The sequence below is a fragment of the Miscanthus floridulus genome, chromosome 16 (assembly GCF_019320115.1).
Source record: "Miscanthus floridulus cultivar M001 chromosome 16, ASM1932011v1, whole genome shotgun sequence".
Taxonomy (NCBI): domain Eukaryota; kingdom Viridiplantae; phylum Streptophyta; class Magnoliopsida; order Poales; family Poaceae; genus Miscanthus; species Miscanthus floridulus.
The window spans coordinates 10,294,268-10,366,356 of NC_089595.1; the positions used below are offsets into that span (position 1 = coordinate 10,294,268).

The 72,089-nt window shown below is 48.1% G+C and overlaps 3 pseudogenes; 2 read left to right on the top strand and 1 right to left on the bottom strand.

Annotated features, from left to right (window-relative positions):
- Positions 1-30,310: 30,310 nt before the first annotated feature.
- On the top strand, positions 30,311-33,996 carry LOC136514012 (formin-like protein 14; annotated as a pseudogene).
- A 479-nt stretch (positions 33,997-34,475) lies between these two features.
- LOC136512244 (vacuolar sorting protein 3-like) lies at positions 34,476-41,009 on the top strand (annotated as a pseudogene).
- Positions 41,010-50,717: 9,708 nt separating this feature from the next.
- Positions 50,718-53,644, bottom strand: LOC136510249 (protein FAR1-RELATED SEQUENCE 5-like; annotated as a pseudogene).
- Positions 53,645-72,089: the final 18,445 nt, after the last annotated feature.

Sequence of the window (72,089 nt, forward strand, 5' to 3'; positions counted from 1 at the left end):
ATATATATATATAAACAATTACATAGTATATATAGAATCGGATTTATTAGTAGGAGTAGTTGTTAATAGAACGCCCAGCCCAGCCCGTTAATAAGTTCTGTTGGGCTGGATGATTTTCCTATATTTTACAGTTTTATTCTTATGAAAATGAATTATAAAGTTCCTATATAAATCCTATAAATTTTTTGCATTCAACACGGCTCCACTTCACCTATGAAGCCATTTTTTTGGGGCTTCAGCTCCATGAACAGCTCTATGGGTGGAGCTATAGCCGTTTTGATAAATCGTTTGGCAAAACAGCTTTACATATAATTTTTCTTAAAATATGCTCTCAGAGAACGCCATGTAGAATGAGGTGAAGCCGAGAGAAGCCACTATTTTTTGCTCCTTCCCACCCCAAAACTCCGTGAGAGCACATTTTTAGAGGCTTCATCGATGGAGCCATTTTATTTTACCCCGTTTGGCAGAAAACGGCTCCAAGCGGCTTCTAAAGCCGCTAGAGAAGCCCTGCCAAACAGGGCCTAAAAGAGCCCTGAAAAAAAAAATCTCGTATTTCCGTCTAGGTTTTTTTTTGCAGCATATGACATGGATTTACCCCATAAGGAAGCAACCGATAATCTAGCTTGGTCCAAGGCAGTTTAACCAAACAAGCCTGCTTGCGTGCGTGCGTGCGTACGGGTGGCCAATCGGCGGCAAGCAGATCCTAGAAGAGCTAGGTACTCCTCTCAAAATAAAAGTCGTCGTGGCAGATCAAACTATCTCAATTTTAATTAAGTTTATAAAAAATACATATATCTCTAATTAAATTTATTATAAAAATATATTTAACGATCTATCAAATGATACTAATTATGTATTATAAATATTAATACTTTTTATATATATTTAATTAAAGTTAAGAGTGTTTAACTTCTCGAGAAGTGAAAATGACGTATATTCTGGGACGGGGGAGCAGAAGTAGACATCATCTGCTCGCCTCCCCTCCCTCAGGGTTAATGGCATCGTCTGATGTGATCTGATCTGACAGGGACGATAACATTGGGCTAGGATGGAAAAATTGCAAAAATAGCACTCGGAAGATTGACTCTTCGGTTTGGGTATCATTCCTTCCTTTATCAGAAGATGCGTGCGTGAAATGGGCTGCTAACTCGTCCCGTCCATACATGGACGTGGGCTGTTTGTCGATACATTCACGCTTCCCTCTCCTCTCTTTTCTTTTTCCGTTTGTTTCCTTTTTTCGTTTTCATTAAATAGATAAGATATATGGGCTGGGACCATACGGTACATATATATTATTATTATTATTATTATTACATCAGTAGATGTGAATAGATGTTGTTTTCTACGAGAGACGACCAGAGGTGAGCTATAGCCTATAGGTAGTCCCCCCAGATTGTCCATGGACAAGAGTACATACAACAATGTGATGTGAGAGAGGCAAGAGCTTGGTACTAGCACTCGCACTCTGAATTGAGTCACTGGCCATCGTCTTGTTTGTTGGTAAAAGTAAATAAATTGAGAAACTATTCTGTTTCCATTTTGACAATTCCAAAAATGGTATATAAATGAAGACATTAGTTCCCCCTTTATTTATTTTATAATCAATTAAAAACATAATTTGTTATACAGAAATGAAGCGGGGTGGGGAGGCGAAAGCATCATCCTATAACTAATAATATTGTGAGTGCAGGGTTATTTTGTTGCAATGCAATGCAATGCTCGCTAGAACATCGAATGCTTCCCCATATAACAACGATACAAAACAAGAGTGCACGCACAAACCTTTGTATTTCATTCACTAGTAAAAAGCGCGCGCCCCTGCGCGCGTTTGTAAATACAGATAGAGGATATATGTTTTATTTATGGAGTGGAAACCAGTAATACACAAATTTAAAGAGGACTACGTAGACATATGTTACATGTAGTGATATATTTTAGAGTTTGATGAATTCATCTTTGATTGCCTCTTGAATAGCCTCTGGGAAGAGCGTGGTCTGGGAACTTTGCAATTGTTAGAGTAATTAGGAATAGTACTATATTGTCTAACCACGTGAGATATTAGTCCTATGTACTCTATATAATCAGCCCACGAGGCCCAATGCAATACAACACAATCTCCACCAATTATATTCTTCTTCATGGTATCATTCGTCTAGGTTTAGATCCTAACCCTAGCCGCCGCCGCTTCGGCACCGCGCGCCCCCGGGGAGAAATCGATCTCCGCCGGGGGCAGCGCCACCTCTTTAGGCGCCAGATCCTATTGATCCCGCGCCCTCTTCGTCGTCGTCAAGCGGCAGATCGGGTCTTCTCGCGGCGCCGCGCTACCTCGCCGCCCTATCCGCGCTCGCCGTGGAGGATGCTGGGCGTCGCCCCATCTCGCGCCGCCGTGGTGGTGGCCCGGGCAGATCGACCCCAACACCGCGCCGTCATGGTGGCGGTCGGTCAATCTGTGTCATCCTCGTGCGACCTCGCGTGACCGCGACCCGTCGTGCGCCCCGTCCCGTCCGACTCCAGCAGCTCGTGCCGCGAGCCGGGACGAGTCGCGCTGAGGTGCACTGTTGCCGGGGTACACCTGATCCGTTGCTGATGTATCTTTTTGGTTTGCCCGATCACTGATCGGGATTGAGTCGCCCATCGCCAGTCGACCTCACACATACCTACTCCGACATCGGCATCGACTACAATGACATCTACATCTTCGACTGTGCGGCCTGGCCGGGGCAGGCGATGCCGAGGGGACGCCTTCCCGCGTCGCTTCTCGGTCATTCAGTCCGCATGTCTACATCGTCGGTTCATCATCACCACCACAGATCGGGACGCCTCCGCCGGCTTCTTCCATCGTCGCTCCACCTCGCGCGTACTCGGTCCGTACAACCGATTATGCGCGATCCACCTGGCTCCCATGATGTCCATCGCCGAGTACTCTGCGCATCTTCTCCGAGCAACAGGGCTGCTGGCTTGCTGTCATGTTGCATCGTCGGGCTGCAGCACCGCCGCCCGTGTGTCCGCTTCGCCGTTGCATCTACATCACCGTCCCCTGTGCATCGACGACTATACTACACACTACGCCATCCGTCTGCACAAGGTCTTCATCCTGCTGATTGGGTCTTCATCATCGAGCTGCCGCTACCCGTGTCGTCGCTGAGCCATGCTCGCCGGTCGCACCCCTCGCATCGTCGTTGAGCCCTGCTCGCCGATGCGTCTGCTCTTGCACTCTCGCACTGTTTCTTCTTCGTCCAGCACAACCACGTTGATAGCATCACCGTGGTTGGGGCCCTCTACCTTGTACGCCCGGTATTGGCAACACCGACGCGTGCTTTTGTCCCTGATGCGTTGCTGGGACTGGCAAACCCAGCCCACGTCTCGGCGCACAGGTGGCTTGACTGCATCGACCCTCCCGTTCCTACCCTGTCTGCCTCGACTGTGTCGTCGCCTTTCTTCTATGTCTACGACGGCCTTGACTGCGTTGACTTTGGCATCGACCCCTTCCACGATGACTGCCTCGACGCGTCTCCGTCATCATCATGGCGCCCCTCGCGCGCTTGTAGCTCCATCGACATGGCAATCCGACCACAACTACGTCGACCTTGGCCATCTTCAGCACGGCTTCTTCGACCACGGCTATTGCGCCCTCACGCTCGGCTACCTCGACATCAGCACAAAGGGCTACCACTTTGCATGAGGACTCATCGGCTTCTTCTCCAGCCACATCATATGCGCCGCATCGACTGTTATGACTGCAGGGGATGTTAGCTTTAGCTTCTTCTCCAGTCTCACCGTCTGCAGCGCTCCCGCTGTGACTGCGGGGGGATGTTAGAGTAACTAGAAATAGTACCACATTGTCTAACCACGTGAGATATTAGTCCTATGTACTCTATATAATCAGCCCACGAGACCCAATGCAATACAACACAATCTCCACCAATTATATTCTCCTTCAGCAATGACAAGCTTGTTCTAACTGCATGAGTCCAATGAGGGTGTCGTCATCTTCTTCAATAATTGTGAGATTGGGGGTAGCGATAGCTATTCATCGTTGTTGATGGGGATTTCGTTTGTTCCTGTGAAAAGAGTTGTACTTAGGTTTAGTAAGAACAGGGTATCAAAAGTGCATAACAGAGTTTCAAAATCTTAGGGTACAACGAAAATATATGATGAGTGGAGGTAGGCAACAGGCTAAAACCAAAGCAACATGATATATCATATATATAGGAGTGTAAGTTATAAATTTTTTGGTCGAGTAGAGTAGATATGGTTTGAGACGGGCCAAAACATACAAATTTTGACTTGAGGCATAGGTGGCAAGAAACGGGGCAAACGTTTGTACATATAGCATTGGGCATATTCATTTTGAATTATTAGTATTGAGCCATAGCAAACATCGTACATGTCGGCAACATCGATACAGAAAAGGAAAGCAAAGTACTATAACCGTATCTATAATGTAAAGTTAGGCACTCAGCAGGCAATTGCTGACTGAAGAGTTGGCATGACGGGAAAAAAACACCACCACTTTGAACAAATTGCGCCAATATAAATCAGAATAAGAGGGGAGAACAATAGGACAACTGACCTGCTGCCATGCGACGCCGCTTGCCAGGTGATGGCCTTTTTTGTTGTGGTCCTCCAATCAAACGTACATGCTGTTGCTGAGACAGTAGAATGGCCTTTTTGTTACTATCACATCGCACACAAACTACTCAAAGCAGGTTATTTGATGCAGATTATAAAGAAATAAAAATGGAAGACACACACATGCCGGTTCTGAAGCCAAAATCAAAGGCTGACATTGAGGAAAAGGAAATTCGACGCCATCCCAAAAAATAACTCGTCGATCTACACATGGTAAAAGAACTGAGACCATATGTTCTCAATAGTATGGGGTACCTAACAAAATAGATGATTACCGAAGCTGAGAGCATAGCAATGCGTAGATCGGGCCAGGGCAGAACCCTCTTTTATGTATTTCTCTGTATATTTCGAATTGGAGTCATGCTTTTATTGTAGAACTTACTATGGCCATGAAGCCCAAGCAAAGACAAAGCACGAAATCAAATCGAAAAAAAACCATCTGCAACAGCAGAACCTGATATTGCACATTTACCTACGTGAGCCTTTAGAGCAAGAGGGCGGACGATAAATGGCATGAACAATAGCATTAGCAGCATAGGTAGGAAAAGAATAGCACAATTTATGAACTGGCACAAAGCATAATTGTAAGTAAAATTGAATCTAATATGTGGTTTGTGTTATGGTCAGATTTCCTCAGACAGTTCAGGGTATGAAGGCAAATGAGATATCGCAATACCTTGGGTTCCTCTAGCTACAACAGCGCAGCGATGAACCACGACACCACTCTCACAAGCATCCCAGGGTGGCATGTAGCCTCGCCACCAGTAGCTATGCGCTTGTGCTGCTACGCTGTCCCCTTGGAGAAGGACATGATAGAGCGTGAGAGGGCCAGGATGAGGAGGGGAGGCGACTGAAATAGGAACAGGGGATCAGGTTGTGCCCTCGTGCATTTTAACTATCCTCTCCAGCTACTACAGATCACTCTCCGAGTAGGTCATTATGTTTGGCTCTCCCCGTCCACCTCACCGAGCAGGTCAACGTCACCGGCCAGCTTCTCTACCGCGTCCTCCACCTCATCTTCCAGCTCCTGCTGCTTCGTCGCACTAGTGCCTCTAGCAAATTCAGCCCCTATTGCTCGAAGATCAATGGTAGGGTAATGAGACCGGACTACCGCTAGGGCATGGGTCACGATGGAGACAGTGGCATTGTGGTTGAAGCTTTTGAAGTTCTCCCACACCACCTTACACCTATCAATGATGGTGTCCGGATGAGGCGACCTATCGTTGGGCTGAGGAGCTGCCTCAATGTCGATGCAGTCAAGCACCGGCCTAACTCTGGCCACCACGGCATTAAGCTTTCTCCTCTAAGTTTGCGCCTCCTGCTCTAGCACATCGAACTAGGCTTTGGTCTTTTGATGGTATTCTACAGGCACCAAAAGGATCTGTCAAACGAAGAAGTCACTTTAGCAATAACTCTGACCATGAAGTACTCACCTTTCTGCTCCTCGGCCAGCTTCTCTGCTCGCCCAGATGCTTTCTTCTCCTCCTCTTGGAGTTGACTGATGACCTGGTGCAACTAACCGAGCTCCGTGTCTTGCTCTACAAGCATAACGGTCATCAGCAACAATAAGACTGTTCAGCAATGCAAAGCAAATTCGCCAATCCGCCATACCTTTTTCTGCTCAGAGACATTTCTCAGCTGCTCGGATTTGTGCTCTAGCTGCTTGAAAAGACTCATCAGCTGCTCAAAGCTATGTTCTAGCTGCTCAAAGCTGCCCCACAACTGCTCGGACATGGTCGCCAGCTGCTCGGATAGGATGCCCTTCTGATATTCTAGATCCCGCGTGTTAGATTCGGTACGATCCCGCTCGTAGTGGGCCCTCTAGACGTTCTTCTCCATAAGCTTCATCGCCACCTTCCGTTTTTCGTTCTCCTCGGCGAGGGGCTCCATCCTCTTGATCAGTTGTCGCCGATGTTCGACAGTTCATGCTATGCCCTGCAAAAGCAACAAGATTATGAAGAACACCAATCTCTGATGACACAGACAGACATTGCCAACGCAATACTAACCTTGATCTACTTCATCACCGTGGAAAGGGTGTACTCTAGCCTTCTAACTTCCCTAGTGGTGTCATCCTCTTCAACCACCACAACTTCATCGCCCCGCTTGCGGAGGATCTGGACGACTTGAGGTAGAGCTTCCTCATGCTCAATCTCTTCCACTTCATCTTCCTCTGCAGCTGGTGGCACCACCAAGGGCTCGATGGCCGCATAGCGTGTCCAACCACACCCTCCGACGCCTCAGGGAGTGCCGTATACTCCTCTGACTCCATCGACTTCTCCGCTCTAGACTCTAGTGCGGTGTCGACAACTCTAGCATCCGCCTCCGAAGACTCGGTGGCTCCCACCATTGCCCCAGGCACCGCCGCTGGCTCGTTTGCTATCGACACCAACCGTTCTCCGTCGCCAAGTCCATCAACAGTGGCGATTGACTCCTCCATAGGACACCGAGCGCCCGGGTACTCTAGGATGGGGTCTGCTGGCATTACCTTCACATCGAGACCAGCCCCTAGCTGTTCGCCAGTTTGGACGAATAGATTTAGATCCTCCATATGCCTCGCTCTGCATCAGATTAGCTCGTCAATCACCGCAACTATAAGGATCCGACAACAAGCTGAATCCAAAGAAAAGAAACTTACACGTTGGCCTCTCAGTAAACTGTTCTGAACTGGCACTGCCTACCCAAGCCCTTAGGCACGGCCCTAGGGTCAACCCATGTGCCCTAGGGTGGAGGTCTCATGGCCTCTGCCGTCGGCCTCTCTTCCGCTTGTTGCTCGGGGACTCCCTTCGCCTATTGCTCGGGGACTCCTTTCCCCTACTGCTCAGGGACTTCCTCCCCTCCCTTCGGTTGTACCTCCACACGCGTGTTGTGTGGAGGCGCTTCAGTGCTCGGAGGAGGAGCTACTGGAGCCTCGTCGTCATCCGACCTCTCAGACATCGCCGTACTCTACATCCGAGTGGTCTAGTCACCACCAAGTGAGATGTTGCCCGGCTTGCGGGAGCTACACCCGCTGTCTTTCTCTTCTTTCGGGCCAGCTCATCTGTCACTGCCCTTTTCCCTAGGACTTTCTCCAAAACTAGGGGGGAATGTCCGTCCGACCAGTGTCTGCACCTCTAGACTCCGACGAGGCGCTGACGGCACCTTCCTCAGGTTGAGTTGTCGGTTGGGCATCCACTGCCTTCGTCCAATTGCTCCTCAGCATGCTCGAGAAGTATGCCACTCGTTAATGCAAATGGATCTTTCCACAAGTGAATCAGTTCACTACTCGGCAACGATACATGATAAAAAGGATCAAGAACAAATAATTGAGACTTTTACCTGAGGAGGCGGGTTCGTATAGTTGAAGGGTCTGGTCTGCCCTGACACGCTGAACGAGGCATTTGGAGTGAATAGCTCTGTGGCTCGCTCTAGCATGTCATCCCACGACAGCCTCTTCGTCCTCTCTCGGGTGCCATCGATGTCCCCCTTGAAGTCAAAGCCCATGTGGGCCCTCTCCTTGCAGGGCTAGACGCGGCGCACTATAAAGCTCGCCGCCACCTGTCCACCGTTGGTCTCCACGCCCTTTATTAGGCCAAGGAGCTCCCTCACCTGCTCCATATTGGCACTGCTCGGCTTCTCTGTCTAGCTCTTCTGGTTCTTTGGAACGTGGTCGATGTCGCAACGGATGGTAGGATGGCTCTGCTTCATGTAGAACCACCTAGCGTTCCACCCCTTCAGCGACGTGTTCAGTAGTACAATGAGGTACTCGCCTACCATCCCATCATGGAGTTGCAAATATACGCCGCCGACCACTCTGGAACCACCGCTGCCTTTCTTCTTCAGCCAGAACAGGTGTCGGAAGAGGTTGAAGTGGGGAAGAACTCCAAGATACGCCTCACAGAAATGTATAAAGATAGAGATGTGCAAGATGGTGTTTGAGTGGAGGTTGCACAAACTAACTCTCTAGAACTCCAATAGATCTCTCAAGAAAGGATGAATGGGAAATCCTAACCCGCACTAGAAATAATCTTCAAAAACTACAGCTTCATCGGTATGAGGCATTGGGTAGGGCTCACCGTTGGCCATCCACCATGCGACAGTGACACAGTCCAGGAGAACGCCCACCTCCACCATCCTGTTGATCTTCGCCTCTCCTATGAGTGATGGCACCCACTCATTGTCATGGCTGGCTTCGGCGGTCGCCTTCTTCGGGTTTCCAACTCCCACTTTGGCGCCATCTCTCAGATCTAGTTTGGGATTGGCAGCGAAAGCACGTATGAATCTAGAAGTGCGAGGGCTATGGAGGAAGACAAAGTAGCAAAGGGGCAAAGGTAGGAGCGCAGAGTGTGGCGGTGCAGTTATAAAGCGCTCCCCCCACCTTTTGCATTCGAGGGTTTTTGGGAAACCGCTCCATGATTTGCGCCTCTCTGAATTCTCTGAAACAACGTGGTGGGCCGTTACCTAGGCTTTCACGCAACTGTAGCCTGTATCACCTATTTTCACCGCAATTTGTTACTATTCATCGAATATTCGCTGACTTCTCCGCAATCCATTAAGGCTCAGTGTTAGGTTCATAAACCCAGGGTCCCTCATGGACCGGCTTCCCAGCAAATGATTGGCCTAGCAGATGATGTTGCAAACGACACACAACTCCTAGGTTGGCCCAAATACCTAATAATAGGCTAGGAGGAAGGCCTCGCATCTGACTCTAGCCCGCCTCTCTGACTAGAGGGCCTGGATGAGGAGGAACAACGCTCGCTTCCAACCCTGGCCCAACTCTCTGACTGGAAGGCCTGGCCAAGGAGGAACGTCACTCGTTTCCAACTCCGACATGCTTCTCCAGCAGGAAGGCCTGGCCAACGCCGCTTATGACTCTGACCCGCGTCTCCAACCAGGGATACACTGAACCTCTGCTTACAGCTCTTCTTCGACTAGCACAGTCAGGGCTAACTGGACTAACCGACCAGGGACGCCCGCTTAGTGAGAACCTAGGAAATGGGTAGAGCAAGTAAGGCAAGACACTCAAGTCAAACCATAATACCAAGGACCATACCCTGTGCACCTATAGGATAGTACCGATAGGACATGTTAGAAGGGAGCCCTGCAACCTTTCGGGCATGTCAGACCCCAAGCAGTGTTGTGTGCACCGATGTTTTGCCCTACAATGTTACGGGCACCATCAATCCACGTACCAGGCAAACATGGTAAGACCCCCCACATGCCTCTGGGCATCAACAGTGTTATGGGCGCCATCATTTGCCATACATGGTGAATGCGGTAAAAACCTCCCACATGCATCTGACATAAATAATATTGTGGCCGCCTACCATCATCTTGTACCCGATGGCATGGGCAACAAGACTTAGTAGCATACGTACTCTCTCTCGCTTGTAAGGCCATCCCCTTCATCTATAAAAGGGGATGCGCTCTCTCCCAATATAGGAGGATTGGATGGATCTACTCTCAGACGATTCAGCCACCAACGGATCAAACAACCTATGAGACGATCAATCACACAGATACATAGAGCACACGCTCGAATACTTAGCACATGTAGGAGCTTCCGTCACTCTTGGCCCTTCAGTCCAGAGTCTGACTAGGCCTCTTGCTTGTAACCCCACAACAAACTTCGAGCACCTGGGCTCAGGAATAAAGTCACCAACCAACTTAAACTAGACATAGGGCACGTTGCTTGAACCAGTATAAACCTGGTGTCATTGAGTGCTAGGCCACATCCGATCACAACGTACGGCAAAACTACAAATATTTACGTGTTGGTCACTTTCTGCACTGACAGTTGGCGCCGTCTGTGGGGAAGACACCGTACGTTCACGCTTTTGGTCATCGGATGGCCCATCTTTCCGCCATCTTCACCATGGTGGGCTCAAACGATATGACTCGCTTTGGCTCCCTAGAGTTTCCCGTGCTCCCACTTGTTGGGATGTGGGTTCCACCTGTCTTCGAGCCATCCTAGACCTTCCTCTTCGGAAGCCTGGACTTCAACGCCGACCGGCTCGACGTGCTGCACCTCCATGAGGAAGCACTTGTTCCTGTGCCTGTCGGAGGAGGCACGTCCTCCACCGGCTCTGGGACACCTGACGACTTCAACGGTGAGGCACCTGTGCTTCATTCTGAGCATACGCTCTACTCAAACCCCACTATGAGTAATGTATGTACTGTTCTTTACTCGCTCTTTACTGTCTTTTGCCGATTCTCCGGAGGGACCTCGTTCTCCCTGCCGCGACCGCCATGCGACTGGTTCCCCTATGGCCTCACGTCCTCCATGGACGCGTACGCTCAGGGGCTCCGAAGGACGCTGGCGCCGCCCCCTCTCATATTCGAATTCGTGGAGATGGCGAGCTACGCTCCTACCTCTTTTGATGACCTCCTAGATGACGATGTCGAGAGTGATGGCTCTAGCAGCAGCGATGTCATGGCACTTAGCCACCCTGTGTCCTGGGAGTGCGCTATGGCGGACGCTCTAGGACAGCCGCTGGTGGTGGCAGAGTCTCTACAGACCCACACCCCTCCGGACCCTCGTGTGGATGCCCTCACGTGTGCCTAGGCGCATGGCAAGGAGCTAGGACAAAGGCAGTAGAACTAGCTGCCACCTACGCCGGCACGCTCGGCGCACCACGATGCGCCCTATGCGCGTAACCTGGCAAGCGGCGCCTGGAGTCGCGCCTGCCATGTCCAGCGCACGATCATAGACGGGGGGAACGATCCCCCACAGTTTGCTCAGGCTAGCCAGAACATCGCCATCGCAGCGATGCTTCTGCACGGCCTTCATGAGCCGGACGACCCCTAGGAATAGGCAATCCACCAGAACCTCTAGGCACTGGTAGAGACCGCCACCATTCAACAGGCGGAAAGCTCCACGTCGCGCCTTCGACTCACGCCCTCTCTCCCCACTAGGGGAGTTGTAGGATCTTCAGGAAGATAAAGGAGGCCTAGAGGGGGGTGAATAGGCCTATTAAAATTTAACTCAAAACTCTATCAGAACAGAGGGCGACACTGCTGGCCTGATAGGGCGGCACTACCGCTCTACAAAAATAAATCTAACATAGCTGAGATTTTACAGAGATGAACTTGACCCCTTTATCTGCTTAATCCTGTAATAGAAAGATAAGATCTAGTTTGAAGAGTGAATATCACAGAACCTCCACACAAGAGTGGATTGAGCAACCAAACCCTAACACAAGCTAGTAATGAGCTAAACCAGCAAGTAAACAAGATGAAGCATGTGAGACATAAGATTTATCTCGTGGTTCAGCTCACCATAAAGGTTTGTCTAAGTCCACATTGTTGAGGAAGCCACAAAAGGCTTGGGCTTGCCATAAAGGCTTGCCTTACCCTCATTCTCAAATCAAGAGGATGAACTCTTGAAGTGAGAGGTGATTTCTTAGCTTTGAGAATGAGGTTATAAATCTCCCAAGGCTGCCACATGAGTTGGCAAGCTCAAGGGCGACGCCTAGCCGGCTAGGAGCAAGCTCCAAGAGTAATAAACCCTAGAATTGCCGATCAAATGTGAACCAAATGCTCTTAGACTTTGGGAATCAATGGATCTACTCTCCAATCAAGTTTTGCTGCCTTTTCTCTCAAGTTTTGATGGTTGGAATCAAGGATTTGCTTGAGGGATGAAGGACCAACAATGGAGAAGAGAGGTGAGCTTTGGTTCTATTCTGTTTTGAGCAGAATGACTGAGTGAAGAAGATGACCGTTGTGGGCTAGGCCTAAAGGGTATAAATACCCCTTGGGTCCAACGGTCAATTAAGGGCAGCACTGCCGCTCTTAATAGGGCGGCACTGCCGCCCTAGCCAAAACAGGTAAGTTGAAGTGAAATTTGACTGGCTGTTTTGACTAGGTGAGAGGATGTAAATCTGAGAATTTGATCATCTGATTCAACAGTTGACCAACTATCCTAAAATCCCTCTTAATAGTACGGCTTTCCCTAATCTCAATTTCAAAACATAAAAGAATTTAAACCTCCTTTGAGCTAGGTCTAGCCACCTATTGTAATTAGGACACCTGCAACCTGTACATCATCCTCATTTTTTTATTCCCTACTTGTCATCTTGATAAATCTCATTAGTCCTCTAATTTGGTGGTCATCAATTCCAAAACCCACAATAGGGCTTGATTACACTTACAATCTCCCCCTTTTTGGTGATTGATGACAACCCAATTAGAGCTTACAAAAGATATAAAATAAAATTGAGATTTTCGAACTATGGGTGTAGGAGCTTCCCCCTAAATATGTGAATAGAGATTTGAATTCTTAATTTAGCATAAAAGGCCACGATTCACATTTTAGGTGTGATGGAAACCTCCCCTACATCCATGCCTGCTATGGGGTGCTGAACAAGGTGTCACAGGAATAAACGTGATGCATATGATTGGTTATATCAGTTCAAGCACACAAGACCCTGGCTGATACAACATAGGGTGGCATTGCCGACCTCAGAGAGCGGCACTGTTGTCCTGACTATATCGGTCAGGTAGCAATCAGGTTCCTATAGCAGATCATATGAATATAAAACAATCTAAACTCAGAATATGACAAGCTAAAACAGTAACCATGAATATATGTCCATATCTGAAGCAAATTAAGTCATAAAGTAGCTTATTTCATAAAATAGAGTTTTGAGTGACTCTCAAACTCACAACCTAACAACTACTCTAATAGGATCTAGACATAAAGCGATCAAAAAATTGTTGACCCCTCTAATTTTCTTCCCCTTTGGCATCAAGTACCAAAAAGAGAAGAAAAAGAAGAAAAGTCGCTCATCACTGTCGGAGTCGATGTGGGCACGTCCGGCGACGTGGATGTGAGAAGTGAAGCGTGCTGAATGTCGTGGAGGAGATGCCCCAGCTGAAGTAGAAGGACCTGACTGATCCGTCGAAGGACGCGGTCTCCTAGAATATGTGCGAAGCAAGACTGCCTGAACCTGTGGATCGGCCTCTGTGGAGTGAATCTCTGCACCAAGGTCCTGCTGCCATGGGGCTGCTCAAAATGCTACCCCTGTGGGTACCTGTAGTACTAACTGAATGCCTCATATGAGTGCCCATACTACTGATCACCTGGCTATTCATAATGATGTTCATGTGGCTGATCCTGCTCTTCATCAGAGGAAGAAAGGCGAGGCAAGTTAGGAAACTAAGGTGGTGACTACACTGGTGGAAGAGGTGGCAGCCCCACCATCTCCCTAGCATGCCTCACTGCTCTCCTGTTTTCCATTCTATCCTCATAAGCAGTCTATGACGCATATGCACAATGAGTAAAGATAGCCTTCATCCATGCACTCATCTTCCCCCACTTAGACTTCTTCTTTTGTTCCCTAGCCCTGGATGGCTCAGGAATGTCTCTATGTTTAGCTCCAGAAGAGTGAAGGCCTGCTGCTCCACTATCTCCATGTCCTCTAGAACAAGTGCGCTGAGTGGCTGACCCAAGTCCCCCTAAGCCACCATGGGTCTTTTTGATCTTGTAAACAGTGTGCTCACAATCCTTAGGGAACCACATGCCAGTCACTCTCTCAATCACAAACATGAGGTAAGGAGCATAGGGCAAAGATCTCCTCCCATCATCCATGGCATATGCTAGCTCAACCAAATAAACCTTGGAACATTAAACTTTTCACTATTGGGAAACCTAGACAATACATTGGTGATGTAGCCATTCAAATCTGTTGCATTGTCTTTGGGGTTAAGAGTGATCCTGAAAAGATTGTTCATGATGTAATAGAAGCTCTTAAGCTTGGTCCTAGATCAATCAGGAACTGCAAGATTTTGATTCTCCCACATGAAGCTTACTTCCATTGGCTCAAGACGACATTCATTATGAATCCTCTCATATCCCCTGTGGATGTGTCCAAAACCAAGAATTCGACAGAAGGTGACAAAATCAATGTGATAATGTTGCCCATCAGTCATCCAATGAAGCTCATCCACTTCCATGTTCCAATAGTAAGTGGCATGGAACTATGCAAGAATCTCTCTGTTCCAATCATGCATGAAACTCATGATATCTGTCATCTCAAAGCGGTCACAGGTCTTGATGGCTGCAGTAAACCCATGATCATCCTTGCTCTCCAAGTCACCAAAATTAATGTACTGCATCTTGCTAATCTTGCCCTTTGGCTTAGATAGGAAGGCTGTGGCATAAAAATCAGATTGGAAAGCATTCCAAAATCTATAATCAATGCCACTGGACCTATTAGAGGAATAGGAATCAATCTCTCTAGCTTCACCTGTCTTCTTCCAACTCATGGAATAATCAAGAACTATATGATTGTCACTGTTTTGGGGAGGATTGAGGTTGAACCCATCAGTATTTTTTCTCATGTAGCTGCTATCAAACTCTGAAATGTGTAGAGGAGAATCAGGCCACACATGAATAGTCATTCCCATCCTCTGAATTCTTTCTTCTTCAGCAAGGTCTTCATCAAGATTTCTGTCACTGGGAATATAGCTTGCTTGTCTCCTGCCTTTCTTGACCTTTTGCTTAGTTGACATCACCTTTCTTTTTTTGGTCCATCTATGCAATTAAATGAGACTTGATAAGAAACTGTATAAGATAATGAGTTAGAGACAGTTGCAAGCAGGCTTTAACAAGAAAAAGAATTTTGAAAATGACACAGGAAGCTTTGCTGGATTTGGAATCAGCATGATAGGGCGGCACTGCCGCCCCCTGAGGCCGGCACTGCCGCCCTTAGTTGCTTCACTAGTTCATTTTCAACTTTCTCGTTCTGGCTAAATCCTGCTTCCAACAGTGTCTATCCATCATCACAATTTTATAATCACAGTGTAAACAAAAAATATATGAAACCCTAGCCATGGATTTGAAAGATTGAGTATGAAAAACTTTTAGAAACAATTTTTGATAAATGAATCCAATCCATTCTGAACTTCCAGATTAATGAGATTGAGTATAGCAGTTAGAATCTGCTAGGGGTACCATTAATGGTCCCATGGGCGGCATTGCCGCTCTCCCCAAAATCATCCAACCGTTGAAACTCAAAATCATTTTGATTTACTCATCAAAAACCTTTCTAAACCCTTCATACTCCCCCTAGAAACAGAAATCCATGACTAAAACTTTCACATTGCATAGATCAAATGGGGTTAGGGTTTCACCTTGCTTCCAAATGATGGAGTGGAGGGAGAAGAGGAGAAAGGGCTCGGCTAGGAGCTTCCTACAGGGGGCCAGCAACGAGGAGACTCGACCAGCTGTAGGGGCGGCACTACCGGAGTGGCAGCCCGTAGGGAACGGCGACAGTGCGTGCTTGAGGGAGAAAGAAAGAGGAGCACGGGCGTCAGCGTCGGCAGGGAGAGAAGGAGAGAGTTGGGTCAGGGGCCAGGGAATAAAATAGATAGAAGAGAACAGGCCCCGCAACCTAGCCAAAATTGGCAGAAAACGCACAGTTTTTAGAGGGTGGCACTGCCGGCCATTATGAGCGGCACTGCTGCCCTACCAATTTTGTAGGGATTACACTGAAACTTTATGACCTCCTTTACCTCAGATATGGATACATATTATCTAAATATCATGACCAGTAAGCAATCAACAACACAGACAATGGTCATGACACTTAGTTGGCCTTTTTAAATAGTTTTGAAACACAATGTAATATTTTTTTAAATCATTTTCTTATGTTGCTAGGTTGTCAAGCAGAGGTATGCCATATTTCAAACCATGTTATGAGAATCAAGTATATTTAGCTCACTACGCAAAGCACAAAACCTTGACTCATCGAGGGGCTTAGTGAAAATATCGGCTAGTCGTTTTTCAGTGCTCACATGACGAATTTCGATATCTCCTTTGGTTTCATGGTCTCTCAGGAAGTGATGTCGGATGTCTTTATGTTTGGTTCTTGAGTGGCTTACAGGATTGTTTGCAAGCTTTATGCCACTTTCATTGTCACACAAGAGTGGAATTTTGGTGAATTGACATCTAAAATCATGAAGGGTTTGCCTCATCCAAAGTAGTTGAGCACAACATGCACCGGCTGCAACATACTCGGCCTCGGTGGTGGAAAGAGCTACACAATTTTGCTTCTTTGAACTCCAAGACACTAGGGACCGTCCAAGGAATTGACATGTCCCCAAAGTGCTTTTTCTATCTACCTTGTAACCGGCATAATTGGAATCCGAATAGCCAAGTAGATTGAACTTGGAGCCCTTGGGATACCACAAGCCAAGGTTAGGAGTGTGTACTAAATATCTCAAGATTCTCTTAATAGCCACTAAATGACACTCTTTCGGGTTGGCTTGAAATCTAGCACACATGCACACACTAAGCATTATGTCCGGCCTAGATGCACATAAGTAAAGTAGAGAGCCGATCATGGAGCAATATACCTTGATGTCCACGGCTTTCCCTTCTTCATTTAGATCAATATGTCCATTGGTTGGCATGGGAGTTTTGATAGGCTTGGCATTCACCATGTCAAACTTTTTAAGCATATCATGGGTGTACTTGGTCTGGCTAATGAACATCCCTTCCTTCATTTGCTTGATTTGAAATCCAAGGAAGAACTTCAGCTCACTCATCATGGATATCTCAAATCTCTTAGTCATGATCCTACTAAACTCATCACAATACACATGGTTAGTACTACCAAATATTATGTCATCGACATATATTTGGCACACAAATATATCATTTCCAACTTTGTGAGTAAAGAGTGTAGGGTCAGCTTTGCCTATTTCAAAGCCTTGTTTGAGCAAGAATTCCTTAAGGTATTCATACCATGCTCTTGGTGCTTGCTTAAGCCCATAGAGCGCCTTTTGGAGTTTATAGACATGGTTGGGGAACTTGGGATCTTCAAACCCCGGTGGCTACTCCACATACACCAACTCTTCTATTGGGCCATTGAGGAATGCACTCTTGACATCCATTTGGTACAGCTTGAAGTCATGATGGGCAGCAAAGGCTAGAAGCATTCGAATTGCTTCAAGTCTTGCCACCGGTGCATATGTTTCTTCAAAGTCCAAGCCCTCTACTTGAGTGAAGCCTTGGGCCACCAATCTTGCCTTATTCCTTGTTACCACGCCATTTTCATCTTGCTTGTTGTGGAAGACTCACTTGGCACCAATGACATTGGTATTGGGCCTTTCCACCAAGTTCCATACTTGATTTCTCTTGAAGTTGTTGAGCTCTTCTTGCATGGCCATGACCCAATCCGGATCTCCAAGTGCTTGTTCTACCTTGAGAGGTTCCAAAGAGGAAACAAACGAGTAATATTGATAGAAATTTGCTAAATGTGAATGAGTTGTTACCCCCTTTCGAATGCCCCCAAAGATGTTGTCAACAGGGTGATCCTGTTGTATAGTTTGATGTAGCCTTGGATGCTCAACACCTCCTTGTTCTTCTTCTGGACCTTTAGCTTCTTCTTGTTCAAAGATAGGCTCCAAGTTGAGCCCTTGAAGTGGTGGAGTAGGAGTTGAAGGAGCTGCTGCTGAGGTGGATGGGGCGGCACTGCCACCCTGCTGATTTTCAGCAGGTGAGTGCTGCCCTTGTTGATAGAGTATATCAACAGAAATTTGTGCAGCAACAGTCTGGGGATCCTCATCATCAGTGACTCGATCTTCTTGTGGCCTAATGTCGCCTATAGCCATTTGCTTGATTGCCTCACATGGTGGATCCTCCTTTTCTACAACACTTGAATCAACTTGCTCCACTTGATAGCCATTAGATTCATCAAATGTCACATCTACCGTGACTTCAACTCTACCCATGGTTTTGTTGAAGACATGATAGGCATGCTCATTTGATCCATAACTAAGAAGAATGCCTTCATCAACTTTAGGTGCGAATTTAGAGGTTTTGGGTCTTTTGTTAAGTATAAAACACTTGCACCCAAACACTCTAAAACACCTTTGGTTTGTTATCGGTTAGAAGCTCATATGAAGTCTTCTTGACTTTCTTGTGTAAGTAGAGGCAATTGATGGCATGGCAAGCGGTGTTGACGGCGTCACTCCAAAAGAGGTCCGACGTCTTGTACTCATCTAGCATTGTCCTTGCCATATCAAGAAGTGTACGGTTCTTCCTCTCTACTACACCATTTTGTTGAGCGGTGTACAGAGATGAACTTGACCCCTTTATCTGCTTAATCCTGTAATAGAAAGATAAGATCTAGTTCGAAGACTGAATATCATAGAACCTCCACACAAGAGTGGATTGAGCAACCAAACCCTAACACCAGCTAGTAATGAGCTAAACCAACAAGTAAACAAGATGAAGCACGCGAGACACAAGATTTATCCCGTGGTTCAGCTCGCCACAAAGGTTTACCTAAGTCCATGTTGTTGAGGAAGCCACAAAAGGCTTGGGCTTGCCACAAAGGCTTGCCTTACCCTCGTTCTCAAATCAAGAGGATGAACTCTTGAAGTGAGAGGTGATTTCTTAGCTTTGAGAATGAGGTTACAAACCTCCCAAGGTTACCACATGAGTTGGCAAGCTCAAGGGCGACGCCTAGCTGGCTAGGAGCAAGCTCCAAGAGTAACAAACCCTAGAACCGCTGGCCAAACATGAACCAAATGCTCTTAGACTTTGGGAATCAGTGGATCTACTCTCCAATCGAGTTTTGCTGCCTTTTCTCTCAAGTTTTGATGGTTGGAATCAATGATTTCCTTGACGGATGAAGGAGCAACAATGGAGGAGAGAGGTGAGCTTTGGTTCTGTTCTGTTTCGAGCAGAATGACTGAGTGAAGAAGATGACCGTTGTGGGCTGGGCCTAAAGGGTATAAATACCCCTTGGGTCCAACGGTCAGTTAAGGGCAGCACTACCGCTCTTAACAGGGCATCACTGCCGCCCTAGCCAAAACAGGTAAGTTGAAGTAAAATTTGGCTGGCTATTTTGACTAGGTGAGAGGATGTAAATCTGAGAATTTGAGCATCTGGTTCAACAGTTGATCAACTGTCATAAAATCCCTCTTAATAGTACGGCTTTCTCTAAACTCAATTTCAAAACATAAAAGAATAGCCACCTATTGTAATTAGGACACCTGCAACCTGTACATCATCCTCATTTTTCGATTCCCTGCTTGTCATCTCGATAAATCTTATTAGTACTCTAATTTGGTGGTCATCAATGCCAAAACCCACAATAGGGCTTGATTGCACTTAGGACACCTGCAACCTGTACATCATCCTCATTTTTCGATTCCCTGCTTGTCATCTCGATAAATCTCATTAGTACTCTAATTTGGTGGTCATCAATGCCAAAACCCACAATAGGGCTTGATTACACTTATAGGAGCGGGGACGCACTAGACGCATCGCTCCATTCGTTCGCCACTACGGCCGCCGGGCGTGGAACAGGAGGGCGCAGCTGCACCAAAGCTTGACCAGGCACCTGCTCCACACCGATCGCCTATGCGCGAACGCCTTAGGCCAAACAAAGACACTCGCAACATCATCAACAACTAGCGTTAGTCCTGGCATGATGATGACCTCCATCGGGTGGCGGTGAGAGTAGATGACACGGGCTCCAGCCGGACCAACAAGGGGACCGGTGAAATGCACCCCAGGCGTGGTCACCGACCCAACGACTGGAGTCCCACCCTAGATGGCCCAGGACCATGGGCCTTTGGCCGGTGCATCTAGAGAGCGCCGTTACCATAGCGCTTCCGACCGCCGACCAACATCACCAAATATACTAGGGAGACGAATCCTGGTATATGGCTCAAAGACTTCTGGCTCGCCTGCCGAGCCTAGGGAGTGGATGATGATCACTTCATCATTTAGTACCTCTCCATCTACGTGGGGGAACATGTTTGAGCATGGCTTGAATTCCTTCCACACGATAGCATCTGTGACTTGGTGGACCTCAAGAGGATCTTCGTCGGAAACTTCCAGGGGACATATGTCCACCCTAGAAACTCCTAGGACCTCAAGAGCTACCAGCAGGAGCCCAGCGAGTCCTGTGGGATTAGATCCGTAGGTTCTCAAAGCTGTGCAACTCCCTACCTGATGTCATCGACATGGACGTCATCAACGTATTCCTCTCCGAGACAACATGCGAGTCCCTGATCCACAAGCTTGGCTACCTAAAGCCCCACACCACCCGCGACCTACTCGACATCACCACAAACCACGCCTCCCATGAGGAGGCGATCGAAGCGGTCTTTAATGGAGGCTAGGACAAAGGCAAGGCCAAGCACGAGGACCAAGATGAGGGCCCCTCCACGTAGAGGGGCAAAAAGAACAAGAAGGATCGACGCCGATCGGCCAACTCCGTGTTGATCACCGCAGCTGATTGCACAAGCAAGCAGCCCCAGTAGGGCCTACCTGACCACTTCAACAAGCTCATGGATAGCCCTTGCACCAACCACGCTTACCCCATCAAGCACCTCTACAAGGACTGTGAGCTCCTCAAGCGTTTCCTACGATAGACCGGTGGGCCGAAAGAAGGAAAAGGCAAGGAGGCAGCAGCCAAGAGTGGAGGCACGGTGGGCAAGGATGGGGATGACTTCCCTAACCCCGAGGAATGCATCATGGTCTTCGGGGGATCCGATGCCATCTGCTCCAAGCGCCAGCACAAGGTACGCTACCGAGAGGCATGCGTCATCGAAACGGCCGTCCCCTCCTTCCTTCGCTGGTCGTTATCTCCGATCACTTTTGATCAGAGGGACCATCCATCCCATGTCACCAGACTAAGATGCTATCCACTCGTCATTGACCCCATCGTCCGCAAGAAGCACCTCACCAAGGTGTTGATGATGGAGGCAGCGGCCTCAACATCCTCTACGTCGACACCCTCAACGCCATGCGCATCCCCTAGCCGGAGCTCCGAGCGGCGAGCTCTCTCTTCCATAGCTTGATCCCAGGAACGCAGGCATACCCACTTGGGTAGATCGACCTGCCCATCACGTTCGGCGACCGAGCCAACTTCCGCTCAGAGGTGCTCACCTTCGAGGTGGTGGACTTCCTGTGGTCTTACCACGCCATCTTGGGGCGCCCATGCTACGCAAAGTTCATGGTGGTCCCCAACTATACCTACCTAAAGCTAAAGATGCCAGGACCGAACGACATCATCACTGTGGGTAGCACCTTCTCGCATGCCTTCACGTGCGATCATGAGCATTATGAGCTCACCATTGTCGTCATCAACTCTTCTGAGCTCCCGTGGCTCGAGGAGTTGTCGACCCCAGCAGTCTCGGACTGCAACAAGCCAAGCTCTTGGTTGAAGTGATCCTCCAGGTTAGAGACCTCATGCTTCGAAGGACCCAGTTGACCATGGAGAAGAACAAACTCTCTCTGCCATGGGAAGGACCCTATATGGTGACCAAAGTTATCCGACCGGGCGCCTACCGACTAAAGGACAGCAACGGCGACGTTCTCACCAACACTTGGAACATCGAACAGTTACGTCGTTTCTTCCCTTAAAAATTCAGTCTTACCATTTTTTCATTCAACGTTCGCTCCTACAGAGCATCCTGGCCCAAACACTTTCGGCCCGGGTCGCTCGGGGTCTCCACAGGGGTACGATACCACCTCTTTTTTACTATCATATGGTAAATACTTTTTTACCCGAACGAAAGAGTAGTCCCTTCCTTTAATTATCCTACGTAACTTTGCTTTAACACTCAGACTAATCGCACCCCACCTCTACCGACGGTTACAAGCAGCTGAGCCTCATGGGTCATGCCCGGGCTCTTAAGGTTGTAGCCCATGGGACGATCGGTCAAGTGTGAAAAAGAAATAATAAAAACAAAGCTATGCTAAGGTAAAAATAAGGAACGGATGGGACAAGCTTCTCCGAATGAAGTAATTCATCACAAAATGAAAATTGATGTATTCATCAATACAAACTGTCCACACGGGGGCTCCCCCATGAACTTAAACTATTACATCTACTGGCTACTTCTACTGTGGCCGCCCGGTGGCATCTACTAACGACATGACCGGCAAAGATAAAGGCTGCTCACCCTCCAACGGGGCAACGCTCGACTTGGATGGAGCTTCCGACCCGACCTCCACTCCATCCGTAGGTTGAGTGACGTCTTCTTGATGCACGCCTTTAGTCACGCTCGCCCAATGAGCCTCCACCACTGCAAGGGCCCCACCCAATTCTGCTCCCTCGACTTCGGTGAGCGCAACGAGTACCTCAAGGGCGTCACACCCATAGATGCTCAGCAGAAGAACATGGAGCTCCAGGCTTTCCTATACAGACAGGGTAGCTCATGGACAATGATGTTGCCTATTGTAGTATGGCCGCCATGGCTAGAGGATGTCTCTGACATCTCATCAAACTTTATGAATTGGTCGACCTGAGCAGCTGTAGGGTGAAACCTCCCACCGGCGTGGTCCTGGGAGGCTTCCCCTCTGACAAGGCTCGCCCGGTGAAGATCCACTACAAAGAGTCCACATACGGCTCCATTCCGAAGAAGGCCTCGCAGACCATGACGAAGCCAACGACGTGCAGCACCCCAGTCGGATTGAGGTGCTGTAGCTCTAGGCCCCACTAATTAAGGAGACCGCATAGGATCCAGCACGCCACCTCCTTCGGCGGTAGCACCCCTTCTCGGCGAAGGTGGACAACATCGACTCGCTCACAATGGATGATCTCCAACTCAACATTGCGCTCCGGATTCACGAACGGATCTGTAAGTTTCTCCTCTCCCTCGCTCTCCCCTTTTTCTCCTAGGAACCATCGTGGCACATGAATGCTCTTAGCGAGAAGGAGGAGAGGCGACAGATGAGGAATAGGTGAAAGAATGGGATGAAAGCCCTCTCCCTTCCCCTATTTAAAGAAGAGGCACAAAAGTTGAGGAAAGGCAAAGGATTGGGGTGAGAAGCCCTCTCCCTTCCCCATTCAATGCAGATGGGAAACGATGGGACATGCCCTGGTCGATGGACGCACCCTGCCTGATGAGACAGCGCCTGGTCAGACGGGACGTGACCTGGGTATGGCCCACCACTACTGCATGGTAGGCATGAGAAACAAGGCCCAACTACACGTAGGCGGCCCTCCGCCTTCCTAAGCAGGACTTGGAAAAGGCCCAACGATGGGATCTCTGCCTAGGAGAGACCAATGGCCTTCCTGAGTCGATCGAATGGCTCAGGCAAATGCTGAGAGATAGGTAAGGAGTAGAGGGACGCCCCATGTGGGCCATGCCAACTCTATCACGAACGACGAGTCCGGATCTCGGTCAGATATATTCGATAGGAGCTCTTCAAACCCCGTCACTCAAGTCATTAAGGTAACATTACCAAACCCCCACTATTTCTTTATATGATCATTCATTCATCTGTTGTCATTCATACATTCATGCACACATTCGCATTCATTCATCACATACATCCGAAGCATCGCATATGCAGTTAAATGCATCACAACGCTCTGTGTTGCGTCATGAAGCAACAGTTGCCTCATTCAACATGAGCAACGGCCGACCGGGGTTCAAAGGTCGGCCCATGAAGAGCTCGAGGCCGCCTCGCATCAAACAGAGCCAGGGGAGAAAATGCAGATGAGCCCCAAGCGGCCCTCGCCTAGTCTGCTCTAAAGCAGACAGGGTCATCTCAACCTTCTCGTTCGATCCTAACCTCAAGCCATGCCCACAGAATCTCCATCGAGGGGAAGCCAACAGGCCACCCAGGTCGGTCTCCGGAATGACCCAGGCATCTGCCAGGACGTGGATTAAGGAGTAGTGGAATGCCATATGAGGGCTATGCCGACCCCATCACGAATGATGGACCCGAATTTCACTCGAACGTGCCCGTTAGCGAGCTCACCGAGCGCGTCGCTCGAGCCATCGAGGCAAGCGACGTTAGCTCAGCCCCTTAGGTTGCGAAAACCACTGATGGGGTACCACATGAAACTCAAACAAATCCCTACCGAGCCCAGTGGGGCTCAGGGGCTCAGGACACCCAAACGCCTCGGCACGTCTGACGCCTAGATCTATGACTCTGACTCGCCCGATCCCTCATTATGCCCGGTGCCTAGATCCATGACTCTGACTCGCACCATCGCCTCGACACGTCCGATGCCTGGATCCGCGACTCCGACTCACCTGATCCCTTGGCTGCACCCGACGCCTGGGTCCACGACTCCATCTCGCCTGATCCCTTGGTTGTCCATCGGCTGCACCCGACACCTAGATCCATGACTCTGACTCACTTGATCCCTTGTTGCGCCCAGTGTCTAGATCCACGACTCCGACTCGCCCCATCGCGTCGGCACGTCTGATGCTTAGATCCACGACTCTGACTTGCCCGATCCCTCGCTGCGCCCGACGCCTGGGTCCGTGACTCCATCTCGCCCGATCCCTCGGCTGCACCTAATGCCTAGGTCCACGAGTCCATCTCGCCTGATCCCTCGGCTACCCCTTGAGCGCGCCCGATGCCCGGTTGATGACTCTATCTCGCCCGATCCCTCGGACACAACCAAACACCTAGGACCACGCTCTTAGAAATGATGGGTCAGAAACTAGAAAGAGGAGGCTACGCCCACCGAGGTGCACACACTCACGCCTACTGACAAAACCCGCTAGGCGATTCTGCCCGAATCATCCGGGGGCTCGGAGGCTACACCCGCGGGTGCGCTCACGCGCACCCGCTAACAAAAACAAAAAATTCCCCTATTGGCAACACAAAAAAACCCCTAGATGATTCTATCCGAATCACCCGAGGGCTCAGGGGCTACACCCGCGGGTGCATTCCCGCGCACCCGCTGTCGAGACAAAAATTCCCCAGATAATTCTACCCAAATCACCTGGGGCTCCTGTCGGGTTCATAAACCTAGGGTTCCTCATGGACCAACTTCCCAGCAAAGGATCGACCCAACAGACCATGTTGCGAACGACGTGCAACACCTGGGCCGGCCCAAATACCTAACAACAGGCTAGGAGGAAGGCCTCGCTTCAACCTTTGGCCCGCTTCTCCGACCGGAGGGCCTGGATGAGGAGGAACAACGCTCGCTTCTGACCCTAGCTTGCCTCTTCGACCGGAAGGCCTGGCTAAGGAGGAACGTCGCTTGTTTTTTACTTCGATCGGTAGGCGAACACATCGCGGTGGCATCCTCATCGAAATACGTGTCTAGGGTCCACAACCGATGGGTCCTCCATCCCACCAACGGCTACAGGGACGCGGATGCCGTAGGTAGAGCCATCAAGCTAGAAGACATGAGGGACGTGTTCTTCCATGAGATCATGCTCTCGACGCCGCCTGATGCCGCCGACCGTGAGTGCGTGGCCATGGCCATGCTTGGGTGCTCCACGGAGGTCGTGTTCTGCCAGGTTAGAGTCGACAGCGCATGGACGCTGCTTGACACCAAACTAGAGTTCTCCATGGGGTCCATCGTCCACTGCCAAGACAAGTTCTTGGCAATTGACTGCACTAGAGAAATCTTTGTCTGCAACAGCAACGCCATCGGCGTTACTCCAACCGCGATGCTACTGCCATCGCTGTCGCCACCTACAGGGCTCTGCACTGTAGCTACCTAGAATCAAACGGTGAGCTACACATTGTGGGTGCCATGATGAGCACGTTCCACGAGACATAGAGCTTCACCTATAGCAGCGCGATCTACAAGTGTAAACTCCACGACCGTACGCCAGAGTGGTCTAGGGTGAGGGACATCGGTGATCAGACACTGTTCGTGTCTAAACATTTCAATGAAAGCCTAAGTGGAACAAGTGTATCCAAGTACAAGGAGAATAAAATCTACATATGTGAGCCATTGTATGGGGATCCATACGACTTGGTCCATCGACTGGAGATCATTGATATTGCTACCGGCGCATCCGAAGTGAAGCCCGTCCAGGAAAAGGTACATGGTTCCGAGGCTCTAGGTTGGATTCGACCCAATCTCTGGAAGCTCTAGAGTTTGTGAGCCTGCGATGCCGCGCACTCCATGACTGTGTTAAATTCATTTACTTTGCTTTTTGGATTAAATGTCACTTTAACACTGGTATTTAATTTAACAGTATTGTTATCTTATCGTGTGATCCGTGTGTTTTTAGTATAAATTGTTAGTTATCCCGTAGCAACGCACGAACACGCTACCTAGTATATACAACAAGAGTAAATGGAATAGAGCTGGAGAAGCGTTCTGTTGTTTCATCGGCACTAAAATTTTATCATCACTTTTTGAGTATCAAGATTTTTGCCATCAATTATTGTTATATGAGATTGTAGGCAACCGATAAATGTCAAAGGCATGGAGAAGCCTACATGAACAAATAAAAGTTGCATCACCCTCCACGATGGACCCGCAATTTTTTGAAAAAGAACAACATCTTTTGCAAATCATTGTGAGTTGTGACAGCACTACCCTTTTCCCTCAAATTAATCTAACAGCAAGAGGAAAGCGTACTCATCATTGTACATGACCAAAACCATGACCACCGCAGTGCACTAAGAATCGAGACAAATACAATTGCCATGGTCATGTCCTCAGATATGTGGCACAAAATCATGAACACTGCAGCGTACTAAGAAATCAAACAAATATCACTGACATGGCCATATCCTCAGCTATATGCCACGACACATAGGTAGTCTCAAGATCCCAGCCGATCCGAGCAGGTGACAAATGCATTAAAAAACTACAGTAAGGCAGTAACATGTAGATTGGTAACAGAAAAGCGCGAGAACAATAGATCCATTCTCAAATTGACCTTGGCTTGTTGGATTGCGTCCAAATCGCAAAGCAATGCGACCGCAGATTCAGTGCACTAAACCCTACATAGAGTAAGGAGGGAGAGAGAGAGAGAGCGTGTGAGAGAGAGAGGGGGAGGGAGCAAACCAGCGAGCAGACGGATCGAGGAGCCGCGCGTACGGCGTGCAGGAGGCCGCGCAAGGGGAGCGGGGGGGTGGCCGGCCACCGCGCGGGGCTCGCTGGTGCGCCACCACGTCGAGAGAGAAGTAGAGAGGGAGAGGAAGGGGAAGGGGAGGCGCGGGCGGGGGCAGCGACGACGGCGGTGCGAGCGGCAGAGGCGGTGTGGTGCGAGAGGAGAGGGGAAGGTCGGGCGTGGGAGGGAGATCAATTTATTGGACACGAATTGGGAAGCACGTGGCTCAACCGTGTCCACGAGGAGGGAATTTCGGGCGATATGGCCGCCTGTATTGGCCGCCTGTATGAATTTTGAGTGATGTGGCTAGTTGGAGAAACCAACGAAAAACATGGGTTTGTAGGGGTTAATGGCATTTAAGTAAGGCGGTCTCAAACAGCGGAACCCAAACTCAAAATAGATGTCTAACACAATACCTATAACCTCCAACAAAGTATCTATATGTAAGATCTATTTTAGGTGCTAGAAGAGGCATAACCCAAATTTGAGTATACTCTCTCTTGGATACTTATTTGCGGAAATGATTGTTTCTGGGTCTTGTTGTTGGAGAAGATAAAAAATAGATATTAAATCCCTTACTTGCGGCGCTACTTAAAGGACGATTAAGTCTGGTATTTTAGGTCGTGGTCGTCGGAGACAGTCAAGCAAGGCAGCAAGAGCAGAGGAGGGTAGAAATGGGAAAGCGCGCTCTTCCCGCCAAAAACACTTCCGCTGGGGCCTGGGGGCTGCAACTGCACTGCACCCGTCAGATATTCAGGTCAGAGAACCCCCAAGAGCAAAGAGGCAACAGGCCATAGCTGTCGTCCACTTCCTTCTAGCCGCCCCGCCCCCCCACTTCTCTGGCCTGGGCCCAGGTACACCGCCTCAAACATCTCTTCCCCTTCCCCTCCCCCTCCGTCAAAATTGTTTCAGACCTTATTCTAAAATTGTTTCACACCTTTATGGCTATCGAACAGTTTTCTATTGAAAAATGATTCTATAAAATAATGTTATAAAATAAACTAGGAGGCTGACTCAAAAAAGTACTATACTAGATTCTACGCTGGTTTTAAGTTATTATATTTCTTTCCATTTTGTTATACACCTAAACTTTATTTAAATAAAACTTCCATCATCTAAGAGGAAACCCCTTGCCTAACTTATCGATAATCAAAAGAATTTAGGATCATGGTTACAAGAGTACTATTAAGGATTATGGAGGCCGATAGGGATAACCGGATAAAGTCTTTGTGTAAGGTGGGCATTGACTATGGTAGTGATGAAAATAGATGGAACAAATCCTGTCCCATTTCTTTGTTTTTGTATTTGTAGAAAAATACGAAAACTAGATTGGAAACCGGATATGGTGTTTTCTGTTTGTGTTTTATGGGATACCGTGTTTAAGTGGGATACACTCATATTATCTTATAACAAAACTTCTAACCAGTCTGTTTGCTGGTTGGTTTTATGGCTGATAAGCTCGGCTGGGGCTGGTTTGTTGTGATAGAAAAACACTGTTGGCTGGCTAATAAGCCCTGAGTGAAACCAACGAGCGAACAGGCTAAACATGTCGAATAGGCACCCTAAGCCATATCATGTTCTTACATTAAGTTCTTTGTTCTCTAATCTTACATTAAGTTTCTAGTTCCGGTCCATAAGGGCGTCCGCAACGCAACGAATGATTTCGCTAGCTGAGCTGGCTTGTGAGAGAATAAAAAAAAAAAAAAATCTAGACACTCTGAGCAGCAGATGTGAGCGGGTCCGAAGAGGCGGACACTGTTGAATTCTTCAGGAGGTTTGCGAGACAAACGACGAGCAGCTCGCTAGTTAGCACTATTTTAATGGTATCTTTCATCCACGTTGGACATTAGCCGGCCAAATCGTTAGCTATTGGGGACGCTCTAATTGTTCATCCCTGTATTCCCCTATAACCTTTCTTTTTGATCTAGTTTCCATTTTCAGATGATCAAATGTGAAAACATAAATATTTTCTACGGGCTGTCCTCACCCGTCTTTACACACTTGGTTGGCCAAGGAGCCGTGTGGTGTGCGCCAACATGCTCGTGAGCTCTAGGCATCGGCCATGCTGGCCACGGGAGAGCTCGATGGCAAGCTGCAACGGTACTCATCGCGGTGACGGTTCGCCCAATGTTGGGGGGAAAGGAAAAAGGGTTGTGTTGCTCTTCCCTTTCTTCGAATGATTGTGGGTGTGTTATTTGAACTGAGAACAAAAAAAAAAAAAACAGAAAGAGGATTGAAAAGGATCCTCAAGGTGTCTTTTTCTCCTTTGAACGTATTCTCATCGTTCTAAATCACAAGAAGTTTTAGCTTTTTCAGATATACGAAGGACGTGCTTGTTGAGACCAAAGCTTACTATGTTAAAGATCGGTCATGCTATAGTTTTTTCGACCGCTATTTGGTTCATTGTGATAATTATAGCGTGTCGGACTTTTCTAGCATCGTGCCCCATATGTCATACAATATGTTCGCTGGTTAGTTTTTGGGCTGATAAACTCGGCTGATGTTGATTTATTGTGAGAGAAAAACACTATTGGCTGGCTGATAAGCTCTGACTGAAACCAACAAGCGAATATGCTAATAGACTCATTTTCGTGTCATAACTTGTCATAAGTTTAGCTTTAATTTTGCTCGCCACACTTTCTATGGTAGCCACAATTTATCGAATGTTAGACGTGGTAAATTTTGGTAGGCAACCAAACTTACGTTATACCATTTCTAGAGCCAAACTTTCTTATATTTTTTATGTCGACACAGCCAGAGAAAATAAATAAAATATACTCGTACAGTCGTCCTTGAAAAGGCAGGCCGGGGAGAAAGAAACGGAAAAAAGGAGATTTTTAGTTATGTAATAATAATAAAATCCGTAAAAAAAAAAAGGTGTGACTCAGCGACTGTGAGCAAGTAAAAAGGCACCGAATTTCGAAAAAGCGGGGCCCATGCCTCACACTCCGTCACACGTCTAGCAGTACACGCTGCAGCAGAACACTAGAGGACGGAACGGCGGTGCCTGCCTCTTCTCTCTCTCCTGCGCGATTCCCGAGACAAAGCCCCGAGGGGGGCAGTGCAGGGCACTGGCTGGCACGCAGCCTCTGCGCCGCTCCACCCCTCCGCCACGGCCACCACACATCCATCGCAGCGGGTGCCTGCGTCGTCTCTCTCTCGTGTGCACACGCACACAGACAGCCAAACCCCGAAGGCACCATTTCTTCCCCAAAGCCCCAAACCAAAACCCCCTTTTCTCACCCCCACCACACGCACCCGTGACGCCGGTGGAGGCCGCCGGATCGCGGCACGCAAATGCCGTTGCCGCTGCCTCCCGCCTTCCTCCCCTTCCTCCTCTCCCTGCTGCTGCTCCCGGCCGCTACCATTTCCACCACCCAAACAAATGCCACCCTCCCATCGCCGCCTCTGTTTCCGCCTCCGCCGCCGGCGGCACCGCATCCTCCCCACCGCCACCACCACACCGCGTCTCCTCGCGCCCCGCTGACGCCGCCGCCGCCACCCAGCCTGCCCCCTCCTCCGCCGCACCCTACACCCACTCCGGTCGCCGTGCCGCCGGCGCCACCGCCCACGCCCACGCCCACGCCAGCGCCGCCGGTCACCACTTCGCCGACGCCCAAGTACCCGTCCTCCTCCGCCACCCCCTCCACCGGGGATCCATACCCCTTCACCAACAACCCCTTCTTCCCAACAGCAAACTCGCCGCCGCCTCCTCCCCCAGCCGCCGAAACCCAGCCCTCCGGCGACGGCGGCCTCCCGACGTTCCCCGCCAACATCTCCACCCTCGTCGCCCCGACCCCGCGCGCCTCCGGCTCCCACCGCTTCCCCGTGCTCCAGGCGCTGCTCCTCTCCCTGCTCTCGCTCTGCCTCCTCCTCCTCTCCGCGCTCCTCTCCATCCACCTCGTCCGCCGCCTCCGCCACCGCGGCGGCGGCGGCCGCTCCGGGGCCGCGGCGTCCTCCGCCTCCGCTGCCCACCGCCGCGCCGCCAGCAACCACGACGACGACGATGACGGGGACGAGGAGGGGCGCAGCCTCAAGCCGCCGCCAATGCCCACCTCCTCCACTAACCCCAGCACCGAGTTCCTCTACCTCGGCACCCTCGCCACCCCGCCGCCGTCGGGACCGCAGCACCCCGGCACCAGTTCTAATCTGCGTCCTGGCTCGCCAGAGCTCCGCCCTCTGCCGCCGCTTCCGCGCGTCGGACCGCCGTCAGGCGAGTTCGCATCCCGCAGCTCGGCCTCCGACCCCAGCACCGTGCCTCCCGCCGCCGCTGCCGATGCCTCGTCCTCCTCGCTCTCTCCCTCCTCGCCGTCGGCTTCCTCACCCACGCTCGGCTCCAGCCCCGTCCATTTCCGCCCGCCGTCCATCCCGCAGCCGCGTGGCCGAGCCCCCAATCCCTCGCCGCCTAAACGGAGGCCGTCGCCGCCCAAGGGTGCTGCGGAGCCCGTGGCGGCGCACGCGTGGAACCCCTTCGTGCCGCTGCCGCCGCGACCAGCAGTTGCTTCGTCAGATGATGGTGACTCTGATCAGATGATGGACCTGCGCAAGTCGCGGCCTTTGCACTCGGACAAGCTCAAGCCCAGCTCTTTGCAGTAAGACCAAATATTCGCGTTCCCTCTTCTTCTTCTTCTTCTTGTGGATTCGATTTGATGTCTGAGGTTGCCTCTCTCTGCCCTGTGTGCTATAGCATGAAGGACGAGGTGATCCAGCTGTACCTCAACAACTCGGCGGTGGTTGCGGCGCCGAGGGAGGTGTGTTTGCTTGGTGCCCTCAGATGTCATGGCATCGGGATGATTGTGGGGGCATTGGGAGTTTCCAAGGAGCAACTGAGGGAGGCACTCTTGGAAGGTACATATGGATTGATCTTTGCTCTTATATATAAGGCAACCGAGGTTGAGTTTTCTCTGAATATGCTGACAAAGTTGCAATCTTTCTTAGATGATGAAAGTACTTAGTGTTTATTACTTGTGGGGGGACCTTCAAATTGGTTGTGCCATTGGCCATGTTTGTAGCATCACATGGTGCCTTGTTGATTATGAGTTACATGAATGATTGTCTCTGATAAACGTTGGGGCCTTACCAATGGGCCACATGGCATGCCCCTCCTACTGTCATAAGTTTGAAAAACCAGAGTTACACAGCCCGCTTTCATTTTAGGTGCATTGTCTATTTCCTAGAAAGAGATCGCATTTAGGATACCATTGGAGCGTTTTGTTGTCCATGTGTATAACTTCTTCATGGGGTCACATCACATTTTAGACAAAGTTGTCCTTTCAAGGGTGCACCACTCTTTGTTTTACATGTCATAGCAAATCTGTTTTGGTTCCTGAAGTTGATCAATTACAACTTTCTCCAATCCTTCGTGCTATGCCTTTATGTGGTATGTTTTATCGCTACTAACTGTAGCATATTTCTGGTTGCTGGGTACAGGTAATGCACATGGTTTGGGAGTGGAAGCCTTGCGGATGCTCACTCAGATGGTGCTCAGCAATGAAGAAGAGCTTAAGCTCAAATATTTCAAGGATGATTCCCAGAGCCAGACTTTGCCCAGTTGATGCTTTTTTGAAGGCAATGCTGGATGTTCCAGTTTGCGTTCAAGAGAGTGGATGCCATGCTTTACATTGCCAGTTTCTATTTGGAGATCAATCAGCTGAGAATGTCATATGCTACTCTTGAGGTAATGCCTGTGTTCTTTAGGGAATACAACACAATTATACTGTCCAGAGATTGCTTCTGCTGAAATGATATCACTTATTAGTGATTTTACCTTCTTTCGACTATCATGTATTCATTATCTGAATGTTTAATCCATTTTATTTATTCATCTAGGGGGCTTGCCAGGAGATGAGCAGCAGCAGGCTGTTCCACAAAGTCCTTGAGGCAGTTGTGAATTTCGGCAATTTCATGAACACCAATTCGGGGTCTCCATGTTCAAAAGGCTTGGAGCCAAACACTGTTCTGAAGATAGCTGATGTGAAAGGAGCTGATGGGAAGGCTGCTCTCATGCAGTTTCTTGTCCAGGAAATTGTGAAACCTGAAGGATACAATGTGATGGAGGCATGGTTCAGGTACATGCAAGATGAACACAAGCACTCTGCAGTATGATGCCGAGTGCAGGAAGCACGGTCCTTGAGGTTGTCACCAAACTTGCAGCCGAGCTGAGCAACACGAAGAAAGCCGCGTCCATTGACATAACAAGGCTGAGCCGAAGCGTGTCGGAGCTCGGAATGGGGCTTGGGAAGGTCCATGACGTGGTGAGGCTGAACAGCATGGTTACATCCACTGAGAGCGCTCGGCGTTTCCACAATAGCATGAGCACGTTCCTGAGGCACGCTGAGGAGGAGATCCTGAAGCTTCCAGTCCCAGGAGAGCATCTGCTTGTCGTCAGTGAAGGAGATGGCGGAGTGGTTCATTGGGTGGAGTCAGGCAACGACGAAGCTCACATGTTCAGAATTTTCAGCTGGAGTGAGGGAGTTCCTAGCTATGCTCGACCGGATCTGCAAGGAGGCTGGGGAGGTGAGCAGCAACAATTGGGTCGGCGCCACAACAGTGAGCTGGATGGCTGCACCCATGGGGATGACGCCTTAAGCCGCAGGAGCTGCCATTGGCAAAATCTGTAGCTGTCCTTTTTGTAGAATATCATATCGAATCGAGCTATTTGGACTAGTATGGTTCCTAGTATTAGCAGTAGATGAGAACAATATCTGGATAATGTATGCTGGACACCCTGGCTATTGTAAAGTTCACTGTTACTGGTAATGGATGTTGTTGGTTTGCCGTCTTCTCCTGAATGCTGCATTGCTGCTGCTGTCTTCCTCTCAATGGAGCAGCCTGCTATTCCAAGTCCATTGGTGATGGCCCTTCTTCTGAATTCTGATAGTTTGGGCTCATGGATGTCCTCGGTCAGAATTTTGTGTGATGGCATGGTCCTTTATTTGGTTTGGGCAATAGACGAAGAACTTTTTTTTTCTTTTTTTTTGTGACGTGCTTTTGATCTGCAACAGCAGGTTGGTTTGTATCGGTGCGATTTACAAGTCAGATTCTGAAGTCCTGAAGTCGTCCTTCCTCCTTCCGCCTCCAAGCAAGCAGCAAGCAGCCAAAGTAGTCGCCGGCAGCGGCTCCCCCGCCCCTCGCAGTGGCTGAGACAGAGAGGGAGGTCTGCAGAGACTAACGGCGATGGCGCCACCGTGCCCCGAACCCTAACTCCACTCCACCACCGGCCATGGGATCCCAGCCGCCGGCCTCCCGCGTCGCCCTGGAGCCCCACGCCACGGTCGACCCCGCCGCGCTCGCCGGCCTCCCGGTCTCCTCCCCGCTCACCGTCCGCTCCGCCGCGCTCTCCGGCCACCTGCTCTACCTCGGCACCGGCGGCGGCAAGCTGCTCCTCTTCTCCCTCCAGGATCCCTCCACCCCCGAGTTCCTCCGCCTCCTCCCCATCGGGGCCACCCTCCCCGTCTCCGCCATCGTCCCGCTCCCCTCCGTCGCCCGCATCCTCGTCCTCGCTGACGGGCTCCTCCTCCTCGCCGACCCGCTCCTCTCCCGCCCCGTCCGCCGCCTCGGCTCCATGCGCAGCGTCGCCGCCGTCGCCGCCCGCCGCGTCGACCCCGCCAACCCATCATCATGCTCCGTCGCCATCTCCGTCGGGAAGAAGCTGCTCCGGGTCGACTGCACTCTGCACGACGCCGACGAGCTGGATGTGCAGACGCGCGAGATCGCCTCTGTCGAGGGGGTCAGGGCGCTCGCTTGGGTCGACGACTCTGTCTTCGTTGCCACCGCCACTGGGTACTCCCTCTACTCGAGCACCACTGGCCAGGGTGTGGACATATTCTCGCTACCATGAATCCTCCGGCCACCCAAGGGTGAAGCCGCTCTCTGGAGGTGACGAGGTGATGCTCCTGGTCGACAATGTCGGTGTTGTGGTCGACAGATTTGGCCAGCCGGTTGGAAGCAGCTTGGTGTTCAGCACCACCCCCGACTGCATAGCCGAGGTGTTCCCCTATGTGATTGTTGCTGGGGACTCCAAGGTCGATGTGTACAGGAGGAGAAACGCTGCACACCTACAGACCATTCCTGTTGCCAGGACTGGTCAAGGCGTTTTGATTGTGGCTAGCGATGATGATGGGATCGGCACGGAGCTAGTTGTGATCGCTACGACTTATAAGGTAACGTAGGTACGTCGATTCATCCGTTATTCATTTGAACTTCTGTATCCAAATTCTATTAGTGTATTTGTATTAGTGTTATGTGGTGCCACAACTGTTGGAAAGAAAATAACTTTACATTACATTGCATCCTAAATAGATGTAGTCTCCCAAGCACACAGGACTAGATGAGCAGGAAAGACTGCCTATATGAATTTGGCATGGGTTGATAGCTAAAGGGTCTATACAACTGTGGTTGGCCTTTGGTTTTACTTTCACAAGGAAGGACGGTAGGTTACCTTGTAGAATCATAATGTTTGTATATATATACTAGTTATAAGTTGCATAAATAAGGCTAGCTTTTACATTCCCTGTACAATTTTAGTACCATATGTATAGTTATCTAAGATTCTAATGTAAAGGAAAGGCTAATAGTAGTGGAACTGAGAATTGTCTGGCTCTAATTTACGCAGATTATACTGATATAGGAATCAATTGGCTTATCCAGGTTTTTTGCTACCGTAAAGTATCTGCAGTGGAGCAGATTAAGGCATCTTTACGAAGAAAGAACTACAAGGAAGCTATTTCTTTGTTAGAAGAGTTTGAGTCAGATGGTGAAATTTCAAAGGATATGATCTCTTTTGTCCATGCACAACTTGGATTTTTGTTGTTTTTTGACTTGCGTTTCGAGGATGCTGTAAATCATTTCTTGTTATCGGAGACTATGCAGCCATCAGAAGTATTTCCATTCATTATGCGGGAACCTAACCGTTGGTCAGATCTGGTACGCTACATTGCCACTTGGTATTTGGGATACTGTATATGAGATAACTGATTTAGTTCCTTCTAAAGTAAATCGTGTACATCACAAGTTGTGTTCCAAAAGTACTTCCTTATCAAGTTGTCTTAACCTATTTCTTTGCATGAAAATTCACTCTTAATGCTTTACATTGAGCTCTTAAAATGATCCAATAAATCTGAATCAACTATTAATTTCTCTAGATGATCAAGCTTGACCCTATTTTAGCACAATAGTCAGGAGACAAGATTACAATAACTTGCTGAGCATGACCGGGTTAGAGTATTTTTGATTCCCCAGCTCATTCTGATGAGTTTTCAGTTTTTCGTTTATGGCTCTTTTGGCAACTTAATATTGATTGCTGTACCCTATATCTGTACCTACTGATTATAAGCTAGGGAAAAACCAAACAATCTTTCGTTGATACCTACTGCCTTCTACGTTTAGCTACTTGTTTCTAATGGTAACCATTAACAATTATATCCATTAGGTGCCAAGAAAGCAGTATTGGGGTTTGCATCCACCCCCTAAGCCCCTTGAAGAAGTTATTGATGATGGTCTGGTAGCAGTTCAACAGGCATTGTTTCTGAAAAAGGCAGGTGTGGATACAGTTGTGGATGAAGGTTTCCTTTCAAATCCACCAAGTAGAGCTGATCTTTTGGAACTAGCAATCAGAAATATTATCAGGTATGGTATATGCACGGGTTATATTCATTGTGAATCACTGGGAAGCCATGTCTATCCTCAACTATCTTAATGCTAAATGAATCTAGGTACCTTTGTGCATCGCGGATGAAGAATTTATCTTCTCCAGAGATGGAAGGAGTTGATACTCTTCTGATGTATCTTTATAGAGCACTTCATCTTGTTGATGACATGGAGAAGCTTGCATCATCTCAGAATAGCTGTATTGTGGTATGTACATGCCCTTTAGACATCTGCATCCGATGTGCTTTTGTATGTTGAAGTATGGAATTGACAGAGCACAATGGTCCCATCCTAATGTTTTCATCACATTTGAATGAACACTAAGAAAGCTGCTTGATGCATGGTGCAGGATGAACTAGAATCCCTTTTGGATGACTCTGGACATTTACGGACACTTGCTTTCTTGTATGGCAGTAAAGGAATGTGCTCCAAAGCTCTTTCTATATGGCGTTTACTGGCAAGGAATTATAGCACAGGTTTGTGGAAGGATCTGTCTGAGAATGGTTTCTGTGGAACTTTGGTTGGCAAAAGGTCTGGTGAGGAAATTGCCGCTATAGAAGCAGCCAAGATCCTCAAAGAATTGTCTGATGAGGACCTTGTTCTGGAACATCTTGGATGGGTATGCATTTCAGGTAAAGAACTTGTTTATCTTATAACAAGTGTTTTATTACTGAATTTTATTTGTAGGTGGCAGACATTGATCAAGATCTAGCGATTGCAGTTTTAACATCTGAGACAAGGGAAAATCAACTCTCACCAGGTAATTGATATGTTCTGGATAGACCAATGTATCAGTGTGCTTTTACTACATAATCATGGCCAGACACATTTTCTAGTTTCTGAGCATGCATGTCAGAGAATGATGATAGGAACAGAGGGGTAGACTGTTTTAGAATAATTTTGCATGGTTATAGCTGATTGTGTGACATTTAGGAATGTTTTTTTATTATTATTTGTGGGTTAGGTATCTTAAAAGGCTATTCTTGTAATAAAGTTCACTATCATTTATTTGAATAATGCTATTTTGCAGAAAAGGTTGTCGCTGCTGTTGATGCAGAAAAGGTTGTGATCCATCAAAGGTATAGATGATTGTCCGTGAACTTTTCAATAAGTTCAGATCTCTTAATTCAACAATCCAAATATAATGTTTTAGTTTCATATGAGTGACAAAAGTAGTAGGATTACTCTGTGGACATATTTGTATGGTAGCTTCTTAGTATTTGTTTTTGCAAATTAGCTCTAAGTATGCAACATCCTTATAATCAACTTTTAGTGGCCAAGTGTTTTACAGGACTTGATTTTGCCCCATGCTTTCAGTGAGGTTATAGAATCATTATGGAAATAGTGTTATTCCTTTACATGTTCTTTAAAACTGTTTGTCTATATCTTCTCCTGTATCTTGTCTCTTTGGCCACCTTCATTTGTCATTCATCAGCAGAGAATGCTATGTGGTAATGATTATTTTCTTATTATCCTTCTGTTATAAAAAGTCTGAACCAGCCAAATTGTACAGATATCTGCAGTGGTTGATTGAGGACCAGGGCTGCGATGACCCTCACTATCACACATCATATGCTCTTTCACTGGCTAAATCTGCGATTGAAGCAATTGATATGGAGTCTAAATATAGAGGGAAAGACAATAGTGAAATTGATTCTCATGCACAATTTATTTATTTATTAAGAGAGAGCTTGCAATTGTTTCTGCAAGCTTCAGACCTGTATGATCCAGAAGATGTGCTCGATGTGATAGCAGAATCTGAGCTATGGCTGGAAAAGGTGATGTTACGATTTGTCTTCTTCCTGGCACTTCCATGTTTGCCTGGTTAAAAATCTTTCCATTAAACTCTCATGCTTGCCCGATCATGCTATACTGATACTCTAGACTTTCCCTTGTCAGGCAATACTGTATAGGAAAATGGGCCAAGAGAATATTGTACTTCAGATACTAGCATTGTAAGATTCTATGCTCTTGGGTTTGCTTTTCTATATGTTGCTTTTCTTACATATTGGTTTGTTGTAGCCTGTAAATTGCTCTATTGAAATGTCTGCTGCTTGTTATGTGATGAAGGAAGCTGGAGGATAGTGAAGCCGCTGAGCAGTATTGTGCTGAGATTGGTCGAGATGATGCCTATATTCAGTATGTTCTTTTTTTTCACATCAGTATTTCTAAATTAATTAACTTATTTTTTTTCTTCGTCTTTTTGAACAGAAATAATCCCTGCTGTTTATGTTGTCCTTTTTTTTTTCAAACTCAGGCTTTTGGGTTTGTATTTGGATCCTCAAAATGGGAAGGAGCCTATGTTTACAGCAGCTGTACGACTTCTTCATAATCATGGTGAATCTTTGGACCCCATACAAGTATTGGAGGTATTACTTCATTGTTGCTTCAATATCGCAGATTCTTTTGAGAATCTTGTAGCTTGCATGCTAGTTTGCAAGATGTTGGTGTTCTGGCCTTCAGTATTTTAGGATGGCATATCAGTCATGTGAGGACTGGAGAGGACGGAATAAATATCGTGAAGGTAGTTGTTAGCTCTGGAAATGTGGTGTTCTGTTGAAAAGTGAGCAATTAAAAAAAAAAAATAGGACATGGATACAATTGTTCCCCCCTTCACAATAGGATTTGGCATATCTGAACAATTTATTGACCTGTTGGCCGTTAACTGTTCCAGTATAAACGTTCACGATCCTTTAAACATGGTTTGTCTAGTTTCCTATGAAGCAAACTTGCCATCTAGGAGGCGATTAGAGTAAAGGTAATAAGATGATCTATAATCTCCTAGTACTGGTATTGGAAAAGAACAAATACTGCAAAACTTATGTCCAACCATTTTTCTTGTACTACTGTTGCACACGATCCTAGGAAATGTGAGAAGTCTCAAAAAAGGTTACTGAATAGTTGATACCTAAGTACAAGGTACTCATTGCATCATTAATTCACAATTAGTACATGTTGTAATAGCTGCAGGGCTGCCATGTGCATCTTTGTCTTTATGTTGTGCCATACACTAGTTTCTGGAAAACGAATCTAAACCATAATCTTGTGCCAGAGATTATCTCCTGATATGCCTCTTCAGCTGGCATCACATACAATTTTACGGATGCTGAGGGCCCGAGTGCACCATCATTGCCAAGGGCAGGTGAACATAATTCTTTTTCCTGTTTCTTTAGGGTGGAGTTTTCTGTATTGAGCAGTTGAACAGTGTTGTGGATCATTGCGTAGTTTAAATGAGTTTGTTTTAGGTTAAGCATTATGAGAGATGCGTCTTTCTTACCAGTTGAATTTCTTTGTTCTTTTGTGCTCCTTTGCATGTTTTAGATAGTCCACAATTTATCACGGGCGACAAGCCTAGACGTGCGGTTGACAAGACTGGAGGAGAGATCAAGGCACGTGCAACTAACCGACGAGAGTATCTGTGACTCCTGTCGAGCTCGCCTTGGCACCAAGCTATTTGCGATGTACCCAGACGATTCAGTTGTTTGCTACAGGGTATGCCTACCTGAGGTGTTTTGAGTTTGCTGCTGATAGCAGTAGCTTGTTTGCATTGGAGGTTTCAGGTTTCTTTGTGTGTAATAATAATAACTTGGTTTTGCAGTGCTATCGGTCCCAGCAAGGTGATTCTTCATCAGGGCGTGGCCGTAGCTTGAGGAAAGATGTTATATTCAAACAGAGCTGGCTTGTCAGTAGATAGATAGCGAGGAAGGAATGAAAGAGTGGTTGATCTTGAGGCCAGCATTCGGCTGTGGCTGCTCGGAAATGGGCAAGTTTTTTGTGTCTGGATGGGCTCACTCTGGAAATTTGAGCCAGGGCGTTGTGTATTTTTTGCTGAGGCCAATGAATGAATATACAAATACAGGCATGCCGCATACAGGAGGATGTGTAGTCTGTTATAGTAGCTGTAGTACATTGTCTAAATAATGCTATATAACACGCTGACACGAGATTTGGTAGCTGGAAATTGCAGATGACAATTTTGTGCGTCCTCACCAGTCACCAGTAGCCCAGAAATGCAAATGCCCCACTAGATCGCAGTGCTGGAGGTGTGTGAAACACGTTTTTCGGAGAATCTGGATTGGAAACGAATGGGGTGGTCGTGAAAGTTGATAGATAGACAGACACACCAACAATCTGTTTGGCTCTTAAGCAGGATGTAGACTGCCACAACTCACAACCTAAGTACCTACCTAATAGCCATCATTCTCTAAGCATAATCAATATAAATTACATCATTACATTAAACCAGTGGCAGAGTCAGGATTTTGCACCAAGGTAATCCTTGTAAATAAATTGAGCCACACAAATGTACAATTAATAGTAGGACCACGAGTCCATACTAATAACCAAAATGCAACTATGACATAAAAGTGACATAATAATCCATAGTAATAATCGAAGTAATACACATGGTTGAAATAGTGGCACTATGGCACCATCTCTTAATAGTTCAGAAACATTACAAAAGCATTTGTGGTTCCAAGGAATTACCCTGCCGGTAGGGATTTTTTTCCTAAGCTTCACAAAGCTGTTTTTAGCTTCTACCAAATAGATCATGATAAAACAACTTCTCTAAAAAAATCACTTTCCTCACATCCACAGTCCCCCAGGTGAAGCTAGATGAAGCTAAAAATATTAGATTCTCCTGGCTTCTCTCTCTGCTATCTTTTCTGATAAGTTGTTTTATCCAAACATTTTTTTAAATATCTTTAGCTTCACTAGTGAAGCCGCTTTAGGGAACTGAAGCTATAAAAGCTACTGCGCTAGTGAATCTGAGTTGTACCACATAGGCTCTATATTAAACTAAGGATTCCAATATAGCAGGCTAAGCCCCTTTTCACTTCTTGGGGCCGATTTGGTGCCAAACCGCCACCTGTCCACCCTTTTAGACTGGCCACCTCATCACCTTGCTACATCAGTACGATCACATGGCTGGTTTCGCACCACTACTGGCCGCTAAACCACTACTCTTATCCCTTGCGGTTAGACATCACGTGTCTTTCACGTGCGTGTAGAACCGCGACCAGATGCGATCGTACTTGTCTCACGTGCATGGTTAACTTTGTAACCCTTCATTCCCCCTAAGGCCCTAACTGCATCTAGCCAGTGGGGTCTATCGTTATGTCATCTAGCCTTCCCCCAACACTGATATCTCTCTTACCTTAGTTGCCTTGCCATGAGCTTCTTGTTCGCCACGCCACGTGTTGCCACTGTCTACCGCTATCCACTTAGTCGGAGTTGTTGCCCCTATTACTGCAGGTATCCCTCGAGCCCTTTCACACGGGCCCTATTCGGCTTGTTAAAACTTGGCTGAATTGGCTGAAAACACTATTCTGGCTGAATTGCCGTGAGAGAAAAATACTGTTCCGATTAAAAAAACAAGCTGAATAGTGCGGATTATAAGGTAAGCCGAATGGGGCCTAGAGAGTCACACTAATGAGCTTGTGCCTTCCTCCCCATGAAGGTGCAAAGGACACTTGGTCCTGATAGTGATCTCCTAACACCATCATATGCTAACACACGACCCTTTCCCATGCCCTCCTGCCATACATAGCGGTACGGTGAGCCTCACCTCCATCCCTTTTCTCCTCACAATCATGGTCGTCGCTACCAAGGACAACATGGACATTGCCATTGCCTTGCCTTAAAACTTCGATGCATGTCAAACCAGATTAGCAAAATTCATTTCCCACATCACCTGGAAGGTTTAGAATCAAACCTTGCCATGGATTGTATCAAAGATCCTAGGGGGGTTGGGGATGTGTTGTTGGTGGTGGTGGTTAGGCTATTCCTTGGGTCGGTCCAATTGCCATGGGACATGGTAAGACTGCTGGTGGTAGTCACCCCAGTACAACCACAATAAGTGGTGCTTGTCCTTCTAAATCCCCAAGTCCGGCTGACCGTGGTCCTTTGTCGATCTAACTGACCCATGGGTCTAGAACTTTCCTTGTTCTATAACCTTGTACCCTTAGGCTAGTCTAATCGCCAACCCACCTGATATTACACAATGTTGCCTTTAAGTTGATGTAGTTGACCAAAGGGCCATTTTCTATTACTTCTCATTCTACATGATCGATGGAGATACGAACGAGGAGTGGAACCGATATTCTATATAGTTTGCTTATGTACTCTAATGCTATGAGAGAGCGCTGAAAACTTTGCATTAAGAAATCGATGAAATGTGATGTAAACTTGGATATGGTTTTGTGAAACTTGAATGTTAATGGATGTGTTGTGACGATCTGTGTATGGTATGTATAAAACATGGTTTATTGTGATGTTCTTGTGCTTGTGAGGTGTTCTTAATTTGTTGATCTCCAGCAGGTATGGATTGAGACACATCCCATGGAACATTGGGATTGTTTTGCTTAAATTGGGTGGATCAATGGAAGAAAGTTGGTCGATTTATTAATATGGATGATATACAATTAACGCGGTTTCTTGCATACGCCGTAAAGAGACTTGGCGAATTAATGGAGATTGAACTTATTTCCGAGCTTTTCAAGAAGAAATGCAAGCACTAATTCATTTGATGGATGGGATGATCATGCATCGATGAAGTGGATTATTGGAGAAGGAAGGCTCCTGACCTGACGCCTACCTCGGAAAAGCGAGGCCGTCCATGAATGGCTGTGTTTAGTTCAGGAAGTTGGAATTTGGGGCTACTGTAGCACCTTCATTTTTATTTGGTAATTATTGTTCAAACATGGACTAAGTAGACTCAAAACGTTCGTTTCGTAATTTCCCACCAAACTGTGCAATTAGTTTTTTTTTCATCTACATTTAATGCTCTATGCATGAGCCGCAAACATTCAATGTGACAGGTACTGTAGCATTTTTTAGGTTTTTGGGGTCCAACTAAACAAGGGCTCATGTCCATACATCAACGGAAAGGCCAAAGTAAAGCGAGGGGAGCAGCAGGAGATAGCAGAGGCATGCCAGAACCCACTCATCGTCGTTAGCTAGCTATTTGCCTATATTGATGGCGTTCGGCTGGTATAATTGCAGCTTGTTTCAGCTTGCACAAAATACTATTCATTCGATCATTCAAAATCATCCAGAAAACATGTTCTGGCTATCATCCGAACGCCCTGATTATAATAATTATTAGTGATGATCCATGTCGTCATAAGTTAGGTTACACAGCAATACTACACTCCTTTATTTCTCGCTAGCCTAGCTAGTAGCTGCTACTCCTCCTTGGTAGTAGCATAGCATGAAGGAAGTATCTGATAGATGATGATGCAGCATGAGCAATGTAATGTGCATGCACAAGTGACCGTCGCTGCCTGCCCAGCAGGCCGGCCAGCACACACATGACACATCTCATCAATTCGATCTCTCGCACGAACTGAGGTGCAGTGGTTTCTGCGATGCATACATGATCGATCGATGTGCATGTCTGCATCCCTGTCCTCCACTGCCCTGCACTTTTGCAATGTTTAATGCCAGTGGAGCCCTGCTTTGACGGAATGGAAAAACATGAAGGGAGCAAGTGGGCCATAGTGATTTGACGCAAGGGAAACAGATTTGACGCGATGCATGGCTTCTTCACGAGCGCACAGTGCGCCAGCGTTGTCGCAGTTGTGCACAGCGGATCGGATGACACGAACCAAACCGCCTCGGAGCAAGTTTCATACGGTTTTCAACGCGTGGGAAACAGCGCTGACTAATTTCACGGCCATAAAACTCTAATCCTTTCTTTCTTCATCCATACATGCAAAACAACAATTTTTACTGACATATCACTTCAATAAATACCCATAAAACCTCCATGATATTCCTATTGAGACAGACCTAAATACGCAATTAAACTTGATAATGTATACGAAGGGACTATAGTCCCGGTTGCGAAAGGGATTTTGTCTCGGTTTTTCAACCGGGACTGAGTTAAAGATTGACTGAACCGTGACTAAAGGGTGGGTCTATGATTCGTGGAATTTGAACTCAAGACCTCATGTATTTTCTCAGGCGTAGATAACCACCCCACTTACACAACATATGCCACCTTAGATGGGATGTTTTTCTTTTAAACTAACCCATAGAGGACTTTTAGTTCGAGTTGATAACACCAACCGGGACTAAAGGTCCTTTAGTCCGGGTTGGTATTATCAACCCGGACTAATATAGATCCTTTAGTCCGGGTTGGTATTATCAATTGGGACTAAAGTTCCTCCAACGCTCACAAAACTTGGACCTATGACTAATGCTCAATGCTCACATTAGTCCTGGTCCAAGTCTAACCGGGACTAATGTGCTGAATTGAACATCCGTGTTTTCTACTAGTGTCCTACAGTAATACCCTCATTGATCACCAAAGATGAAAAAAATAAAACCCGCCTGGTTGCATTTGAAGGATAATCTATACTCTATAATGATGAATAAAAGACATGTTGATGATTGGATGATATCGTTTTTGATCGACTCTGGGCCGGTGTCTTGTTATAGAAGAAGATGAGAGTTAAATACTTACACAAGAGGTAAGTTTCCTATTTTTATTCTTTATTTTGGTATTTTCCGTTATGTATGACACGGACTTTTTTAGAATGGCGTGGTAGGTAATTTAGAAATTGATATTAAGGACATTTTAATCTATTTTTTCATAATGACGGAGGTGGATAATCACTATAAAAAAGGATTTTAAGAGACAACCAATTTTATTAATAGAGACGGTCACAAAATGAACCTGTCTCTTAAAATAACTCATGATTCCGGAGGCTTTCTTATTTAAGGAGACACCTAAAATTTGACCGTCTCCTAAAATTAATTAACAGAGGCGGGCCTCTTAAGAGTTCCACCTCTGAAAATAGGTGTAATTTTTAGAGGCGGACCTCTTAAGTAGTCTGCCTCAGAAAAAAGGCCAAAACCCCAGAAATCCGATTATTGTGCTAGCATATATATTGGAGACTTTAGACTTGAGCACCCGACTCTCTTTCTTTCATCGTAGCCATCTCTCTTCTCCCCGTAGTCGTCTCTTCCATGGCTCCTTTCTCTCCCATGGCGGCGGCGGCGGAAGGCCCTCGAGCGGCGGCAGTGACGCGGTCCTCGAGGAGCGATGGTGCATCCACGAGAAGGCGGCACGGGCAAGAGGCGGCGGTGTTGTCCTTGATGGAGAAGACAACGGCGGATCTGGCTCTTGGGATGATGAAGATGGTGGCAGATCTAGCTCTCAGGATGGAAACAATGGTGGATCCATGCGCTCGGAGGCGGCGGCTGGATCCACACACTGGGTGACTGTTGCTTGCCTGGAAGCATTCTAAGCTCACCGGCGAGCTGGAGAACGGGCTCATCGGCGAGCTGGAGAACGGGCTCGCTGGCAGGCTTGAGGTGTTTTTTAATTTGTTTTCAGAGGCGAGCATATAACCGCCTCTAAAAGTATAGATTAACACAGATGTGGGAGTAGAGACGGGCAACCTGGCCTCTAGAAATCTGTTGTGACCATGTGTGAAAGCCTTTAGAGTAAGTAGTGAATTTAGATCATATTAGATCTAATGGCTATTTTTTTTTTGTCTAACATCGGATTCGACGACAGGATGTTTTGCTTCTTTTTAAGAATTCTTTGGATTTTCCTCCAAGTAACATGGAGGCCTAATAGGAAGTTGCATTACTGTGTGCATGTGAGACGCTCTCGCCGATGAGATGCTGGGCGTCGAGGTTGTATGCAAGGCACAAGGCCAACGTGGTGCCACGAGCTAAATGCATACATACGGCCGTAGTTTACATGCATAGTGCTCATGCGGAGAAGAGAATAGAGGAGAGCTAAGCCGGACACGTAAGCATAGGTATTGGTGGCCCCATACATTAAGTGAATATGAGGATTAGGAAAGGAAAGGTGGGATATGGTTAAAAATAACAATAAAAAATTCTTATAGACAAATAAGAGACCATTACTGGATACCTTCGCTTGCGTAGTTTTGCGCGTCGTAAAAAATCATCTCGTCTGTCCCACGCCAAAGTACAGATTTAAGGTATGTCCAGTTTCATGAGAGTTGTGGTGCCATTGTGTATGGGTGGGGCAGAGGTTCAGTGGTTTTCTTGACATAAGGTCTTCTTCTTAAGCACAATGATCGGGGCTATTGTACCCGCACGGGTGAAGCTTTTTTTTAAAAAAAAACTTAGCTAATAGCCAAACACTTTGCTCTATTAGGGGGTGACTCATAAGCTAGCTCTAAGTATTTTTTTTATATTTTAATAGAAGAGAGAGAAAAACTAGCTCTTAATCAAGAGCTACTCCCTCTGTCCCTGAATAAATAGATTCCTAGTAAATTTCGAAGAGATTAGTATAGCTGCCAAATGATCATATTACCCTTGATTAATTTAACTTTCACCATTAAGTTGCACACTAATAGGTGTTTGGGCTTGTCGGGGATCAGTACTAGGGTACCCGAAGAGGAGGAGCTAATAGCCATCATCCGAACAGTCAAGAGTGCGACTACAGCTCCAACCGACCCTAGGTGCGCAAGCTCCGCCTCGCCTGGCCTCTAAGGACGGGCTCCGCCTCGCCTGACCTCTAAGGGCTGGCTCCGCCTCGCCCGGCCTCTGGGGGGACTCCGCCTCGACCTACCCCGAGGCTGATGGATCCGTCTCGCCTGACGGATACCCATACCGCCGCTAACCACTCCAGGTCCAAGCGAATAGACCTAGGTCAAAGCTCTGACACCAGGGAGGTGACCGGCACACCCCAATATAACCCGTGGCCGTGATGGACCATACCTGGGGATTCACATCAGGAACAGCGTCGGGCGTACCGATGCTGTTCTGCCTAACCCTCGTACGAGGACTGACAGGCGCGTCAGTTCACCATGACGTCCGCCAGGACGGAGTGGAGCGCCATGACCGGGAAACGACGCCTGCGCATGGCGCCAGTGACGGACAGGGCCGCGACGTGGAGCTGTTGCTGTTGACGTCTACAAGGTCGGCAGGACCCGCGTGAAAGAAAAGAAGGACCCGGCGATCCTGGAGGACTTCTTCTCCTTCTCCTTCTCCTCTTTTTCCTCCATTATAACCCGTGCTTTCCCTTGGCCTATAAAAGAAAAAGCAGGGCGTCCCATAAAGGGCATGGCAACAGATCGCATCGATTTGGACTGGAACCCATCGAACCCCGAACCGATCAGAACACACAAGCGCACAGCCGCGAAGCGACCGAGCTCTCGGCACTCGTTCGCTCCTCTCATCAGAGACTTGGGACCTGTCCCTCTCTCGACCGTTTGTAACCCCTACTACGAACTTTCAGTGCTAGCAACACGAGCAGCAGCAACGAACTGGACGTAGGGACATTCTGCCCGAACCAGTATAAACCTCGTGTCTTCTTAGCACACCATCCGAGCCAGACGCGCAATATTAAAAATTTACTAGTCGGTAGCAACTCGAAACGCCGGACAGGGCTATACGCTGGTCACATCATTTACTGCTCATCCGACCGTCTGCAGCAAAATTGGCCAACGGGAGGGAATGTAGCAGTAAATAGCATGGGAATACGAGGAATATTAAACGGGCCGGTGGACCGCTATTCTTCAGAAATTGACTTATTCATGAACAAATTTTTACTTTAGAAATTGATTGTTTCAAGGACAGAGAGGTAGGCTCATACACACATTTCATAAATATGTAAGAATGTCATATGAATCTAATCATACTATGAGCTATTGCTAAAAACAAACACTATTAGAGAGGTTATCTAAGAGCTAGTAACTGAAATTTACTGTTACAGGTACCCTTATTGGCCTTCGTCTTGAGTGCTGTTTATCCCTTTGCATGTACTTCGAGGCACTTGTTTGCATGCATGTCAAGTGGTTTGCTCGCATTGAGTTTAGGAATATGGCATTAGTAGATGTTATCCCTTTGTACGTACTTTGAGTTTATATATATAAAAGAAAGAAAGAAACAAGTGAGCAGGGTGACTGCTTTGACCAAAAAAATTGCCAGCTATGCTATTCTGTTAGCGTGTGTCCATCGAGCAAAGACAACCGAATGTTTGTGATAACTGAGCAAGGGTCAAGACCCAAATCCATTTTAGCGGTCGTTCACCAGCATGTTGAGTGAACGATCCCACATGTATGCCGCTACCCACCCTCCTTCGCCGCACCATCCCGCATGCATGCCGGCCGCCCACCCTTCTTCCCCGCTTTTGCTGACATCACCCTAAAAAACAAAATATTTATTTCAAATTGTTATAACTTTCGAACGGTGTATCCATTTTTAATTTCGTTTGCATCGGTGCATTATATGCGATGAGATGAACAAAACTAGATCTCACTTGCATATATTTCGAAGATTTTTTTTATTACCAATTTATGTATATTAACTTATAACATATATCTCATAACTTAAGTACACAAGTTATATAGAATAACTTAGGTACATAAATTATGTTGGATAACTTTTGTACATAAGTTGTGTTTCATAACTTTTATATTTTTATGTTTTAGCATAAGTTATAAGTTAATTTGTTCCTTTGTGTTTAATAACTTTTGTGTTTTTAAATTTTGACATAAGTTATAAGTTAATTGTTGCTTTGTATTTAATAACTTTTGTATATACGTTGTGTTTGATAATTTTTGTGTTTCCAAGCTTTGGGTAAGTTATATGTTATAAGTTCTATGCTATAAGTTATATGTCATAAGTTAATATACATAAATTGCTACTGAAAAAAAAATTCAAAACATATATAAGTGGGGGTTTCGTTCAGAAGTTATAGCATTCTAAAATAAATATTTTTTTCGGCTGACGTCATAGCCTGGGATGCGCACATGCAAGGTTGGAAGGAGTACCGCACGCTGCTGCTATCCAAATCAGGTAATAGGTGGGATTTTTTCTTTTCCAAAAAAGAAATTTTATGCTGTCAGAAAACTATTCGTTGATCCCGCTTCGGATGAGCGTTCGCTCGTTAGTGCGATCGGGGCCAAAATTCGGTGCAGCCCGGATGCAAAGCGCATCTGGTGCCCACCCTTCCACCCGGTCGACGCGTGGAGGCGCAGGGAAATCTGACGGTCGTGCGTCTGGGAAGCTCCTCGCGGCTCTGATGCCTGGCTCCTCGCGCATCTGCATGCATGACTCGGCAGCTCGGCTGCATGTATCGTGAGGCAGGGAATTGGAATAGGCCTCCACAGGCCGAGGACATGCATGCATCATGCTGCCGTGCCTTACCAACGTGGTGTGATTGGCCCAAAGATCACGTAGCGGGCAGTACAGTATGATAGCTACAGTCAAGCGCGACCAATAATGGAGACTAAAATTTAAAAGATAAAAGAGGGTTCAACTGCAAACAAAAATCATATGGCGCCCTCACAGTTAAAAGATTAAATTCATTATTACACCATAATAAAATCTAGGGCAAATAATAAAATCCCGCATGCAAAGTGTAAACTTTAACATCTTAGCACAGTTACATGTTTTCATGATTGGATCCTCCAGCGAAATGTAATTTCCTAACTGCTGACTGCAATGTGGCGCCTTGATCAACTCAAAGTAACAAACTCGTATATCCTCCTTGTATATATGGGGCAGATATGGTAGAAGGATTCCCAATCATATTAAAGTGTGGCATTGTCGCATTACCATATCCACCTTGGATCAACGGAGCAGACACGATAGAAGAATTAAGATCCTGTGTCATATTAAATGTGTGTATAAGTAAATAAATTATGAAAAGGGTATAATTAGTCTCAATCATGTCTTACAGCTAATTGCTTTGGATCAGCACCTCCAACTCCATTTTCTGCAGCAGTATTTGGATCCTCTCCTGCAGATGATAAAACATGAACATAAAAAATTTATTATAGAAGCCACCATCAGGGAAGAAAAAACATCTTGAATGGGTAGGATCACTACCTTTCTTCTTAGCACTTGTCTTCTTTGACTTCACTGTCTTCTTTTCAACCACATTTTTGAACCGTGCATTCTTTTGGCCTTTTACCACCTAAGGAACTCTAAAAGATATTACACCATTCAATGAGCCTGTGTCACATTCATTCGGAATTAGAGGAACCTCATTTGATTCTTCTTGCATCTTGCTAAGAGAAGTATCTGCTTGCTGGTCCAACTTCTCTATGGCTTTCTGGAAATCATCAAGAAGCTCTCTTGACACTGAACACTTCAATGCAATAGTTGTAGCTTTTCGAGAGATAAGTGCAACACATGCTTTCAAATCTTCCTCCTCACTTCCTTGTTTGTCGATATAAAATCCCCTTTTGGCATATTTTGTCCATCTGTTTAGAATATATTCCGATGGCAAACTATACACTCCATTTATATTGAAGACTCTAAGGGCATGCTTGCACAATATACCTATACGACATGGATACCATTTTCAGCAAATTGTATAAAAAAATTATATTACAAATTGAAATGCATATACGTACCTATGGCTTCAAACTTTTTGCAAGAACATGTAATGGTAGAATCTTCACTATTGAACACTACTGTTGCTCCATGATCAGATTGCATGTATGTGACAAAGAATGTCAAGTTGGTCCCTTTAGTTTGTAGCAATTTTTGAGACAATGATAATTGTTTTTTAAATTCATCCTCAAACTCAGAATACATCCTTCTTGTGTATGATTTTGCTGTGGTCTTCAGCATAGGTAAATCTGTGGTGTAAGTAACCGCGTCCTTTCGGCGTGAATTAAAGTCTTCATCCAACTCGTTTTCACGAAGACTAAGTAAAACTTTCTCACATTCCACAAGGAGTTCCAAAAGACCGAGTTTCCTACGAAATCTTTTCTTAAAAACATTGTTCATGCCTTCACTCCTTTGAGTCGAGGTCATATCCGCTGTAAAAGCATCACGGTACACAGCTGCCCACTTTGCCCTCAAATCATATAGGTTTCTCATCCAAGAGTTATCCTCTAGTTTATATTCAGATAACAACTCATTCCACTTCTCGATGAAGTAAGCCTCCGATCTATTTTCATACACACATCTCTTAAAATCAATCAGTAAGAAACTTGTTATCTGACTTGTGAATTACATGCCCGAGATATTTAGCAGCATTTAAGTAAATGTGCCACAAACAAAGGCGATGGCTTGTATTTGGGAATACATAAGCAATTGCTCCAGCCATGGCCCCGTCTTGATCAGTGAAAATTGTCCTTGGATGCTTGCCTGACATTGTTGTTAGGAAGGTTTCAAAGAGCCAAACAAATGATTCAATAGTTTCATTAAATATCAATGCAGCCCCAAAGATTATCGTCTGCTTGTGATGGTTTGTTCCAAGGATTGGAGCAAAAGGCATCTCAAACTTATTAGTCTGAAACGTGTCAAATGACACAGCATTACCAAAGCATTTGTAGTCCATAATAGACTGACCATCTGCCCAGAAAAAAATTGCTATCCGACCATCTGTCTTATCTACCTGAACGGCATAAAAAATGTAGGATCCTGTAACTGCTTGTTTCTCAGGTATTCGGCCAGTGTCTGTACATCATTGGCTTCTAAGTACTTTCTGCGCTCGCGTCCAATCTCGTTATTGCAATCCATTTTTGCGAATGGCACTTTGTCGGCTCCTCCATAAAACTGCTTCATGAACTCATACACCTGGGCTGGCTTCATCCCGGCTTCTCGTATCTGCCCAATTAGCATCCTGTCTGCTTCAGTGACACGCCGTTGGGATCTCAGCTTGTGCAACTTATCTGGACTAGCAAGATAATGATTATGTTCAGTTACAATCTTTTGAACTGTCCAAATCCCCTCTCTGCTGACACTAAACTAAACACGAGCATCACAACACGTCCTTGTAGTGTCTTTTGATGACTCGGTTTGCCGATGTCCTTGGCTACTGCAAACTATATATTTCTGAGATATACTACCATCCACTCGACGCTTTGTATTGCTCTTTCTAACACTGAACCCAACCTTACCGGCATATGTGTTATACATCTCAAAGACTTGTTCCTCTGATTCAAAATTCATTCCAACTTCAGGAGTGATCCCAACTTTATCTGCCACCTGTTGTAAAATGAGATGATGATTAATTATTCAGTCATGTTATGCATGATCGTACCAAAATAGATGAGTAACATGCGATGTTTCTGCATTATCGTATAAATGAACAGCGATGACCCTACCTGTGATGGCTGCTCTCTGTTGACTCCATGACCACCATCAGCGATTGCATCATCCTCATGCGCATCTGAGGTTGCCTGCTGTGAGCCTGTATCATGCGCTTTGTTGATTTATTTCTTCTTTATGTTGATAGTTTGGAAGGAGCTGGAGAAGGAGAACAGGGAGTTCTTCGAGACGTACAAGAAGGATCGGCCGAGAGAAGAGTCGACGCAGAAGAATTCATCTGAGAAGAAGCCTTTCGCTCCCAAGAGCTCAGAGCCTCAGACGACGACGGGCAGATGGAGTTCCGCCGGTGGTGCTTCACGGAACTGTCTCCGGTGGTGCGATCAGTGCTTTGGGTACTCTGTAGGCGATTCAGTAGCTTGTGTAAAGATTGCCAAAGATGAATTGCACAACGCTGATGATTGCAAAGATGAATATTTTTTTAACCCTAATGAGTCGGTGTGTTCGAACCTCGACGACGACGTCCGCTGGCCAGATGGAGGAGGTGGTGCGGCGGGCCAGATGGAGGAGGCGGCGGCGGCGGCATGTTCGAGCCTCGACGGCGCTGGTCTGCCGGCTAGATGGAGGAGGTGGCACGCCGGGCTAGATGGAGGAGGATGAGGTGGCGGCCTAGATTGGAATAGGCGGCGGCGGCAGGGCGTTGCCAGAACCCAAACCCTCGGCCACACCTATTCCAATTCCCTGCCTCACGATGCATGCAGCCGCGCTGCCGAGCCATGCATGCAGATGCGCGAGGAGCCAGGCAAGCGAGCTGTTCGAAGCCGCTAGGAGCTTCCCAGGCGCGCGACCGTTAGATTTCCCTGCGCCTCCACGCGTCGACCGGGCAGAAGGGTGGGCACCGGATGCCCTTTGCATCCGTGCTACACCGAATTTTGTTCCCATTCCCAACACCCAGCGCCTCTGCACCTTTTTATTTCTTTTTTAGCAAATTAAATTGCACCTCTGCACTTGGTGGCGATGAGGAGAGGCCTCCTCAGGCCCAAAAAACAGGAAGAAATTTTGGTGGAGCCAGTATATATACACGTGGGTAATCGTGCATACATACGTCAGATGGTGCCGCGTGGAGGTCGCATGGATCTGATGGCAACCGTAGCGTAGCAGACTAGAGCCGCGCATGGGACCAGAGGCAAAGTAGGGTGAACAGCACATGAGGCCCAGTCGTTGATTTTCCTTGGATGGACATGCGATGCCTGATAAGAATGTGTATGCATGGGAGGCTGATTGGATCACTACGTGAAAAATGGTTTATAGCAACGGAATAAAGTTTTTTTATAGGGGTGGCTGGTGATGGAGCCGCCCCTACAGTGGTATGCTCGGGAGCCTAGAGACCAGTCGCCCCTACAAATGAGTCTGATTTGTAGGGGCGGCTCACTCACCAGCCACCCCGTTGTTTCTATTTGTAGGGGCGGCTGGTGATTGAATCGCCCCTACAAATACCCCGCATATAATTACATGCTATTTGTAGGGGCGGCTCAATCACCAGTCGCCCCTACAAATGACCCACATATAAAAAAACTGCAGCACCTTCTTCCTCCTCGGGTCACTCATTCCAACCCATGAAAGAAAGGTGGGGAGGTCTTGGGCACCACCAAACAATTGCTCTACTAAGGGAGGAAGGTTTTGGTCTCAAATCCTTTGGTGGAGAGGTTGTAGAAGGTAAGAAAATGCTATTCCACATTTTTTTTGAAGTTTTAATGGTTGGTTAGTGAGTAATTAGAGTTTTGTTTTTCTCTCTCTTCTATGGTGCTTGAGCTACTTATGAAGCAAATTAGACCCAAGTTTTGAATGTACTAGGGTAAATTAGGTAGGGGAACAAGATCATACCCTTATTTGGTCCATGTTTCTTGATTTTAGTGAACAATTAGTTAGTTTTATGGATGTTTCATGTGCATGTAGATCTAGATCTAGGGTTTTTTTTATTAATTTTGTTTTTGTAAATTTGTGTTTAATGAAATTGGACTAGGGTTTGTATGAAAGATAATGGATAAAATATAATTGTTGCTAATTGTTGTCTTGGAAATTGTTTATTATAATCAACAAATATGTATTTTAATTATTTATGGATAAATGGGCCATTAATTAATTTTCCTCTACCATGGTGTGTTTGTATGCTTCATGTAATTATATTTGATTTATATTCATATATATATCTGAAGTATATACAATTATTCTTAAGTAATTATTAATTTGATTCATTTTTATATATATCTGAATAAGTAGTCCTTTAATGTTTGTTTTGTTGTTGTTGTAAAAGATGGAGTATAGGAACTCTTGGATGTATGGTTCGTTAAGGTTCAAGGCAGGTTTCCGTGAAGAGGTGGATAAATTTATTGAAGCCGTAGAGAAGCATGCAACGACATTGACAGAGAATAAGGATACAATTATTTGTCACTGTAAAGATTGCAAGAACCGTATGGCATGGACAGATGTGATTATCATCAGATCATATTTGATTATACGAGGATTTGTTGAGGAATACACAGTGTGGATTCATCATGGTGAAACAGTTATTATTAACGACGAGGATGAGGAGGAATATGATGACGAAACCATAGAATCCATGTCCCAATATTTAGCAAAGCTTGATGCACGAATGGACTCTGAGTTTGGCAATGAACAAGGTGGTGATGCTGGTGGGTGGGATGGTAACGACGAAGGTGGTGCCAATAATGATGGTAGAGCACGTGTCGGGGATGAAGATAATTTGGAGGACATGATTCGAGCCCTTGGACCAGAGATTTTACTAAATAGCCCAAAATGTCTAGAAAATTTGGAAAGGGTGACAAAAGTATCGAAGGAGACTGTGTATGGTGTTGAAAAGGGTTGTCCGACACATTGGACATTGCTACGTTTTGTGCTTGAGCTACTCATCCTGAAGGCTAAGTACGGCTAGTCAGACTGTAGTTTCAATGATCTATTGCATCTCCTATCATGGGTGCTGCCACAACCAAACTCAGTTCCCACCAACACATACTGTCGGATTCATAAACCCGGGGTCCCTCGAGGACCGGCTTCTATGCCAGGGCTCGGCCCAGGAAAACAGCATGTAGATCATGGGCCGAGCCAAGTGCCTAAGACACGACGGGCCGGAGGGACAGTCCGGTCACCGACCGGAAGGTCTACCCAAAAACAGGCGCTCGCTCGTCAACCTCTCCGGCCCACCTCTCCGACCGGAGCATTCGCTTTGGGCACCAGCCGCCTCCGGGCGGTCTCCCCGATCGGAAAGGCCTGGCCCAAAGCACTGCTTCCTACTCCGACCCCGCGTCTCTGACCGGGGACCCCATAGGAAGCCAGCTTACCACTCTTCTCTGACTGGCGTGGCTAGGGCCGACAAGGGCCATCTGACCGGGGACACCCGCTCGGAAGGGACTAGGGGCAAACGGAGAAGGCAGTGCACAAAGTCAAACCTCGATACCAGGACCATACCCTGTATGCCTGTGGGAACAGTGCTCCTCAACCGCCCTAACACAAACAGTATTGTAGGCGCCGACATTTGTGTCTACAGTATTATAGGCACCATCGGGCTCTCATATGGCAAAAAGCCTCCCACATACCTCTGGGCATCGATAGTGGGCACCAGGGTTCACCATACCTGGTACACGGGGTAGGGCTCCTCACACACCAATAGTATTTTGCTGGTACCGACATCCATCCTTCCTGAAGAAGCCAATGCAACCTCCCATGTGCACCTGACATTCTACAGTGACATCAACAATATTGTGGGTGCCTACCATCATCGCTACCCTCATCGGCGTGGGCAACAAGGCTTAGAAACATCCGTACTCTCTCCCTCTCACCTGTAAAGCCACCCCCTTTATCTATAAAAAGGGGATGCGCTCCCTCCAACGAAGGAGGTCCACTTCTTCAAGTTTAGGCTCACTAGATCGATAGCTCAAAAACCCCTCAAGCACACGCTTGAACACCTAGCTCATAGCAGAGTTCCGGTCGCCCTCGGCCCTTCTGGTCGGACCCGACCGGGCCTCTCGTACACCCCTCCTTTTTCTTTCTCGTTTGTAACCCCACTACAGACTTCGAGCACCTAGGCTCAGGAATAAAGTCATCGACCGACCCACACTGGACGTAGGGCACGTTGCCTGAACCAGTATAAATCCTGTGTCATTGAGTGCTAGGCCACCTCCGATCACAACGTACAGCAAAACTACAAATATTCACTAGTTGGTCACTTTCTGTACTGACAGTTGGCGCTATCCGTGGGGAAGACACTGTACGTTCAATGCTTTTGGTCATCGGGTGGCCCATTTTTTCCGCCACCCCCACCGTGGTGGGCTCAGGCGATACGATTCGCCTTGGCTCGCTGGAGTATCCCGCACTCTCGCCTACGGGGATGTGGGTTCCACTCATTTTCGAGCCATCCCAGGCCTTCCTCTTCAGAAGCCTAGACTTCGTCGCCGACCGGCTTGGCGTACTCCACCTCCGCGAGGAGACTCACGACCCGACACCTGTCGGAGAGACGTTCTCCATCGACTCCGAGACACATGACCTCAATGGCGCGGCATCTGCGCTTCATTCCGAGCAAACTCTCTGCTCAAACCCTGCTGTGAGTAATATACATGCCATTCTTTACTTACTATATTCTATCCTCCACCAAATACCTGGAGGGCTACCGTTGTCCCCGTCGCAGCCACCGTACGGCCGGTTCTCCTATGGCCTCGTGTCTCCCGTGGACACGTATGCCTGGGGGCTCCAAAAGATTATGGCGCTGCCTCCTCTCATGTCTGAGTTCGTGGGGATGGCGAGCTACGGCCCTACCTATTTCCTCGACATCATGGACGACGACATCGGGAGTGATGGCTCTAGCATCGGCGACATGGCACCCCGCCACCGTCTGTCCTGGGAGTATGCCATGATGGATGCTCCGAAATAGCCGCCAGGGGCAACGGAGTCCTCACGGACTCATGCCCCTCCGGGCCCTCATACGGAGACCTCCGAGCTCACACATGAGCATGAGGAGGAACAACGACGACAGTGGCTACATCATCCACCAACTGCGCCAGCACGCTCAGCGCGCTACACCGCGCCCCGTGCGCGCGGACTGGCGAATGGCGCTCGGGGTCGCGCCCGTTAGGTCCAGTGCAACACCCCAGATAGAGGGAACGATCCCCCATAGTTTGCTCAGGCTAGTTAGAACATTGCCGCCGCGGCAATGCTCCTGCACGGCCTGTCCGAGCTGAACGACCCTCGCGAACGGGCGATCCACCGGAACCTCCGGGCACTGGTAGAGACCACCACCGTTCAACAAGCGGAATGCTCCATGTCGCGATGCCGACTCGTGACCTCGCTCCCCGTTCGGGGAACAGGGACGTAGCAGATGGGGCAGTACACCCTGTCACCACAACAACCGCTAAATGTGGCACATGAGGCCGCAATGGCACCTCATCTTGACCTAACGACCGCTCCACACCAACCACCTATCTACGCACAGCTCGAACCGAACCGAGGCACATGCAGCGGCGACCGTGGTCCCACCAACCTTTGCCCACATCCCCTAGCAAGCGCCGTTCTTACCGCACTCCAACGGAGGCCACGACAAAGGTAAGGCCAAGCGCCAGGATCAAGACGAGGGTCCCTCCACGTAGAGGGGAAAAAGAACAGAAAGGATCACCACCGACCGGCTAACTCCGCGTCGATCGCCATGGCCGATCACCTAGGCACGCAGCCCCAGTAGGACCAATTGGGACACTTCCACGAGCTCATGGAGAGCCTGTGCACCAACCACAACTATCCCGTCAACCATCTCTACAAGGACTGTCAGCTCCTCAAGCGCCTGCTGAGGTAGACTGGCAGGCCAAGGAATGAAAAAGGCAAAGAAGCAGCAACAGAAGAAGGGGGCCCATCGGGCGAGGATCCAGATGACTGAGGCCTGAATTGATCCAATCGGACGCCTACCGACTGAAAGACAACGACGACGACGTTCTCTCCGAACGCTTGGAATAGCTATGCCGTTTTTTCCTTTCCCTAAGTTTCAGTCTTACCATTATTCACTAAACATACGCTCCTGTAAGAGCACCCCGACCCGAACACTTTTTGGCTCGGGGCGCTCGGGGGCTCCTCTAGGGGGCAATAATACCTCTTTATTTTTGTTCACTGTCGTATGGAGAAAACTCCTTCCCACCCGAACAGAAGGGTGGTTCGTTCTTTTGATTTGCCTTATGTAGCTTTGCTTTAAGACATTCCGACTGATCGCACCCCGCCTTTTCCTACGGTTACGAGCAGCCGAGCCTCGCGGGCCATGCCCCGGGCTCACAAGGTTGCAGCCCACGGGACAAACGGGCAGGTATGAGAAAGAAAGAAGTAAAAAAACAAAATTATGCTGAGGGAAAACTAAGGAACGAAAGGGAACAAGCTTCCCCAAATGGAGCAACTTCATCACAAAAACAAAAACCAATTGCAGTCATCAAAACACACCACGAAGGTCTTACACGGGGGCTCCCCCACGAACTTAAAACTTTTTATGTTTACTAACTACTTATATTCTGCAAGCTATTAAACCGACCCGGCGGCATCTGCTGGCGGCACGACCGATGAAGGCGTAGGCTGCTCACTTCCCGGCGGCACGACGTTCGGCTCGATCGAGGCTGAGGCAACATTTCCCCCTAAACCAGGCTCTGGGCTATCCGTAGGCTCGGAAGCATTCTCTCCACGCATGCTTCGGGCCATGTCTTGACGGTGAACGTCCATCACGCACTCGGCGGAGACTTGCTCTAACACCGACCGCGCGTGCGGCAGCAAGCTCACCCTGATTGATTGGATGTCCTCCATGCTCATACCTTCAGCATACCCACTGCAGATAGCGTCGAAGTCCAGGTTCGGGTGGTGCGTCGCCACCGAGGTCAGCACCCCCGATGCTCCATAAAATAGCCCACTCCTGACAAGGTCCTTGACTGTGTCCAGGACCTCTGCCAGCTGGACCACGGGTGCGCTGGTACTTGGCGCCGACCCAAAGATTTCTAAGACGATGAGCCGGGCAACATTGCGGACCTAGTCGAGATCCCCTTCGAGAGCACGTCGCTCTTCGCAAGACTTGGCTAGCTCCTCAGCGTTCCGGCTGAAGCTCACCTTGGACATCTCCAGGTCTCGCTCCAGCGCCTTCACCTTTTCACCCAGCTCTGGAGGAAGGGCGACAAACTCAGAAACAGGCTGAGGGAAAAATCAAAACCACGAGAAAACAAAAAGGTACGCACCGATGTGAGAGGCCTCAAGGGTGGAGAAATCCTCTACCTACCGAGCCACCTGCTCGCGCAGCCGGGCACTCGCGTCCTCCATCCCCATCACCTGGCTCCAGAGTGCGAGCACCTCCTGATCCGCCTCCGACCGGGCCCTCTGCTCCGCCTCCAGGGCCCTCTGTGCCCTCTCTAGGGCGGCCCGCTCCGGCTCAAGGGCCGCCAAAGCCTCTTGAAGCACCGCCTCAGTATTCGCCAAGGACGTCCGTAGCCCCGCTTCAGTCTCCTCCTGGCAGACCTTCGCCGCCTTGAGCCCTTGCTCGGCAGCAATCGCCCGCTCCGCCGCACGCTGTCCCTCTGGCCGCGCTGCGGCCGCCTCGACCGCTCGGGCCTAGGACTCACGGCAGGCGGACTCCACCCGACGCTCAAGCTCGGCCATCCGGGCATGTTCCGCCCAGAGGAAGTAGGACTTGTGGGACGACACCTTCCTTATTTCCTGTGAAAAACAGGCATGCTAAAAACAACTAACGAAAGATTCAAAGGGTAAGGGTGAGCACCAGAAACTCACCTCCATGGCGAGCTGCAGGTCAACCTCAACCAACTGCCGGGCGAACTGAGCCTGCTTTCGGGCGCTCTCGAGCCTCGCGGACAGCTTGGTGAGCTCGGACACTGTGGTATGCCCTTGCCCCCCAAAAATGTCCTAGAGCTGGTGCTCCCGGGAATTCCGGAGAATGAACCTCACCTTCGACGGGTCCTCTGGGAAGGGCCACTCTAGGTCACCCTCCGACGAACCACCGGAGGTCCCAGCCTCTGACTAGAGCACCGCCAGCTCTCGGGGCGACACCTCCAACTCCCGCGGCGACACCGGTGGCTTCGCCACGGCATCCGCCTCATCGTCAGACAGAATCTCCACCACCTCATTCACGCGGGATGCTGCCGCGCATCCCAACTCTGTCCCGACCGCACTTCCCTCCGGTGCCTTCGGCTCCGACGGCAAGGAGGGGTCGTGCGGCCCTCCACTCGGCGAGGTAGGGGGCTCATCCTCCCTCGTCTCTTCCGCCGCGCCCGGTGGAGGAGGGGCCACGAGAGTTACCTCCGCCATAACCCTCGCCATCGCCGCCGCTGCCACATTATCAGCAGCCACCCTGAGAGGCACCACCCCCGGGAGGGAAGGCTTCACCACCGCCACCCTACTGCCCCCTTCGCTCGCTACCACACGTTGTAGTGTGGGCCTCCAAACCTCCTGCACGGGGGTCAGGGCGATGCTCAACCCTGGCATCCCCTCGGCCACTGACAAGAATCGTGGGTAAGCCACACTCCAAAAAGACTCGACCAGCAAGAATCGAAGAAGCGACAAAAGGAAACATACTGGGTGGCGAGCAGCATGACCCGGAAGGCGGACTCCGACGACCACGGACCTATGGGGCGAGGACCACTCCCAGGCTGTGACCCGCGCCCCCTCACTTTAGACGGGGTCGGAGTCATCCCGACCGGCTCCTGCCCAGCCTGCGGGTCATTGTGACCTCTGGCTTACGATTCCCCGACTGGAGCAGCAGGTGGGGCGTCCTCCGACTGCAAGTCACGTATCGATCGGGTGCCGGTCTACACCTCAGACCGCCCGAGCTGCTCAACCGTACCTACGGCAGGCGGGGCCTCCTCCAGCTACAAGTCCACCATTGGCGCCGGTCCTGTCGCCACGCCAGCACCGCTCCGCTCCTCAGACCGCCCGGCTCGCTTAGCCGCGTCCGTCGCAGGTGACGACGGGACCGGCGGCACCACCGAGGGGCGCAGTGACCGCGTCCGCTTCACCGCTCGCTCGCCAACGGCGTCCACGCTCGCTGCACGCTTCCTCGACGTAGGAACCTCCACGCGCCGCGTGGCCTCCTACCCATCCTCAGCGGACATCGCCGCAGGGTCACGACACATCGCCGAGGTCGCAACAACCTCCCGACTCTCCTCCTTGTCGGAGAAGACCATGTTGTCCAAATCCATAGGAGGGTCATCTGACCCGAGTTCTGACTCGACGTCGCTCCTACATTCCCTGGCCCTCATGCGCTAGGCGACCTCCTGCTTCTTCCCTTCCTTCCGCTGAACCTCCTTGGCTTTCTTCTTGTTCCGGGCGTCTACCGCCTCCTTCTAGGCAGCCTGTCGGACCCGGCCCTCCGGCCCCTTAGGAAGGTACGGCTAGGACTTGTACCTCCCGAGCCCCTATGGAACGATTGAACCAAAATCAAAGAAAAGGGAAAGGAGTAGAGAAAGAGCACGAACAAAGAGCATACTAGTGTGGGCACGATTGAGGCATTGAACGGTATGGGCTTTCCCTCAACCGTCTCTCCGGGCCTCAGCTGCAGCACTCGGCCGATGTGGCTCCAGATCTCGTCGTCTGGTAGATCCTCCGGCGACTCACGGTCTGGGTCCGACCGACCATCGTACGTCCACATCAGGTGCGTCCTCTCCGCCAACGGCGCAACCCGGCGGCGGTAAAGGGTGTGGATCACCCGCACCCCATCGAGGCCGCCACTTATGAGCTTCCATAGTTCCTCCTCGATGACCCCCACCTTGTGCTTCGCCGTGTGGGCGTAGCCCCACGACCAACTCTTCTGCTTCATCGGCCCTCGGCCTCCCACCGGTAAACACTGGAAACGGCGCCCCTGCCGGATTTCGGATATAAAACCACTCCCCATGCCATCCTCGGTTGGAATCACATGGGGTGTATGCGGGGTACGAGCCTCCCGCACGTAGCTTCCTCTGCAGGGCGAAGCCTCCGACCGGTGCGATCGTGGCCAAACTCCAGTCCGCCATAGCTCTCCCGGAGAAGAAAAGCCGGAAGAGATCCACGTGCAGCTCCATCCTAAGGAAAGCCTCGCAGACGGTGACAAAACCGGTGATGTGCAGCACCCCCATTGGGTTAAGGTGCTGTAGTTCCAGACGCCACTCATTGAGGAGCCCGCACAGGAACCAGTGCGCAGGATACCCTAGTCCGCGTTCATGGAAAGGGAGGAAAGAAACCACCTCATCGGGACGAGGCTGCGGGAACTCCTTCTCGGGGACCCTCTAGTGTGCCACCTCCTGCGGCGGCAGAAACCCCTTCGCGACGAAGGCCTCCAGCATCGACTTCTTCACGGTGGACGACCGCCAGTCAGACATTTTGCTCCGAATTGCGAAGGATCTGTGAGTTCCTCTCTTCTCCGTCGCTCTCTCCCCCTTCTTCCCTAGAAACCTCCGTGGCTCTCAGGAACGCTCATGGCAAAAAGGAAGAAAGAAGGCGGCGGCAGATGAGGAACAGACAAAAGAATGAAACAAGAACCCTCTCCCTGCTCCTACTTAAAGGAAAAGGAACAATGGTTAAAGAAGGACGCTCCGATCGGGGGAGGCAGAACGGCGGAGCAAGAATTTCTCTCTCTTTTCCCATTTAATGTAGATGAGACGTGCCTTGAACTGATGAGACGCGCCCTGCTCGATGGAACGGCTCCTGATCAGATGGGACGTAGCCTGGCCGTGGCCCACCACTACCGCACGATCAACCACTACCACACGACGGGCATAGGAACCGAAGCACCACCGCACGCGGGCGGCTTCCTGCCTCCCCAGGTCAGGCCTGGGGAGACCAAAAAATGAAATCTTCACCGGGAGACCAACCGGTGCCCTGAGTCGATCGAGTCGCTCAATATCCACACCAGGACACAAGTAGGAAGGAAAGGGACGCCCCATGTGGGCCATGCCGACTCCATCGCGAACGACGAGCGCGGGTCCCGGTCGGACATTTCTGACTGAAGCTCTCCGAGCCCCGTCACTCCAGTCATCAAGGTAAACGTTACCAAAACCCCCTCTATTTCTTTATAAATCATTCATACATCCATACGCGCATTCATTTCATACACCCACGCCTCCCGGATGATTCGGGCCCTGAACCGCTCGGGGGCTCGGGAACTAAGCATTGCACGTGGAGCGAAATGCACCAGAACGCTCCGTGTTGTGTCACGAAGCAGCGGTTGCCTCATTCGATATAGGGCAACCAACAGAACTAGGGGAGAAAACCATAGATGAGCACCATACGGCCCTAGCCTAGTCCGGTAGACCAGGTCATCTCAACCTTCTCGTTCGATCCTATGCCTCTCGCCAGGCCCACAGAATCTCCATCGAAGGGGAGGCCGTTAGGTCACCCGGGTCGGTCTCCGGAATGACCTAGGCATCTGTCGGGTTGCAGGTAAAGGAGTAGTGGAATGTCACAAGAGGGCTATGCCGACCCCGTCACGAACGACGGACCCGGATTCCACTCGATCACACCCGTTAGCGAACTCACCGAGCTAGTCTTCGAGCCCGAGCGATCGGGACAGGCGATGAAACTCAGCCCCTCTGGTTGTGAGGAACCTAGGATGGGGTAATGCACAATACTCACATCGACCCCCATGAAAGGCCCGATAGGGCTCGGGGGCTCAAGATAAAATGCCAAGGACAGTGACCTCGAACTCGCCAGATCCACGACTCTGACTCACCCGATTCCATGGCGTGCACCGACGCCAGGATCCACGAGCATCGCCATATCCGATCTTTAACCAAACTAACTACGCTTCGGCTTCAAAACGGCTTCACTTCCGACTACGCTCCAAAAAACCTTGGGACCGCGATCCCGAACTCATGTCGACAGGATCTATGACATCCGGCTATGCCTCTTGGGACCGTGACCCTGAACTTGCATCGACAGGATCTATGACATCCGGCTATGGCTCCTGGGACCACGACTCCTAAACTCGCGTAACGGCTTCACTTCCGACTACGCTCCAATCAACCTGGGACTGCGACTCCTAAACTTGCGTAATGGCTTCACTTAGGATCCACGAGCTCTGGCTCGTCCGATTCCTGAACTAACTAAAACTAACTCCCGTGATCCATGGCACGCACCGACGCCTGGGTCCGTTCGCGGTCCTACCTCACTCGATCCCATGGCACGCATCGACGCCAAAGATCAGTGAGCTCTGACACGGCCGAACCAAGCTATCACCGTCCATGGCGCGCACCGACGCCAGTGGTTTCTCCGAACTAACCTTCTCACCCGATCCACGGCACGCACCGACGCTAGGATCAGTAAGTTTTGTCTCATCCACGCCTAAAAATCCCCTCGGCTACACAACGACGCCGCGGTTAAACGAAAATCCGTCTTGAACTAAATGCCCGCTGACACAACGCAGAAAACCCCCCAGCCGGTTCTGGCCAAACCGCCCGAGGGCTACACCTGCGGGTGTGCTCGCACGCACCCACCGGCAGGACGAAAATCCCCCGGACAATTCTGCTCAAATCGCCCAGGGGCTCGGGGGCTCCTGTCGGGTTCATAAACCCGAGGTCCCTCGAGGACCGGCTTCTACGCCAGGGCTCGACCCAGGAAAACAGCATGTAGATCATGGGCCGGCCCAAGAGCCTAAGACACGACGGGCCGGAGGGACAGTCCGGTCACCGACCGGATGGTCTACCCAAAAACAGGCATTCGCTCGTCAACCTCTCCAGCCCACCTCTCTGACCGGAGCATTCGCTTTGGGCAGCAGCCGCCTCCGGGCGGTCTCCCCGATCGGAAAGGCCTGGCCCAAAGCACCGCTTCCTACTCTGACCCTGCGTCTCCGATCGGGGACCCCGTAGGAAGCCTGCTTACCACTCTTCTCCGACTGGCGTGGCCGGGGCCGACTGGGGCCATCCGACCGGGGACACCCGCTCGGAAGGGACCAGGGGCAAACGGAGAAGGCAGTGCACAAAGTCAAACCTCGATACCGGGACCATACCCTGTACGCCTGCGGGAACAGTGCTCCTCAACCGCCTTGACACAAACAGTATTGTAGGCACCGACATTTGTGTCTAGAGTATTGTAGGCGCCAGCGGGCTCCCATACGACAAAAAGCCTCCCACATACCTCTGAGCATCAATAGTGGGCGCCAGGGTTCACCATACCTGGTACACGGGGTAGGGCTCCTCACACACCAATAGTATTTTGCAGGTACTGACATCCACCCTTCCTGAAGAAGCCAACGCAACCTCCCATGTGCACCTGACATTCTACAGTGACATCAACAGTATTGTGGGTGCCTACCATCATCGCTACCCTCATCGGCGTGGGCAACAAGGCTTAGAAACATCCGTACTCTCTCCCTCTCACCTGTAAAGCCACCCCCTTTATCTATAAAAAGGGGATGCACTCCCTCCAATGAAGGAGGTCCACTTCTTCAAGTTCAGGCTCACTAGATCGATAGCTCAAAAACCCCTCAAGCACATGCTTGAACACCTAGCTCATAGCGGAGTTTCGGTCGCCCTCGACCCTTCCGGTCGGACCCAATCGGGCCTCTCATACACCCCTCCTTTCTCCTTCTCGTTTATAACCCCACTACAGACTTTGAGCACCTAGGCTCAGGAATAAAGTCACCGACTGACCCACACTAGACGTAGGGCACGTTGCCTGAACCAGTATAAATCATGTGTCATTGAGTGCTAGGCCACCTCCGATCACAACGTACAACAAAACTACAAATATTCACTAGTTGGTCACTTTCTGTACCGACACATACCAAGCGAAGAAGGTCATAAGCCCATCGACAATGGGGGTTGAAAAAAATCCATGCATGCCCCAACCACTATATACTTTTTTGTGGCGAAACGTTCGAGTCACTGGATAAATGTCCTTGGTGTGGGGCCAGCCGGTACAAGAACAATGACCTTTATGGTGGGGACGAAGCCTCCATGGGGAAAAAGAGGAATTAGAAGGGTACAAAAAAGCTGGTACAAGAATCTCAGCCCCCAGATGACACTCCATTAGGCAATGATGTAAAGCAGAGAAGAATTCCTGCCTTAGTAATGTGGTACCTGCCAGTGACCGGCCGCTTGAGACGTATCTTCCTAAACCCTAAAGAAGCCACACTCATGACATGGTGGGATGATGATAAGATTGCACACCCGGCTAATTATAGTTAGTGGCAAAGGTTTGATGAGAAGCACAAAGAATTCAGTGATGACCCAGGGAATGTACGATTTAGCTTGAGCACCGATGGAATGAATCCCTTCAATGAGAGGATGAGCGACCACAACACTTGGCTAGTGATCTTGACCATGTACAACATCCCAACGTGGTTGTGTCATAAGAGAAAGTACCTTCTCCTCACTATTCTTATTTCTGGCCCTAAACAGCCAGGCATTGATATAGACGTGTTCCTCGAGCCTTTGATGCAAGAAATGGAGAGGCTATGGAGGCATGGGGAGCTGATGTACGATGCGTTTCGAAAGGAGGACTTCATATGTAGAGCAATAATATTTGTTATTACCAATGATTACCCCGCGCTGTTTGCTTTGTCTAGACAGATCAACGGGAAGACGGGATGCTTGGTTTGCTTGCGTGGTACTACATGAGTGTACCTGGATGCATCCAAGAAGATAGTTTACCTAAGGAACCGATGCTTCTTAAAGACAAGTCACAAGTACCGCAGCAAATTGTTCTTTAGATTTTATGACAACACCCTGGAGATTGAACCCCCTCCGGAGAGACATCATAACGGAGAACACGTGTACAAAATGGTGAAAAACATACGCGTCGTCTATGGAAAGAAGAATCCGGATGGGACGAACAGAGATAGAAGCACACCTCCTGTCGAAGGCATACCTTTTAAGAAACAATCGATCTTCTTTTAGTATTTGCCTTATTGGCCAAACTTGGAGGTCCCCCATGCCATTGATGCTATGCACGTGTAGAAGAATGTCTTTGAGAGTCTCATTGCTACCTTGATGGACATAGGCAAGTCAAAGGATGGTCTGAAAGCATGGAAAGATATGGTGCAGCTAAACGTGATGCCACAGCTTCACCCGGTACCTGAGGCTAATGGAAAATACACTCTACCCATGGTGTGCTTCAACCTAACACAAGATGAGAAGAGAGCTATATGCACTTTCCTGAGGGGAGTCAAAGTCCTGACTGGGTTTTTAGCAAATGTGAAGAAGCTAGTGTCGATGAAGGACTTGTCAATAACACACTGCAAGGCTCACGATTGTCATGTGATGCTGATAGTGTTTCTACCTATTGTAATCAGGGCTATAAAGCCAGAGTTCTTGAAAATGGCCGTCACCCGCATGTGCTACTTCTTTTCAAAGATCTCACAGAAGACGATTGGTAAGCAAGAGCTGAGTGACCTACATGAATTTGTGGTGGAGACACAAAACCAACTAGAGATGTGTTTATCTCCTGCTTTTTTGATATAATGCCACATCTCATGATTCACATGGTTCATCAGATACAGGCGCTGGGCCCTTGCTACTTGCATGAAATGTGGTCCTACGAGCGGTTCATGTTAGTTCTAAGTTGATATGTGCATAATCGAGCATACCCAGAGGGCTCCATGATAGAGGGTTACGGTACTAAAGAAGTCATCGAGTGCTGTCAAGACTACCTAAAAGTATAGAAAGGGATTGGTAAACTCGATTCTCGTCACAAGGGTAGGCTGGCTAGGATGGGCACCAGTGGTAGAAAAGTTTTCATCGACCATGATTATAAAGAGGTGAGTCGGGCGCATTACAGTGTCTTGCAGAGTACACAACTGATGCAACCGTACATTGATGAACACTTGGCTATCATTATGGCAAAGAGAAATGGTTGTTCGGATGATTGGGTCATGAAACAGCATAAGCAACGACTAACTATATGGTTGAAGGACCAAAACATACCGCCTGGAGAAACCATAAACTCTATTACCATCAGTAGGTTGGCGGAGGGGCCATCGAGACAAGTGACATCTTGGAATGCTTATGACATCAATGGGTATACGTACTATACCCACGCAAAGGATAGTAAATATGTGAACCAAAACAGCGGCGTTCGAATAGAGGCTCTCGATGGATTGGGGCAAAAGATCCAATACTTTGGCATCATTGAAGAGATATGAGAACTTGACTATGGAAGGGATATAACGGTGGCCCTGTTTTGATGCCGCTGGATCAAACAACACCAACTGAACGAGATTGGATTGAGAGTCCTGGGCCTCGAGAATCTAGGCTACCAAGATGACCCTTGGGTACTCGCTTCATGTGTCGCACAAGTTTTCTATATGTCTGACCCACAAAGTAACCTCCCCTCGAAGAAGAAGACAAATCATGTGGTTGCCTCCGTGAAACAGCACATTATCGGAGTTGATGGCGTGGACGATGTTGAAGCTTACAATAACTACGATGAGATGCCGCTATTCATAGACTTTCCTAAGAAGATCAGTATTGTGGAAAAGAACCTACCCAAAGACATATTGCCATGGGAACGAAAATGTGTCAAAGGGAAAAGTCGTTACAGCGAGCTAGCTAATTATTGAACGTGGAGTGTTTGTGTAAGTGTGTGTTTATAAGACTTCATTTATGCATGCGTGTGAGACTATATATTTATGTATGTGTGTAAGACTATATTTTTATGTATGTGTGTGAGACTACATTTATGCATGTGTGTGAGACTACATTTATGCATGTGTGTGAGACTACCCTTTGCAACATCCAGATGAATCTATTTCAACATCCACTCTATTACTACTAAAACTTTATGAAATCACTTAATACTTTATGAAATAAAGAAATGACCAAAATAAAAGTAGGAGATCTTGACGAGTTATACAACTTTTATATTCATCACCTTTACAGCTGAAATCATTTAGTGGTTGGAAATCAGGTTTGAAGCTGTCATTTTCTAAAATTCAAAATTTGAACTGTTCAAATTTTGTCAAATAAAAAGATGACCAAAATAAAAGTTGTAGATAGTGATGTGTTCAACAACTTTTATATTCATCACATTTACAGCTGAAATCATTTATTGGTTGAAAATCAGGTTTGAAGTTGTCATTTTCTGAAATTCAAAATTTGAATCGTTCAAAATTAGTGACAAAGATAGATGACTAGACTAAAATGATAGAGCATGATTTTAAAAAAATTTAGGAAAAAAACCATCACATTTGAAGTTAGTATGAGGGAGAAAAACTAGTTACAAGTTTCAGCCACAGATTAAAAAGAGAAATCACACTTGTTCATCATTGATCATCATGAACAGTTGTGATTTTTCTTTTTAATGTCTGGGTAAAATTTGTAACTAGTCTTTCTTCCTCATACTAACTCCAAATGTGATGATTTTTTCCTAAAATTTTCTAAAATCATGCCCTATCAATTTACTGTGTTGATTTGGTCATTCTTTTCATTTGACAAAGTTTGAGCAATTCAAATTTTCAAATTTAAAAAAATAACAAGTTCTAACAAGATTTTCAACCATTAAATGATTTTAGCTGAAAAAGTGATGAATACCAAAATTGTATGACTCATCAAGATCTATAACTTTTATTTTGATCATTTCTTCATCTGACAAAGTGATAGTAAACATTGTTCATAAATCAATGTCTCTCGTATAGTTCATGAAACTATGAGTCATATGTGAATTTGTGAACAATGTTTACTAATACTTTGTCACATGAATATGTGACCAAAATAAAAGTTGTATATATTGATGAGTTCAACAACTTTTATGTTCACGACTTTTATAGTTGAAAGCATTTAATGTTTCAAAATCTTGTTTGAAGTTGCCATTTATTAAAATTCAAAATTTCAACTGTTCAAATTTGGTCAAATAAAAAGATGACCAAAATAAAAGTTGTAGATAGTGATGTGTTCAACAACTTTTATGTTCATGACTTTCTTATTTGAAACCATTTAAGGTTTCAAAATCTTATTTGAAGTTTACATTTATTGAAATTCAAAATTTGAACTGTTCAAATTTGGTCAAATGAAAAGATGACCAAAATATAAGTTGTACATCTTGATGAGTTCTACAACTTTGATGTTTACAAAATTTTTATTTGGGGTCATTTAGTGTCCTAAAATTCTCTTTGTTGTTTTGAAATTCAAATTTTTAATTTTTAAAATATTATTTTTGTAAAGAAGAAAATATAAAATTATATCTGTATATATATATATATATCATGAAATTGTTTATATTTATATTTATTTATACATATATAGAATAATCAAAAAAGTATTATATAAATTTACATTGTGTTCTTTATATATAAATTACAAAATTATTAATTAAAATAAATTAAAAAATATTTGTAGGGGCGGCTTACTCAGGAACCGCCCCTACAAATCGATTTGTAGGGGCGGTTGGTGTTTTAAGCCGCCCCTAGAAATGACCTTCGGTATATAATCAAGAGCTCGCGGGAGGCCAAAATTATTCTAAGTCCTGGGCGCTTTCTTCCTCTCGGACGTCGGCTAGTTGCCGATTTTTTTCTCCGCCGCCCCCATTGCTGCCGCCACCGTCTCCATGGCCTACAACCGCCTTCTCGGACCTCCTCCATCCTCACCTAACTGCACCTCCGTCCACCGTTCCCCAACCGCCGCCTTTCCGCAGGCCGCCGGGGCGGCTAGGGTTTGCCAGATCGAGCTCGCAGCGCCGGCCGCCCTGCCACCGCCCTATCTGGGACCTGTACCTCCGACCTCGCCGTCCCGCGTGCGTGCTCTGACAACTTCGGCAGGGGCTAGGGTTTGAGCTCCGCCGGCTCGGCTGCGTGCTCTAGCTGGTGTCCCCGCCACTGGCGCTCCCTCTCCCACCTCGACCACCGAACTCGCCGGCCCGCACGCGCTCTCCGGCATCTACTTCTACCGCCGCCGCCTCCCGTGCTCTCTGGCATCCGCGCTCCTCCACATAAATGATCATTCTTCCTATGGCAGTACTTAAAAGCACATGCAGTCTACACACATGAAAGAGAGTTAATAAACATACAATAAGAACAAGAGTTTTAAATTTAA